A 53,929-nucleotide genomic window follows, 5' to 3' on the forward strand; every position below is an offset into this window, starting at 1 on the left:
CATGACAGTCCACGCTAGGCCCAAAGTTATCATTAACAGTATGAATAATATACAGCAAGTGAGCAATAATGCACAATAAAGTTTTCTTTAGTAATCTCAATGTAAACTTAACTAAATAATATATATGTATAGTATCAGCATTCATAAATGGAAGACAAAAGTGTCCAAAGGGGCACCGACTTTCCCACCACACATCCCCTCCGTGTCTTTACGTTACGTCAACTTACCATATCACTGTCTACCAGACAGATGATAGGTGCTAATAATGCTCTATTTGGTGCACACTTTATTAAAACTACTGTATAAATGTGCAAGAAATGTTTACATTGTGATAATGGGAGTTATGCTTATTTTCAATCCTTGGTCTGAATCCATTTAGCTAGTTTTACAATACAACAATATAAATAAATAGCAGTGATAATCCCATCAGCTGGAATAATTGGTGCAGAGCTCATCCCCAGAAAAAATTACACATCCAGGAAATTTTCCGTGTACTGGATTCAGTTTACCGAGTCTAAAACTATGCTTCTTGCACATCTACAGAATGTTTCCAGGTGCTGGGGAAAGTTTTACGTGAGCCTAAACATCTAAACTACGCATCTTGCAGGGGCAAAAGCTCTACCATTACATTTAAGCCATGGTCATGAGCTAAAATATTTATGGCTAGTGAAAAAGTGTATAAACTTTTATTCACAGAATCTGTTCTAATTGTTAGAGAGATGAATTTGGTTCCATACTGATCCTGAATACATTCTCTACAAGAGTGTTTCAATAAAAGATCCTTAAACAAAATGTTTCAATATGAATCGGAGCAATTACTAGGTACAGGTACTTGGAATATTAACCTTTTCACTGGCTGATGACAAAAGTTGCTTCAACAAGAGCCTAAACGTTGCTAGACCCTTTCATGCTTATAAACCACAACCACTCACACTGCACACAGTTTGCCCAGCCATAGTTGTTTATAAATAACTTGTTGTGTTGATCCTATAGGAATTTTATAATACTATACTTTTGTATAGATATACAGCTTAGGCAAGAGTTTCTCTTTTTCCTGAATGAAAAGAGCAATGATTCCACAGAACAGTGAAAGATTTTGTTCAACAGCTTAGTAACCACAGGTAACTGACATTATGATATGGTCCCTACCAGGTGCTACTGCTTCATTTCATAACACCTTAAAAGTCTAAAGATAGAAAATACTGTATACAGTACTGTACCATAAAACACTTCACAGCAATTTTTTCACTTAGAAAAGCAGTACTGTACAGGTATCCCTCGTTTAGCGACAGGTTTGCAGTCCTGAAAATCTAACGTTAAGTGAAATTATTGCTAAATGAGGAATAACAGAAAAGCACAGAGGGTGAACAATAGGTTCAAACGGCAGAGCGCAGAGTGGTAAACACTGAGTACTGTACTGTACAGTTCTCTCTAATAATAATAATAAACGAGTTTGTTATAAATGGTTTTGAAGTAAATGATTGATTTATTAACACCCAAATTATATATAAATGATGCGGTTCAGACTTAAACAATTTAGTGAGCAAAAGGTGAGCCAAATTCGAGCACATTTCAAACTGAATACATCATAAACAAAAAATATTGCTATAATAAACAATAAAATTGATACATAGCTTATCACAAAATACAATAACACATATTTTATGTACAAAAAATTGCTTCTTCCCCACTTAAACCATCCTCTTGGCAACACAACACAGTTCGGCCAGGTAGTCACCCAGCCGACTCAAGAGACACATGGCTGCTGCCGCATGGTATGACGTTACATTGGGGAAGGAATCAGGGAGTACAGCTGGACACGAGATGCAGTTACAGCCCACTGCCTCCACAAATACATTCACCTCACACACACATACTATACACCCATGCTCTTCATTTTTCTTGTTTTATAATTTTATATTATATTTTCTTTATTTTCATTTCAGTACTTGTAACAAAACAACATGCCATCTCACAGGCCACCTCATCCCCACTTTTTCCCCTTCCCAGTGAGTCAAGCTATTGCCAAACCGAATTCTGACCCAAAGTTAGTGAGAAAGGGTGTTCAAAATTTTTTATCACTTATCCGAATTAACATTAAGTGAAGAAATGCTAAATGAGGGATGTCTGTATAAACTTTCAGGTGTTTTATAAAATACAGTAGTCAACAATAGTACACATGAAAATAAATTGAACCTACCAGACCAAAGAATATGTCCACAGCAATCTTACTGATGCTGCAGCTTTATTAAACCTGATTCTGAACCTAATTTAGAGTGATGCGACCTACAGTACAGTATATCATCAACCAACAATATGGCATTTTTTTTGTCCAACTGGCCATAAAATGCTTAAGGGATGAACTAGACCTCAGAATTACTTTGTTTACAGAAAACACGTGGAATCACTATGTAATACTTTGAGTGAATTACCAATGCACCATTTTTCAGTGGAATATTTCTTTCTACAAGCTATCACTAGGTGAAAAATCCCATTAAGAGCCATTTTTATGTCTAAATACCAATATAGTATTTGGGGATTATAGCAGGTAAGTGACCTTTAGAACATTGACTGCAGATATCATATTTTTGGGGAATCATGTACACAGGGATAACAGAGTACAGTACAGTATAGTAGAGTAGAGTACAGCACATATCTTTCACTTACTACTACAGTACTGTATCAGAGCAAATTGCCTAATTTACTTTTATCATTCACAAAAGACCAACCTGTTGCCAAATGCTGTTGTGACTTAATCACAAACTAGAATAAGCAGGTCCCATAAATGATCACCATTAGGCATAAAGTAGGGTTTTGGAGAAAAAATTACACCTGCAATTGAATTTATAATGTCTATAGCACTATGAAAACCCACTCATCTTAAAGTAGAACACAATCTAAGCTTTGAACTGTGCGGCAGAGGTAAATACTTTCAATGTGGAAAAATTTTCAATCGTAAAGATTCATTAAACCCTTAGCATTATGTAGTTTGAGTGCAATATGTTTTGACGGATGGGGTAACAAGAGGTTTTATGGTTTGAATCTCAAGTATACCTGTTGACTCTCAGGCTTTTAAAGCAACCACTGTATTGGATAAGAATTTGCTTCATAAATCCTGGTATAACTGGGTGAGTGGCTGTTTGCAGCAGTTGCATTGATTCTGAAGGGATATTATTTTTGCCTTATAATGCATATACAGGTAACTGCCTGGGGAAGGTAGACTCTGCTAGAGGGTTGCAGATCACTTGATAAAAATACCTGTACAATATAAAACAGCTTTTACATTTTTGTTTCAACTGGAAATTTATAAAATGTCAAGTCTCTTATGAAACTGATTTATTCACTACATGCTATTTACATGAACAATTCTCTAAACGACTGTTTTCTGTACATCGCATTTTTGTTTTCAACAAACTGTGACAATGCCTCATACAAGATGGTCTGTCCATACATGAACTGAAATAGGGTTTACAAAAATACAACATAAAAATGATTCAGGCTGTCCAGGATGAGACATGCTGAAATGTGAACGATGATTGTCTGGCAATTACAATTCTCTTGGAATAGAATACTAGCTAAATATAATACCATATTTACAAAAAGGACCTGGGACCAGTTTTTACCAGCTGGGGCCACAGGTAGATTGGCACAGTGAAGAACAAATCACATTCACAGCTACACTGACTGCATATGGAAAAAGATACAACAGCCTTCTAGAGTGAAACAGTGAAAAACCAAATAATAACATTCAATCATATATACATTACTTAACATCAACATCACACAAAACTGACCATTTTATCTAGGGACTGTGAAATGCTAAAAAGATACAATCTTGATACGTGTTGCAGCTCTGGTTTAAGGTGCTTTCCATGAGATGAGCCTCACAGTCTTATACCAGCTCACCCCTCCTCATTACAATAAGCTGGAAATTAGGTTACCATTGTATCCAGATCATATATTTTAAATTAGAGTTCCAAATTGTTCATACAGTGGATAGGTGTGGATGAGGATGCTTGGCAATTTGGATCCAAGAGCAAGCCCTTTCATGTTTAAGAAGATTCTGGATTTATTGTCTATTGGTAGCATGGGAGGTAAGTAAGGAAGTATAAGAAAATACCTGAAGGAGAGTGGTTTGTAGATTAATAATATAACTGTAAATTTAGAATTACAGGTAGTTAGACATTTATAGCTGGTTTCTATTATGTAATTGGAATTACTTTTAAGTGCATAGGACAAGAAACTGTAGCATTTTGTATTTATGGTAGTGTGAGAAGTAGATTATAATGTGCTGTAGAGGATGTTAGAGGCAAGGAGGGCAAAAATTAGTTAGAGATAAAAACTTATTTTTTTCTTTTTGAAGAGAACAGATTTGAGTAGTTGTTGATGAATATAAAATGATGAAAAAATTAAAAGTGAATAATGGACTTCTATTTTATTCAAAAGTATAAAGTAGAACTGAGGAAAAGAGGAAAATTACTGTTCTATGTTGTGTAGCAAAAGACTGAAAAATTATGACATAAGTGATATAGGGTAGATGTGTTAATAAATATAAATACAGGGGAACTGAAGGATACTGTACACATGAGTTAGAAAAGTAAGACACTAAAAGTTACTATGTGTAGGGATGCAAGAATGTTTGGATGTACAGGTATGTTGTTGGGGAATACATTTTGGTGATATGTTCTTACATAAGTAACTATAAGGTTAGAAAAGAGCTGTAGTACGTTATCCCCAGATGGCCACCTTGAGCTGCCCTGAGCTTGGGATAGAAGTCAATTACCAGGCAGTGTAGCCAACTCAGGCATTTCATACTGTTTGTGCCAGTTCAGGGATTTTGACTTAAGTATGTGATGTTGGAAACGCTGGACACTGAGCCTGCAACACTGCCATGGAAATGGCTGACAAGAGCAAAAAATTAAAACATATTGTATTTGTGAAATTTAATTAAATTAAAAATTGTGAAAGTCTGCAAAAGCTTACAGGTCCCACACATACAAAAAAAAAAGAATAGATGATCTCTAGGAGACCGGTCAAAATTAACAATTTCCTTATAACTGCACACCGCCTAAGTTCAAGTTATTTCAACATTTAATGCCCTCTCACAGAAACTTACCTAGAGGTGAACAGTTCAGAGAGTGACATCTCTTTCAGAGAATGAGACATCTCTTCATAATTTTCAATAGTTACCTACAGTATTATATATTCAAGGTGTTGCATTGTAGTTACAAAAGCATTACACTGGATTGAACCCATACAGTATGTGGTAAGTCATAGTAGTCTTGCTAAGCCAAAGTGTGATCAAAGCTGCACACTCTGGAATAACACACTTATTACCTGGGAGGTTGCTTCATCATAAAAGTTTTTCCTTTTGGATGTGGCCTTACTGTACTCTACAATATCAAGGTTACATAAATATGAGTATACATGATATGCCTTTTTTCTTTGAAAGAGTATCATTTGATGAACAGTTCTATTCTTGATAAGTTGCATTATTGAAGCTCAATATCCCCTTTGAAAACTTAGATCACAGGGGTGGAAAGACGTTTTTAAAGGTGAACGTGAAGACAATGTAGCCAGCCAAGCACTGTGCTCATATTCTCATTTTTTTTCTTTATTAAATAAATTAAATTAGGAAATCTTGATTACTTGTGCTTGTAAACCATAAAAATATATTCAGTAAAATACAATCATACATTGTTGGCCTTGTACACACATCACATCAACACTGATTTCTAAAGTGGGTGGTGACTTTAGCATATACTTGAGGTGATCACAAGCCATAAATACAAAACAGTACTATGAAAAATTGGATATATATATATATATATATATATATATATATATATATATATATATATATATATATATATATATATATATATATATATATATATATATATATATATATATATATATATATATATATATATTAGTATGTGTGTGTGTCTACATAAAGCATAAAAATCACAGGAGCTGCTTATGTGAACCGAGCTGCCAAACACATCCCATAGCCACAGGTGCAGTGGGTTCACTTGGCAATTTTGGTTCTGGCTGTTATTACAACTACACTAGCCAGAAATAGTTAATGTCACTGCCTCAGATATCCCATTCAGTAATCTGGATAATAATTAACATGTCCACTGTGCTCAAACAGGTAATGCTCTGGCCAAAATTTTCAAAAACTTGACATGATATTAATTACACTGTAATTTGTTCTGGTGAAACAAATTGATTAAATGTACTTTAGGTAAATATTATATAGTGATGTGTAAAAAACAATGTTATGAAAAGTTGACAGCTATAGTGGACGTCATTCTGGTAACATATTCCTACTACAGTATTGGGTGTACAATACTGTAATGAAATTAGATGTACCTGCAATGTATCATTTATCAAACAAAATCAGATTAATGAATAACTTAACAGTGCAAAAAAAAAATACAGAAATGATTAAAAATTATGGCCATCAGAGCAACATTGGATTGGAGAGAAAATGACTAAAGTATTAACAGCCTATAAAATTTGTTTCACACTTCAAACCATGAACCATTGTAGCAGCAGTTGCATCCTTCCATCATACTGGCGTGGAATATTCTTATCATGGTCATATTTAGATTTATATTCATTTAACAATTTTGTACTTTTTTCAATTATATTCACATAATGTACTTGTGTTTTACCTGTACCCTGAAGTGATTTTACATTGAGATAGTAAAACAGAACACTGTCACTGAGTTCCTCCAACTTTACACAGCCACAATAACAACTCTAAGCTGTACTCTGCCTCACAGGATTCTTCCACAAGTTATTATTTAAAACATATGGCTAGTCTTGATACTCAGCTTACAACACTGGCCAAGTATGGGCTCATAAATATGCGAAATTATGTGGATTATGCATTATATATATACTGTATTGTGTATGTGTGTGTGTGTCAAATTTGCCTTGAACAGAATTTTTATTTTACAATATTTCTTCCTTTCATTTTCATACAAAATTTTCCATGTTGCAGAATAGAACGAAGTGAACGGCTGGCTTTGCAGCTTTAGAGTAGAGTACCTAACACTGCTGTGTATGTGATACAATGAAGGGTTGATTCATGATGTGAAGGAACAATTATTTACAGGGATGGTGCCAAACAGGGGCCACAAGTCTTTGTCTTCAGCCACACTTTTGACACTGAGGTATTAGTGACTGTACTGGCACAGGCCCATCTTGGAGCTTAAATTTTGGTCCTGAATAGCAGATGAACACCCATGTATCGGCCATGATACACTGGTATAAACTCCTGATACTCCATTATAGCACTTTCTCATGCAAGAAAGCATGGTGTATGTACGAGGGTGGGCGTGTCCAGCACAGCATGTGGGCGTGGGTATCTAGGGTTGCAGCGGGTCATGTGACGCTCACCATGGTAGGATGGGAGGAGTCTTGAGACCCAGCTTCAGGTTTGTTGCTAGCACACTGGCCAGTCAACTGATTCACACTAAGAGGATTATTGATGTCACGGGGATTCGTGCCCACTGGGGGCCGTTGAGGGTGTGGGACCTGGGGAACCTGGTTCATCTGTAGAGGTGGTGCCTCCCCCGGCGTTAAAGGGGAAGCCAAGGAGACTGGTGATGGCATGAGCAATGAGGGCGGTCCTGACGGTGATGCCAGAGAAGGCCCAGGTGAGGGCATCAGACTTGAGGATGCAGGGGAGGTGGCAGTGTGGTCTCCCACCAATGCTGTGGAAGGGGATGACATATCTTGTAGATCGTCATCCTCATCGCTTTCCTGCGAGGCATCTACACTATCAGCTGACCCTGGCGCCATGTCCTCACCTTCCTCTCCTTCCATATATCGAATACATTTCTTCTTTCGCCTGTAAAAAAGAACAAATGATCAAGTTTTCTCAGTGAAAGATTAAAGTAAATCAACAAAAAAGATACATGCGTTATATTAACATAAAAAAACGTCTACTCATGCAGCTACTGCCCACATCCTGTAAAAAATAAAAAATTAACATGCATCAAAAGGAAAAAAAAGTAAAATTAATGTGGCTGAAACATTACAAGTACTTAATTTTTTGACTTTGATTAGTATATTAGTAACAGAAAGAAAAAGAGATAATTAATGGAAATTGTGTTACCTTTGTACACATAAACATGCGTAACAATGAATAAAACAAACAAAACAAAACCTGTAAAATAAATAAACAAGATGAATCACTACAAGACACTCACGTGATTATTCTGCTTGTGATGGATATTGAATTAATGAATAACAAAGTCCTAATAGTGAGAACAGCATTTCCCTTGCCTAAATGTTCAAGATCCGTCACAGCAGTTCACAGCACAGTGAAGAGACTCACAGACTAGAGATTAACATAGGTAGGTTCAGAAGGAGAGGAGACACCACTGCTGCTGCCGTTGTTGTTGTTGTTGGTGTTGCTGTTGTTGGTTGTGCTGCTGCTGCTGCTGCTGGTGCTGGTACTTAAGTTAACGATGGAGTGTATGGGGGTACCTGGTGCGGGGCTGTAGCTAGGGCCCCCTGTGCCTACTTGGGAGGCTGCTGAGGGAGCCAGAGGGGTCAAAGTTGCAGGGTTAGCACCCTGAGTTAGTGATACAATGACCGCCCCAGAGGTGGCTGCAGCAGCAGCAGCTGCAGCAGCCACACCCCCAGAGGCCCCAGCAGCCCCCAGCAGGGAAGAGGGGACCCCGGGGAGGCCCACCCCCGATGCTAGCGACACAGCAGGGCTGCGGGCCCGGGAGAGAGACCAAGGTTAGAGACTAAGGGGCACCACCTTCACCATACACACTGCCCTGGCTCAGAGCCTCACCATCACCTGACTGCCATTGAACCCTGCACCAGTGATCAGAAAATGTGTCAGTTCAAGGGTTAGCCATGCCTCAATGCACCCGCTGCTATACACATGCTGGGTGCACAGAGATGTTAATAGTGGCACATTTGCCCCTTCAGTCAGACTAACTTTGGTCTTGGGCACTCAAGCAAAAGTTCTCACCAATATATTTTGGGGACTATGAATTTAAAGGTTAAGATGAGGGAAGACACATTTTCTGATGCTGTTGAAGAATATGAGTTTCAGAGAGGACGACAATGGGCGGGACAAAGTGCAGGGTGTGTGAGCGCGGGTGAGACTGCAGGGGACCTTGGGCAGGCAACAAGCCCAGACCGAGTCCCCTTTTGACACCGTGCTCACAACCATTCTCACACACCCACCACAAATTTTAAGGCAAAAACATCTAATGGCACACAAAGATGGAACAGTGAGACCTTTTGCCAGGGTCCCTTTCACTCCTCAATTGACTTATCATCCAAGATATTCAGTTATAAGCAAAGTATATTTATGAAATAATATTCACACTTCAGTAATGCTCATAGTCTAATTGCAAAACTTCAGAAAATAAAGCATTTATGAAGTATACAAGATTCAAATGCAGTTATAATTCTGCCTCATTGTACTCTGGACTAATATGAAAAATTCTCTTGGATGATAATTCCCCACTCATACACCCATCTACAACTATTCTTATAATAAATGTTAGATTATAAGATACCAAAGCATGCACATTCACCAGTATCCTCCACTTGAAAGTGGCTGAAGCTTTTTTTTTTGCAATAAGCCAGTGAAGCACATATATAACTCAAGTTGCAAGATGAACAGGTATAGGCAAGGTAGTGTTAACTCATCATGTCAGAATTACCAATTTATTATGCATCAAATACGACACAAAATAACAAGTACAGTATTAACATGTGTTCCAACACTTTCTTGCAGCACAACCTCCAGATGTGGGACAGCAAATGCATGACCTAAACTTAATCACTGTTTTTGTCAGTCCTGCTCTTAAGAAGTCTTTGTTTACAAATACTGTTTTAAAAAAAGATGAAGGCAACAGTATATAAGACTCATGCTCATGTATTGTAAGAGTCAAGTAGTGAGGAGCAAGGGAGGCGGAGGAAGTGAGGGAGATGGTAAATATGAAAAAATCAATGAAAAGGTTAAAAAGAGAATGAATCATATGAAAAGAAATCATAAAAGATGACTAATGAAGAATATTAAATTGTCCAAAATACAGGTACATACAGTAAAATAAAACAGGATAACATGTACAGGTAATATGAAACACAATATCTAGAGTCACAAGATGCCATCAAATAATAATGCAGTATAGTAAAAGTAAAAACAACAGGCCTGTCCAACATCAGATAGAATATTAATTTTCAAGTCATTAATGTAACCTGAAGCAAACATCACTGGGTATAACAGTATTATGGATGTCATACAAGTTACATTATGAAAGACAAAATACAGAGCTGTATTTTGTACCTAATAAAAATGTTCATATCTGATATTTATGAACACAGCCACATTACTGTACTGTACAGGGGCCACTGGGGGTTAAAACAAAATCTTTCAAAATAAAGTACTACAGTAAAATAAAAATCTATGAGACAAACTATTTCTAAACAAAAATTAGTAAAAATTGTTGTTGAGGAAAGAATCAGTAAATATTTATGAGTTTTTAAGAGAACGAACACAAACACTTAAAACACTTAACCGAGACAACATTCAGTACAGTACTATTATTGGCAGAAAGATGAACAACTGAATCAAAGTACTACTGTACAGTACAACATAATGTCTACATAACAAATAATTCATATTAACCTTAGAGAATTCTCTCATGCTCCATAACTTTATAACTGTCTATAGAACTTAAAGATTTAGTTTACAAAGTTATGGAAAATCAACCAATAATTTCTAAACTACAGTACAGTACAGTACAGTACAGTACAGTACAGTACAGTACAGTACAGTACAGTACTATACTGTATAGTATTTGCCCTTTTAAAAGCGATGAGATAAAAATAAATGAAATCTCAATATATAAAATAATCCCATGAAATTAACTATAAATTTATCATTGGTAAAATGTAAGTTACCTGTTTGGTACTGTACAGTACTTATATCACGTACTGTACCTAAAATAGCTAACAAAAATAATTTGGCCTTATAAGCACAGTTATTACATGTATGGCAGTACTGTTATACTGTAGTATTGTGTTACTTGGTTGATGATTCTACTATACAACAGCCTAGACAACAATATACTGTACTGTACTGTAATATTACTAATGGATAAGTTACCATACATTAACAGAACATGCAATGATTAACAATAAACAAGAACATAAAATAAGTGATGTTAACACTGTTCACAAACATGTAGGTTATGATAGAATATTCAAATAACAAATATAAAATAATTATGGAACCATACTTGACAGAAGAAGGAAAAATGGAAAAGGCACTTGTTAAAAACAACAGGACAAAGACTCTTAGTTCTTGCAGTTTGACAAATGTGTTACTGTACACTTTAACAAACTGGGAGGACACCAGACACTCATTTATTTATCACAATATATCCTTTAATGGAGTTTACTAAGTAATACTGAACACTAATGGTCGACAAACACCAACAGCTAACAGGAGATAGGGGGAGAACATGAGGTTATGGGGTAAAGCTCATAAGCTACAAATTATGTTACAAAAACATAAGATGAAATGTGTTATATTTCAGGTGAGAGGTGAGACTCGTTATGCTGATTTTTCTAAGTGTTATACTAAGGAAAACAGTGGAGCTCAGGGCATCATCTCCACAACAGACTCTATATTAACTTATTTTCAATAACACGCTGATTTTCAGTACAGATGTTAGTAAGCATGACAGAAAGCACAACATGGTATAAATATACTAAAATGCCCATGACAAGGGTTATCAAGTAAAACAGACAAGGCTGGTGATGGACCTGGGAAGGGAATGTAAATTATGATGTTGTCTTACACATAGAAAGGAAAGGATAAAGATCTTATAAATGATGAAACAGAAGAAACAAATTGGAAAACATCTTGTGCAAGTACAGTACTGAAAAGGTAAAGTACAAAAGAAATGATTAAAGGGTATCTTGGCATGAAGGTATGTCAAATATCTCGTCAATTGGACTTAAAGTAATTAAAACTAAACCTCCAGAAGTACAGGAAATGGCTCACATATTCCTGCATAAGAAATATAGATACTGTACTGTATTGTGAATTTGTAATTAGCTGTGTCTGTGAAGAACAAGACAACATCTACAAGAAGAGGAATAAATATGAAGAGACAAAAGAATGGAAGTTGGACATAAAGGAACCAAACTGAAGGAATGAGTGGAAAAAGATGAGAAAAGGTGGGAAGGAGGGAAGCACAGAAATGTAAGGGGAGGGAAGGAGTTGGAATGACAAGAGGGGGTGGGTGGGAGTGAGAGGAAATGAGAAAGAGGAGAGAAAAATTGGAGAGATGGGAGGAAGTGAAACAAGAATTAAAAGATGGGATGGTAAGGGTCAAAAGGAAATAGAAAGGTGGAGAGGGGGGGGGAGAATAGTGAGGAAAGATGAGAGAAGAGAGACAGGTGACACAAAAAAGACGAAGATGGTTTAAGAAGAAAAAAGTAGGTAGAGGAGGGCTTGGGATGGAAATAAAGACGTGTGTGTGTGTAAATACTTCTGCAAAAGGGAGAATCATATTAAGTCACTGATGAATTTACTTATTATTCATAGCACAGACATTATTAAACACAGTACAGTATTGCATTTATATTGCCAAAGATTATCACATTTTTAACTCTGTCGAAAACTGTAGTTTACTAAATATATGTTGTCAAGATACCTTTGATGCCAATAAAAATTAATGGATAAAAGAGAACAGAAGGAAAGATATTAAGAACACAGGAAGGTACAATAAAACAGGACTTACACAGAATAAATAATGAAATAAAAGATGTGATAGAGAAGAGGACTGAAGGAAAGACATGACATGATAGGCTGACAGAAAAAGAAAAATTACAAGGAAACTTTATTAAAAAAAATCAAAGAAATGGGTAGGAAATGGAAAAATTTGAAGAGGAAAGATGAATACTCAAAATGTACCAAAGAAAGGAAATGATATCATAGACAAATGAAGAAGAAACAGGAGGAGAAGGAAAAAGATAGGGAATTGTGTGATATACCGTGAAGACCTATCATATTGGTAAGTGCTGTACTGTTTACTGAAGCTTGGAGGGTTGAGGTTATTGGGTGGCGAGAGAACATAGAAAGTTACCTGAGAGACAGATTATGAGCTGAGATACATATTATGATGAGAGACAGATTATGAGGTGAGAGACAGTATATGAACTGGGAGACAGATTATGAGCTGAGAGACATATTATGATGAGAGACAGATTATGAGGTGAGAGACAGTATATGAACTGGGAGACAGATTATGAGCTGAGAGACAGATTATAATTATGAACATGTTCGACACATTTTGAGCTGAGAGACAGATTATGAGCTGAGAAACAGATTATGAGCTGAGAGACATTAAGAGCTGAGAGACAGATTAAGAGTTGAGAGACAGATTATGAGCCAAGAGACAGATTATGAGTTGAGAAACAGATTATGAGCTGCGAGACAGATTATGAGCTGAGACAGATTATGAGTTGAGAAACAGATTATGAGCTGAGAGACATTATGAGTTGAGAAACAGCTTATGAGCTGAGAGACAGATTATGAGTTGAGAAACAGATTATGAGCTGAGAAACAGATTATGAGCTGAGAGACAGATTAAGAGTTGAGAAACAGATTATGAGCTGAGAGACAGATTATGAGCTGAGAGACAGATTATGAACTGAGAGACAGATTATGAGCAAGAGAGATTATGATGAGACATTATGAGCTGAGAGACAGAGAATGAGTTAAGAAACAGATTATGAGCTGAGAGACAGATTATGAGTTGAGAGACAGATTATGAGTTGAGAGAGATGAGTTGAGAAACAGATTATGAGCTGAGAGACAGATTATGAGTTGAGAGACAGATTATGAGCTAAGAGACAGATTATGAGCTGAAAGATTATGAGTTGAGAAACAGATTATGCGATGAGACACATGAGTTGAGAGACATATTATGAGCTGAGAGACAGATTATGAACTGAGAGACAGATTAGGAGCAAGAGAGACAGATTATGATGAGACATTAAGAGCTGAGAGATAGATTATGAGCCGAGAGACAGATTATGAGCTAAGAGACAGTTTATGAACTGAGAGACAGATTATGAGTTAGAGAGACAGATTATGATGAGACATTAAGAGCTGAGAGACAGATTATGAGCCGAGAGACAGATTATGAGTTAAGAGACAGATTATGAGCTGAGAGACAGATTATGAACCGAGAGACAGATTATGAGCTGAGAGACCGATTATGAGTTGAGAGAGATGAGTTGAGAAACAGATTATGAGCTGAGAGACAGATTATGAGTTGAGAGACAGTTTATGAACTGAGAGACAGATTATGAGTTAGAGAGACAGATTATGATGAGACATTAAGAGCTGAGAGACAGATTATGAGCCGAGAGACAGATTATGAGTTAAGAGACAGATTATGAGCTGAGAGACAGATTATGAACCGAGAGACAGATTAGGTTGAGAGACAGATTATGAGCTAAGAGACAGATTATGAGCTGAGAGCAGGATTGAGTAGAAAAACAGATTATGAAATGAGAGACAGATTATGAGCAAGAGAGACAGATTATGATGAGACATTATGAGCTGAGACAGATTATGAGCTGAGAGACAGATTATGAGCAAGAGAGATAGATTATGATGAGAAATTATGAGCTGAGAGACAGATTATGAGCTGATAGACAGATTATGATGAGACATTATGAGCTGAGACAGATTATGAGCCAAGAGACAGATTATGAGCTGAGAGACAGATTATGAGCAAGAGAGATAGATTATGATGAGAAATTATGAGCTGAGAGACAGATTATGAGCTGAGAGACAGATTATGAGCTGATAGACAGATTATGAGTTGACAGACAGATTATGAGCTGAGACAGATTATGAGCCGAGAGACAGATTATGAGCTGAGAGACAAATTATGAGCAAGAGACAGATTATGATGAGACATTATGAGCTGAGACAGATTATGAGCTGAGAGACAGATTACGAGCCGAGAGACATATTATGAACTGAGAGACAGATTATGAGCTGAGAGACATTATGGGAACAATTTATGGAGTAGTGTATGAACAGGTGGATTGAGAGGGAGATGGTGTATGAGTGGGAGGAGTGAGAGAGGAAGACAGTGTATGAGTGGGAGGAGTGAGAGAGGAAGACAGTGTATGAGTGGGTGAAGTGAGAGAGGATGAGAGTGGAGTGAAGTGAGAGAGAGGCAGTGTATGAGTGGGTGGAGTGAGAGAGGAAGACAGTGTATGGTGGGTGGAGTGAGAGAGAGGAAGACAGTGAGAGAGGATGAGTGGGTGGGTGAGAGAGGGAAGGCAGTGTATGAATGGGGAGGCAAATGTGTAAGGAAGGGCAGGAGGCAGGTGTGTGAGGAAGGGCAGGGAGGCAGGTGTGTGAGGAAGGCAGGAGGCAGGTGTGTGAGGAAGGGGCGGGAGGCAGGTGTGAGGAAGGAGGGGTGTGTGAGGGATGGGCAGGAGGCAGGTGTGTGAGGGAGGCATGGGGGCAGGTGTGTGAGGGGAGCAGGAGGCAGGTGTGGGGAAGGGCAGGTGTGTGAGGGATGGGCAGGAGGCAGGTGTGTGAGGAAGGGCAGGAGGCAGGTGTGTGAGGAAGGAGGCAGGTGTGTGAGGAGGGCAGGAGGCAGGTGTGTGAGGAAGGGCAGGAGGCAGGTGTGTGAGGAAGGGCAGGAGGCAGGTGTGTGAGGAAGGGCAGGAGGCAGATGTGTGAGGAAGAGCAGGAGGCAGGTGTGAGGTTAGAGGGTCTTACCTGCACGGTTTACACCACTGACTCTGCTGCTCCAGCCCGTACCTCGCGCGACACTTCTTCATGTTGGCTGAGGACGAGGATCACAATTAGACATTACTCACTAACCCGCCTGTCAACTCACTATACTGACGTTATCTATATCCACAGACAATAACAACTGAAAACATGCTTAATAGGCACAATTGTTTATCAATCTTAACAATAAAGATTCATGCATTGAGAGCAATATGATTCAGACAAAGCAGATTCTGACTTTTATTGTCATGTTCATCTGCAGTGTTATTTTCATAACATCTTCATCTGACTCTCCCAGTGGCAATGCAGTGAAGCAATATGACAGTGACAAAACCAAATGATGGCATCAACCTGCCTGCTCAAAGATGCTACTGAAAATAACAGTGGAGATCCACGAGGCGTTCGCTCGTGACTGAGAGATGACTAAATGTCAGCAAGTAGTAAACATTCAGCCTAGTTATATGATATGGAAAAATATAATGGGTAATTGTAATAATCAAAATAGCAGAAACATTCGGCAACAATCCAATTAAGCAACGTCAATTTATTAAGAAAAGAGAAATATGAATGTATATGCAAACAGGCAGCAAAAAGACAAAAGCAAACATATAATAACATTCAAGTAAAAGTTGACAATAATGAATAAGTTAAGAGTGAAGCTAATAAGTAAATTTGGAACCTTATTAGGCGGTGGAGCGGATGGGTTGGGGAGGGGGTGCGTCATCCTGTACCACCTCCTGGCCGGGGCTTAGCCAGGAGGAGGAGCAGCACCACCAGGGACGGGCCCCGGCCCCCCCAACACACCTCGCACCCGACCGTAATTGGATCTGAGTTGCTTAACAGGAAAGGCTTTTGAGTGCGGCAGTTAGCTACCTCCATCTTGGGTTTTGTCACGGTTACGCTTCTTCTTTTTCCCCTGCGAGTAATTTTGGCGTGAGGACCACCCTGGGTACATCTGCATGTGAAGCTGGCGCTCTTTGCGCGCCATTTCATAGTACTTGGCCTGTTCTTCGCGGCTTAGCGCATGCCACTGCAGGGAAAGTTAAATGAAGATTAGTGGTCGACAACCCTTAGCGTCAGGGCTGGGCTACTCAAGGTCGGCTTCTGTCTTCGGGACAACTCAAAACTCAACACCAGCAACTTGTCTCCTCCTCATAGCCTCAGTCCAACTCACATCTTCCATGGTGCTAAGCAAGAGGTGAGTGTCAGCGAGGCGTCAGGCGGCACATGTTTGTTGGTGTTGTCACAGTTGTCCCCCGACATACACACACGTCTCGGCCCAGCCCTGACGCGACACAACAACAATCATTTTCTTTTACCTCCATCACCAGTCTTCTCTTTCTTTCTCTTCTTCTTTTTCATCATGCCATAGTTATCACGCGCGTTCCATCCTGGGTACATCTGCATATGTAGTTGTCTCTCCCGCCGCGCCATTTCGTAATACTTGGACTGCTCCTCTTTGGTGAGCGCATGCCACTAAAGCCAATGTATACAGTGAGCAACGGTTACACTTGCCAGTGAAAACCCTCTTACTTCACGTACCACTACCCACTCCTCCGGTGTAGGAGGCCAGGCTAATATTTTCACCTAGACCTGAGTCTAGTAGAGTGAAAATGTGGGTGTGGCCGCAGTTGCCACAGGCAGCCCTACTGGCTGCTAGACCAGCAGCTTATATAACCACTACTACCATTAGGAGAGTAATGATCCACATTAAATACACTATATAAAACAACTATTCCAATATAAAAACAAATGTAAGGAATAATAAAGTAAAGAAATAAGACATGCAGACAAACCTTTCGTCCGAGTATTTGGTTGATGGCGGCGCTCTCCTTGAGCGTGCACTCTGCTACCACCTTGGCTCTCATCTCCTTCATGTACAACATGAAAGCGTTCAGAGGCTTCTTGATATGTGGCTTCTTGTCTGTAAAACCACCAGCCTGGTTAATAACACTAACCACCAGCCTGGTTAATAACACTAACCACCAGCTTGGTTAACCTAACCTAACCACCAGCCTGGTTAATAACACTAACTTCCAGCCTTCTTTCATCACCATCTTCCATCACTTATGCTAAATATATCTATACTACACACACACATACAACCAGTGACTAATTCGCCCGGCTGGTGGGACTCTGATGAGCCGATGAATTCTTATACAGTATATGTATACCAGATGACTTCCCTGAGGTAACACCATCTACCAGACTCCTACCATCCCCGATGGAGATCGCGGGTAAAACCATCCTCGGTGTTAACAAATATTATTGGGGCCTCGGTCAAGTACCACTCGAGTCCTTGCTTAAACACACAAATGTTAAAAGGAAACGAGTGTAAAAAATACGAGCAAAAACACGTAGGGAGACAAAATTGTGTTCTTACCCCCGTTCTTGGTTTCAATCATCTGGGTCTTATCTCCTGACTGAAGTGACGGCTTCTGGTCCAGCCCGTGGTGTCTGTTGGAGAGAGAGAGAGAGGTGGCTGAGTTACAGAGGTGCATTACATATACTTACAATGAGAGAGAACACCCTAAACATATCTCCACTACCACTAACTCCACCAAGACCACTAACTCCATCAAGACCACTAACTCCACCAAGACCACTAACTCCACCAAGACCACTAACTCCATCATCAAGACCACTAACTCCACCAAGACCACTAACTCCACCAAGACCACTAACTCCATCATCAAGATCACTAACTCCACCAAGACCACTAACTCCATCATCAAGACCACGAACACTACTAACGCCATTTCCTCAACGACCACCATTCCATCCCTACCACTACACAGCATTGAATTACCATCCATCACAAACCCATTCCCTACCATCCCTACTACCAACCACCACTACCACCACCAACATCCCAACCACCACCTCGACGATCAACCACCCCCCCACCACCCTACCACCCGCCCACGGGCGCTACGAGGCAGCAGGCAGAGGTTGTGCAAACACACTAAATGAAAAAGTAAAACTCTTCCTTAATTACGACACTCCCCTCTTCCAGAATCCCCCCCACTCCCTCCTCACCTCCCTGTCTACTGATTATTAATATCTCTCTCGTCTCCCCCTTCCTTTTTTCCTATTCACTTCGGCCCAGACAAAACACTTAAGGATTTTCTTCAGTCTACCCTCAAGTTTTTCTTCCGTCCACTCCATTTTCTATGAATAATATGGACAGCCATACTGTATATTTCTATTCTCTTTTATATATCTCTAATTCTTACGGCATGAGGCTTGGTCTACCTGTTCTCATTTCTTTATATTCGTGTATGTGGTGTGCGGGTTAAGTGATGGAGCGTGGCAGATGAGAGGTTGGTAGATGGAAGGTTGTGTGTGGCAGTGGCAGGGGGAGGAGAGGACGTGTTATGAGCGTGCCTCTATGGGTGATATCAATTAAACGTGAATTCTTCTGTCATTACAACCCTATCCCTCTTGTAGTGGGAGGCTGACTAGATACCTGGTAGAAAGAACGACAGGCAAAAGAGACAGGCTGACAAAAGAGCTGACAGAGCGAGAGACAGGCTGGGCTTCGTCCCCGCCAAAGGGTTACCCCGGTAATCCAAGTGGCGCGGGCCCCGGGATACGGATATATTGACTCTCAATAAACAGTGGAGTCATCCGCCCGTAAGATCTGGTTAAGCGATCACCCTCACTTCAAAATCAGGGCAAGTTGCACACATCTTATGTACATGTTAAACAAATGCCATAGAACTTAATCAACCCCGCTCGCGTCACGTGTCATCACAGGCTGGAGAGAGAGACTCGTCAATCTTGCTCACGAACGAACGTTTCTTCGCTCCTTTATATACAAGTACTGCATCGTACAATCTATACTGGGTGGTCAATACAGCCCTTAAACAACACCCAGTAGTGCACTTGACCGTGAGCACAAGACAAACCACAACGAGAATACTGTCCTCAACGCATTTCCAATATCACTTGACTTTCTAAACATATCCCATTCAGACGACATCTTTAATTTTGTTAATGCGTTGCTGCTCAGTTGATTGTGTCGTGTGGGTGGGTGTTCTCCGTACACCGACAGCCTAACCCGAAAGTACAAGGAGCTAGGATATTCACGCCTAGCTGACATATTCTTTATTCTCTTTGACACCCTGAGAGCTGCTATGTTTTGGAAGATGTGTACGTACATTACTCCACAACTAGTCAACAAGTCTAGTTACGTACAACCTTCTTGAGGCCGTTTCAATATTCATGGCATCTTTATCGTTTCGCATCCTAAGATTTATTAAGTTTACTGTTTATTTATTGTAACATGATAATAGATACAGGCTCTTACCATATGCAATCTATCTCTTCGTTATGTCATGTTATTCATATAAGTAAGGGATATACAGTAAGTTGTTATTTTACTTACCATATCATTAATAAATAATAAAATAAATGTAATGACTATTTTAAACCATTATTACGCCATGCGTATTTTTCAATTTTCACTGTCGGTTAGTAATGTAACAAATTCTTATGGCTAAAATTAATTCGCATTCGTATAATCCAAAACAGACATAAAAGTTACACAACTATTAAGTATCACCCGTATTGCATAAACGTTTTCCCTGCACTTTAGTCTCAGTCCTCCCTACAAAATATGCGTTGAAAAAAAATACACGTTTTCTATGATTACCTTACATACCAAGTTTTCTCTCATGCCGTGGCCAAAACAACGTTCAATAATTGTGCAGAACCTAAAAGTTGGACCGAAAAAGAAAAAAGAGAATAATGATGTATCAGGCGTGGCAGAGTTAGTGATATGTGAATAATTAGAAAGCCAAACTTGCCTCTTCCTCGCGGGCGGTGGTGGTAGTGATCACTTTTGTGCAGTAGGAAAAATATTTCTCCCATTCCCACCTCCCAGTATCGCTTCATTTACACAAGACACGCAAGTTGAGGACATGAGGAAGTATGTTTATATAATTTCTACTTGTTATCTTAACCCCTTTCCACTTCTTTTACTTATTTCATTCTCTACCTCCCCTTTCTGTCTTATAAATATGTTGGTAACTTTCGACGCTAATTTCGTTACGTAAGTTTAATTTTGTGGGAATTTTTCATCACATAACTCGATATTTAGTTTAGTTAAGTCAAGTGAGGTTAGGTTTGGTTGAGAGAGAGAGAGAGAGATCGAGATCGTCCTCCCCTCACATCTCCGCCACAGAACTCAAATTGTCATCACACATTTATCTCCTCTTGGGCATTTTAATTTTGGTGGTCGGAAAATCTTAATTAACCTGTACGTCTCCCCTCAAGGTGAGTTTCTATGGTTCCTTAATGAGCGAATTCAGTAATTACCATCAAATGAGAGGGTGGTAAGTGGTGTAGTTATATTGTACATAATTAAAGACTGTTGTTTGGGGTTAAATTACTAAGGAATAAAATTAGCCAAGAAAAAGTTATTCGTATAATTTTAATAATGAAGATAATTATATAACTTGTTTGTCATTTATTTTCTCATCTGGACACAACAAGATGGTGTGTGTGTGTGTGTGTGTGTGGGTGTGTGTGGGTGTGTGTGTGTGTGTGGGTGTGTCTGTGTGTGTGTGTGTGTGTGTGTGTGTCAGGTTTTGTTTGGGTCAGGTGTGATTAACTTGCGTTGTCACACAGGTATACTGTCATACACCCAGGATTTTGTAGTTTGACTCAGAATTCTGTAGTGGATAATGACCTAACTTATGGTGTATCTGACGTGACCTGATCTCAAGTGGTGCACTGACCCAAACCTGTGATGGGCAACTGACCTGAACCTGTGAAAACAATACATACCTGTGGTTGTCGTGGGAAGTGTTGGGCATCTCTGTTTTGGGGGAGGCGACCAGCGGGTGTGTGAGAGGTGGGGTGAGGCCTGGGTGTGGGTGCATCAAGCTACTAGGCGAGAACCTGTAAAACATAAACAATAGTCACAGTTAAGAGGGAAATAAATGGTGTTCTCGTGGCTTGTCTCTTGTAGGAAGTGAAGGTCTTGTGGATGGTGCTTGTCAATCTAAACATTTCATTAAAGTACTCAAATGAAAATTAATGATTCACGTAAATATTAGCCCCCATAACCTAACCCCATAGCTTTCTTCATTATAAGGTTAACCACTTCACGCTAATCTAACCCTAACCCCAGGTAGCGTTTGGGTTTTTAATCTCAAGATAAAATAAGCTGGGGTGCCTAATCTTCCGGTGATCCTAAATAACCCCCCAAAAAATAACCGGATAAGAAATAAAATACAAATTAAAACATTGCTTTAAACAAAATCAAACCACTTGTTAAAACAACAAACATTTATCTAATATTAATAAAACACAACTGATCTAAAACCATCATAAAACGTTAATAAAACACTATTAACCTGATGAACCTTTAACAAACACAATAAAACAGTAGTAATCCAATTAACTATAATAATAATACAAATAGATTAATTATTATACCGAGCGTTAAAACAAATAATTCTTGATAACTCCAAAATAATTAAATACATCCACTCTATCTAATCTAATTAACGGTGAAAATAAGAACTTAATAATTCAATCAAATTAAAAACAAATAGGCTAATTAATCTTTCAAACCTACTCTAAATAATAATAATAATAATAGAGAATTATGACAATGTGTATGAATGTTTTGTATGTAGACGGAGTGAATTGGCTATTGAGTGGTGTTCTGTGGGCGGTAATACACGACCCACCCACCCTACCTAAGTAATCGGTAACAAATAGGGAGTGAGACTAAAACATATTATAAATTAATTAATGGGTAAGTCTAAAACAGATTTACAGATTACTGGATAAGTCTTAATCTACTATACAGGATTGCTGAAAGACACCCATACTTGTTGAGCAGAGACTAATGAATAAATTTGTCTAATGGATAACTGAAAATGAACCATATATGCGTGAATGTGGATTAATGGATGGCTCTTAAATGGGTAATAAACGGTGTAACTAATGGTAATAGATAGAGATAGTCAACACAGGACAGCCAGAGGGAGGGAGGGAGTTAAGCGACACATCCGGATTCACTCACTCGCGTTCTCGCTATATCAACAATTACCCGCGATTTTAAATATATATATTTTTTGCTTTACCATTGGCAAATATCAGCGATTTTCATTATAATTTTTGTGTGTGTGTGTGTTTTGTCCAGGCGAATATAACCGTCTAGTAATATCAAATGTCTGAGCGAGGGATGATTGGTTATTTTCATAGTAAATTGCCCAGAAATGCTTATATGTATTTTGACAGTAGTTCCATCATTCTAATTTTCAAGTCAAACATCTATCTACTTTTTTATGGATGTCAAAAGCAATAAAGGAGCTTCAGGCAAAATAAACTTAATAATAGGCACGGAATAAAAAAAAAAATGCAAAATAACAGATGTATGTAAAGTGAGTTGGATGATTCACTTATGGTTGTGTATTTCTGAAATAAATAATTGTATAAACATAATCAGAGTGTGTGTGTGTGTGTGTAAGGGTGCACTAACCTGGGCAGGGTGGCAGTAGAGAGGGAGAGTGGTGAGGAGGGGTAGGTGGCGCTGAACGGTGAGGAGGAGGTAAGCGGGTACATGCGGGCAGTGGGCCTGCAAATAAAACAAACACACAAACCACATCAACAAACTCACTACTACAACACCAACAACAACGACAAGTCATAAATAGGGGGAGAAGGGAGGGGAGTGATGGTGGTGACTGGGGAGAAGAGAGGGGGGAGGGCTTTGGGGTGGTGAAGGGGGTGGGGGGGGGGTACACCCATCTAGTACCTATACCTACACCCATCAACCCATGTCCATACCTCCTCCCCCCACAACACAGCTTCTGTACACCCAACACACCTCATAATACACACCATGGCTCGTGAAAATCGTATCGTAAACACCACAGAGGTCAGATTCGTAACCCGTTCGTACGATGGACGTAACTCGTAACTAATGACGTAATACTACACTAAAAGTAACTTCAAAACTAAATCCCCCTATGATCATCTGAGCGTGTAAACTATTAATGAATGTTCTTGTATATAGTGTTGTTGTTTTAGCTGGGCAACGTAAGAGGTGTGTTCGTACGCTGAGAGAGAGAGAGTGGTGAAGTTAGGCGCATGAAGCAAGATGTTGAAAGTGAAGTGAGGCACATGAGGCAAGTGAGACGAGTATGAGACGATGAGGAGAACTAGGCACAATGTCCCCCTCCTCCTCCTCCTCCTCCTCCTCCTCCTCCTCCTACCCCTACCCCTACCCCTCCTCCTACCCCTACCCCTTGCACTACTATGATCAAATTCAAAATCATAATAAGTAAATAATTAATGAAATAAATTATATAAAGTGAAACGAATAAAAAAAAAAAGGCTTCCTATTTTTGTTTTAATAATTAATGTTTCACCAAATTTAAATTATATTTTAATTTTTTACAGGTAATGTATCTTTCGTCAGATGACATTAATTTTAAAACACGGATTTTTTCAACAACTAGCGTCAACAATTTTCACATATACAAGAATCCTTCGGTAAAGAAATCAAGATTTTTTTTCAGTTACCACCGTGATTTTTTTTTATTTAATACGCACTAAATATTTTTAAAAAGTCAGTTAATGATTCCGTAGTAAAATAAGTTAATCAGCAAACACGTCGGGTGGGAAGCGTTAGTGAGTGAATGAAAGATTTTGGTTTTATATAAAAATTATGAGAGAGAGAGATCTACCAAACAGTTCTTCAAAATTACTGTATTCTGTATTAACTAGTGTATGACTGTAGTATTAGATTAAATTTACAAACTGTATTTTGCTCACTATAAAATGTCTGACTACGGGATACAGGTAAAATGAAGGTATAAATACAGGAACATACAATTACAAGTACAGGTGCAGGTAGAGATATAAGGGGCGGTATACAGACACAAGTCCACGAACAAGTACAGGCACACGAACAAGTACAGGTACACGAACAAGTACAGGTACAAAAAGTGGTACAGGTACACGCATTACTTTGACATTGCGTCGACAAATAAACAAAATAATCAATATTTAAATTAGCATAATAATACATATTTATATTCGTTTGTTTTTCATCTTGATATTTTGAGACTTTAAATGTTCTTCATAGGGTATGGGCGTGTAGTGGGTGGGTGAGGGTATGGGCGTGTAGTGGGTGGGTGAGGGTATGGGCGTGTAGTGGGTGGGTGAGGGTATGGGCGTGTAGTGGGTGGGTGGGTGAGGTATGGGCGTGTGGTGGGTGGTGGGGTATGGGAGTGTAGTGGGTGGGTGGGTGAGGGTATGGGCGTGTAGTGGGTGGGTGAGGGTAGGGCGTGTAGTGGGTGGGGTGAGGGTATGGGCGTGTGGTGGGTGGGTGGTAGAGGGTATGGGCGTGTAGTGGGTGGGTGAGGGTATGGGCGTGTGGTGGGTGGGTGAGGGTATGGGCGTGTAGTGGGTGGGTGAGGGTATAGTGTGGTGGGTGGGTGGGTGAGGGTATGGGCGGTAGTGGTGGGTGAGGTAGGCGTATAGTGGTGGGTGAGGGTATGGGCGTGTGGGTGGGTGAGGGTATGGGCGTGTAGTGGGTGGGTGAGGGTATGGGCGTGTAGTGGGTGGGTGAGGGTATGGGCGTGTAGTGGGTATGAGTGGGTGGGTGAGGTATGGGCGTGTAGTGGGTGGGTGAGGGTATGGGCGTGTAGTGGGTGGGTGAGGGGTATGGGCGTGTAGTGGGTGGGTGAGGGTATGGGCGTGTAGTGGGTGGATGAGTAGTGTGAGCGGGTAGTGGAAGTAGATATGAGTGTGGATGGGTGGTGGAGGTGGATGGGTGGTGAGGGTGGAGTGGGCGAGAGGTGGTTGGATGAGTGGTGAGGGTGGAGTGGGCGGGAAGTGGAGCTGGGTATGAGTGTGGATGGGTGACAACGGAGGGAGGAAGGGAGGAAGGGAGGAAGGAAGGAAGGAAGGAAGGAAGGAAGGAAGGAAGGAAGGAAGGAAGGAAGGAAGGAAGGAAGGAAGGGAGGTAGAAATATCCACCAGCACTAACTACATAATACAACAACAACAACATGCTAGATAACTACCCACACCTAAAACTACGTGCTTCCCCCCATCATGCTGCGAGGGAGGGGGGGGGGGACACAGGCGGGATAGTGGACCAGGATAGTCACCTCAAACAGTCTATCCCATCTTCTATGTGTATAACGTCACTGTTGTTGTCACGTTTTAGGTGTTATGACGATAGCCTGAGGTGTCTTACGATAGTCTGAGGTGTTTTACGATAGTCTGAGGTGTTTAGCGATAGTCTGAGGTGTTTTACGATAACCTGAGGTGTCTAACGATAGCCTGAGGTGTTTTACGATAACCTGAGGTGTCTAACGATAGCCTGAGGTGTCTAACGATAGCCTGAGGTGTTTTACGATAGCCTGGTGTGTCGTAGTTAATAATACGGTAAAAAGTCTTATCTCAATCTATGGCTGAAAGACATATCTAAGACACTAACATGGCTGGTGGAGGGGGTGGGAGGAGGGGGGTCAACTCAACCACATTCAACAAAATAACATCCTCTCTCTCTCTCTCTCTCTCTCTCTCTCTCTCTCTCTCTCTCTCTCTCTCTTTAACTAACTGCCTGGCACACAATTGAACTTACGTATTTAAAGGTTTAATACTACTAAAACCAATAAATTGAGCCATTAAGCCATTAGACTGTACCACTATTAGTTATATATTTAGTAACATAAAATAAACTCAATGTCTTCTCTGACTTGACTGATAGGATACATACAGCTTTATGAGGGAGGATGTTGTGCGTGCGTGTGTGTGTGGGGAGAATTTTCCACCCAGACTGTCTTGAAGCAATTGGGTGATGTTGAGGTAGGTGATGTAATGCTAACTACTGTCATTCTTTAAAATAATAAATGTAAAAATAAAATTACATAATGCTTCTGACAAGGAGATGCTTAATGCTGAGACTATGAGAGGGCTACTGTGAGGGGAGAGGAGGGGAGGGAGAGAGGAGGGTTAGTGCAGGACAAAAGGAAGGAGGTGGTAGGTGGAGGGGTCAAGGAAGATGTTGGGGTAGAGGAGGTGGAGGAGCAGAGGGGTAGGAGGTAGTAAGGGTAGGAGGTAGTGGGGAGGGGTGTTGGAGACGGAGGTAGTGAGGAGGGGATGTTGGAGGTGCTGAGGGAGTGGGGCAGTGTTGAGGAGGAGAAGGGGGTAGAGAATGAGGAAGGGGTGGTGGAGGTAGTGGGGAATTGGGGGTGTTGGAGGTACTGAGGGAGGGAGGGAGGTATTGAGGGAGGAGGAGGAAGAGGGAGACAATGAGGGAGAGGGTAGGGAGGAATGGTGATGGTGATATACAACTAACACAAGAGGCAGCAGCCACTCACCAAGCGGACGCCATCTGAGCAGTAAAGTCAGCACTGAGCGGGTATGGATACTGTCCCGAGGCTGCAAACGGGTATACCGGCGGCCGTAGACCTGTGAGGGCGAGGGAAGAACACCGTGTTAAACCTTACATGACTGAACACACACACACACACACACACACTTTATTGTTTACGTCTGTCTGTCTGTATGAGTCCGTCCTTCCGGGGAAATTATAAACGCGATAACTTGGATAAATAATAATAGTCAAAACAAACTTGATAAACAGAGAAAACATAACAAGTTCTATGGGTAAACATCACGAAGAGAGATAATGAGAAGGAATAAGGAAAAAAAAATAGTGAGAAATGTTGTAAGAGAAAGAAGCAAAAAACGAAGAATAGAAGGAGAATAAAGGAAAATCAAGAAGAATAAGAAGAAAAAAAATAAGAAGAAAATAATAACAATAATAATAATAATAATAATAATAATAATAATAATAATAATAAGAAGAAGAAGAAGAATGGTGGCTACTAACTCACTCCATACTGTATAACTGTGATCTAGGAAGTGAGGCGTGTTGCAAAGTACAGTGGTGCAAGGAGTGTCTGTCTTGCAAGTGGTGTGTTGTAAGAGAGGTATGTTGTAAAGAGGTATGTTGTAGGGAGAGTGTGTGTTGTAAGTGTGTGTAGAGTAGCAGGGGAGATGTGTTGTAGGGGTGTGTTGTAGGGGGTGTGTTGTGGGGGAGGTGTGTTGTGGGTGGTGTGTTGTGAGAGGTGTGTTGTGGGGGAGGTGTGTTGTAGGGGAGAGTGTGTTGTGAGAGAGGTGTGTTGTGAGAGTGGAGGTGTGTTGTGGGGAGGTGTGTTGTGGGGAGGTGTGTTGTGGGGGAGGTGTGTTGTGGGGGAATTGTTGTGAGAAGTGTGCTGTAGGGAGGTGTGTTGTAGGGGAGGTGTGTTGTAGGGGGTGTGTTGTAGGGGAGGTGTGTGTTGTAGGGAGGTGTGTTGTGAGAGGTGTTGTAGGGGAGGTGTGTTGTGGGGAGGTGTGTTGTGGGGGGAGGTATGTTGTGAGGGAGATGTGTTGTGGGGAGGTGTGTTGTGGGGGGTGTGTTGTGAGGGAGGTGTGTGTTGTAGGGGAGGTGTTGTGGGGAGGTGTGTTGTAGGGAGGTGTGTGTTGTGGGGGGTATGTTGTAGGGGGAGATGTGTTGGCAGGGGTGTGTTGTAGGGGAGGTGTGTTGTAGAGAGAGAGTGTGTTGTAGGTGGTGTGTGTTGTGGGGGAGGTGTGTTGTGGGGGAGGTGTGTGTAGGGAGGTGTGTTGTGGGGGGTGTGTTGTAGAGTGGGTGTGTTGTAGGGGAGGTGTGTTGTGAGGGGTGTGTTGTGGGGAGGTGTGTTGTGGGGAGGTGTGTTGTGGGGAGGTGTGTTGTGGGGAGGTGTGTTGTGGGGAGGTGTGTGTGGGGAGTGTGTTGCAAGGGTGTGTTGGCAGGGGTGTGTTGTGGGGGTGTGTTGTAGGGGGAGGTGTGTTGTAGGTGGAGGTGTGTTGCAGGGGGAGGTGTGTTGTAAAAGGAATTTTTTTGCAGGGGGAGGTGTGTTGCAGCAGTAAGCAGTGTTGCAGGGGTAGGGTTGGACCCCCTTAGCAACGCGACAACAAAAATTGTCACTATTATCAAGCTTGGTTGTCAGCACCCCGCAACACCCATCCCTCCCTCCCTCAGTGGCTGACGCCTTCCCACCCTTCCCTCCTTCCGTCCGTAAATGCACTGTCCATTCCTCGGTGGTTGACGCCCTCCTTCCCTTCACTCCTTCGCCAAACCATCTCCTCCCAAATACAAAAATTTCCCCCACCTCCTCCTCCACTTGCCCCACCAAATTAGCTCTCTCCACTCCCCAACACGCCAAACAACCACCCTCCCCCACCAGTGCACTCCTCCAACACACCCAGCTACCTCCCTCTCCCTCCCCACTAGTGCCTCCTCCAACACACAACTACCTCCCTCTATCCTCCCCACCAGTGCCTCCTCCAACACACCGCTTCCTCCCTCCCAACACACACCAGCTACCTCCCTCCCACCCTCTCCCTAACACACCAGCTACCTCCTCTATCCTCCCCCACCGGTACCTCCTCAACACACAGCTACCTCCCTATCCCCTCCCCCACCAGTGCCTCCTCCCAACACCAGCTACCTCCCCCTCTGCCCCTCCCCACCAGTGCCTCCTCCAGCACAACTACCTCCTCTATCCCCTCCCCCCACCAGTGCTCCTCCAACACACCTTCACCTCCCTCTATCCCCTCCCCCACCAGTGCCTCCTCCAACACACCTTCCTCCCTCCTCCCCTCCCCCACAGTGCCTCCTCCAACACACCCTTCCCCTCCCTGTCCCTCCCCCACAGTGCCTCCTCCAACACCAACTACCTCCCTCTATCCCCTCCCCACAGTGCCTCCTCCAACACACACAGCTACCTCCTCTGTCCCTCCCCCACCAGTGCCTCCTCCAACACCAACTACCTCCCCTCTATCCCTCCCCCCCACCAGTGCCTCCTCCAACACACCAGCTTCTACTCCCTCTATCCCCTCCCCCCACCAGTGCCTCCTCAACACACCACTTCTCCTCTCCCCTCCCCCACCAGTGCCTCCTCCCTTTCAGCCCTCTCTATCCCTCCCCACCAGTGCCTCCTCCAGCACAACTACCTCCCTCTGCTCCCTCCCCACAGTACCTCCTCCAACACACAACGCTTCACCTCCTCTATCCCTCCCCACCAGTGCCTCCTCCAACACACCAACTACCTCCCTCTCCATCCCTCCCCCCACCAGTGCCTCCTCCTTGCCTGCCCTTTACCTCCTCTATCCCTCCCCCCACCAGTGCCTCCTCCCAACACACCAGCTTCCACCTCCCTCTATCCCCTCCCCCACCAGTGCCTCCTCCCAACACACCAACTACCTCCTCTATCCCTCCCCACAGTGCCTCCTCCAACACACCAACTACACTCCCTCTATCCCTCCCCCACAGTTGCCTCCTCCAACACCAGCACCTCCTCTATCCCCTCCCCCACCAGTGCCTCCTCCAACACACCTTCACCTCCTCCCCCTATCCCTCCCCCCCACCAGTGCACCTCCTCCAACACACCAACTACCTCCCCTCTCCTCCCCCCACCAGTGCCTCCTCCAACACACCAACTACCTCCCTCTATCCCCTCCCCCACCAGTACCTCCTCCAACACACCAACTTCCTCCCTCCTATCCCCTCCCCCACAGTGCCTCCTCCAACACACCAACTGCTCCCTCCTCCCCTCCCCCCCCAGTGCCTCCTCCCAACACACCAGCTTCCACCCTCTATCCCCTCCCCCACCAGTGCCTCCTCCAACACACCACTTCCTCCCTCTATCCCCTCCCCACCAGGTACCTCCTCCAACACACCAACTACCTCCCTCTATCCCCTCCCCCACCAGTGCCTCCTCCAACACACCAGCTTCCTCCCTCCTATCCCTCCCCCACCAGTGCCTCCTCCAACACCTGCTTCACCTCCCTCTGCTCCCTCCCCCACCAGTGCCTCCTCTAACACACTGTTGCCTCCCTCTGTCCCTCCCCACCAGTGCCTCCTCCAACTTTTCCAGCTTCACTCCCTCTGTCCCTCCCCCACAGTGCCTCCTCCAACACACCAACTACCTCCTCTATCCCTCCCCCCACCAGTGCCTCCTCCAACACCAACTTCCTGTCCTCTGCTCCTCCCCACCAGTGCCTCCTCCAACACACCCAACTACCTCCCTCTATCCCCTCCCCCCACCAGTGCCTCCTCCAACACACCAACTACCTCCTCCCTCCCCCACCAATTGCCTCCTCCAACACCAACTACACTCCCTCTATCCCTCCCCCACCAGTGCCTCCTCCCAACACCAGCTACCTCCCTCTATCCCCTCCCCACCAGTGCCTCCTCCAACACACCAACTACCTCCCTCTATCCCCTCCCCACAGTGCCTCCTCCAACACACTGCTTCTCTCCATCTCCCCCACCAGTGCACTCCTCCAACACACCAACTACCTCCCTCTAATCTCCCCCCACCAGTGCCTCACTCAACACACCAGCTTCTCCCTCTATCCTCCCACAGTGCCTCCTCCAGCTTACCAACTACCTCCCTCTATCCCCTCCCCACCAGTGCCTCCTCCAGCTTGCACCAGCTTCACCTCCCTCCTGTCCCTACACCAGTGCCTCCTCCAACACCAACTACCTCCCTCCTATCCCCTCCCCCACCAGTGCCTCCCCTCCAACACCCAGCTACACTCCCTCCTGTCCTCCCCCACCGATGCCTCCTCCAACACTGCTACCTCCCTCCCTCCCCTCCCCACAGTGCTCCTCCAACACACCAACTTCACCTCCCTCTCCCTCCCCACCAGTGCCTCCTCCAACACACCAGCCCCCACTCCCTCTGTCCCCCTCCCCCCCCACCAGTACACTCCTCCAACACACCAACGCTACCTCCCTCTATCCCCTCCCCACAGTGCCTCCTCCAACACACCTTCTGTCCCTCTGTCCCTCCCCCCCACCAGTGCCTCCTCCAACACTGTGCCTCCCTCTATCCCACCTCCCCACCAGTGCCTCCTTAACCTGCCACCTGCTTCTCCTCTATCCCTCCCCCACCAGTGCCTCCTCCAACACCTTCACCTCCTCTCCTCCCCACCAGTGCTGTCCTCCAACACACCAACTTCTCCCTCTCCCCTCCCCCACCAGTGCCTCCTCCAACACAACTGCACTCCTGTCCTCCCCACCAGGTACTCTCCAACACCTTCCTCCTCTGTCCCCTCCCCACAGTGCCTCTCCAACACCAGCTACCTCCCTCTATCCCTACCAGTGCCTCCTCCAACACACCTTCACTCCCTCCTCCCTCCCCCACCAGTGCCTCCTCCTTACACCAACTACACTCCCTCCTCCTCCCCTGTGCCTCCTCCAACACACCCTTTACCTCCCTCTATCCCCTCCCCACAGTGCCTCCTCCAACCCCACCACTTCACCTCCTCTATCCCTCCCCCCACCAGTGCCTCCTCCAACACACCTTTACACTCCTCTATCCCCCTCCCCCCCTGGTGCACCTCCTCCAACCCCAACCAACTTCTCCTCCCTAACCATTTTCGGCGTAAGACAGTAAGCAGACCTGACAGCCCCCCCCCCACCCCCCACCCAATAGGAACGTAATATAATCAGACAGACGAGCACAGACAGACAGACAGACAGACAGAATGAACTTGCCGTTACGCGGCGCCACTCCAGCCCGACTCGCCCGCCGCCTCACACCAGAACTATTAATCAAGGGAGCGTCTTCGTGGATCCCGGGACACACAAGCTGGGCAGGGGTATTGGTGACAAACAGGGTCCCCACAACCGTAAGCTCGGGGTACACACAGGAATTTACCAGCCGCGCCCTCCTCCTTCTCCTCCTTCCCTCATGCCCTCCACCCTTCCTCCACCTACATGCCCTCCACCCTTCCCTCCACCTTCCCTCACCTACATACCCCTCCACCCTTCCTCCACCTACATACCCCTCCACCCTTCCCCTCCACCTACATACCCTCCACCCTTCCCTCCACCCCTACACCCTCCCACCCTTCCCTCCACCTATGCCCTCCACCCTTCCCTCACCTACCTCCACCTTCCACTCCACCTACACTTGCCCTCCTTCCTTCCCATCACCTACATACCCCTCCACCCCTTCCCTCCACCTACATACCCCTCCACCCCTTCCCTCCACCTACATACCCCTCAGCCTTCCCTCCACCTACATACCCCTCCACCCCTTCCCTCCACCCTGGCCTCCCTCCACCTACATACCCCTCCCACCCCTTCCCTCCACCTACATACCCCTCAACCCTTCCCTCCACCTACATACCCCTCACCTTCCTCCACCCTACACCCCTCCACCTTCCTCCTGCTCCCCTCCTTCCCTTCCCTCCCACCTACATACCCCTCCACCCTTCCCTCCCACCCCTCACCCACCCCTCCACCCCTTCCCTCCCTGCCCCTCCCTCCTTCCCTCCACCTATTTTTAACCCTTCTTCTTCCTCCTCCTTTCCTTCACCTGTTTCTCTAGCCCTTCCTCCTCTCCTCTCCCCTCCCACAGACACGTTATTATAGCCACACACAAAAATATAAATATAACGTCAGGAATTATCGCCAGTCACGGAGAAATTGTCACCATAAATTATTGCTAAAATCTACGAAATTATCACCAGAATCAATGCAATTATCGTCAAAATGAAAATCGCCAAGAATTATGGCGAAAAAAATCTCTCTAAAATCGTCAATAATCAACACTAAAATTCACACGTCAATTATCGCTAAAATCGCTAAGAATTTTCGTTCAAAATCGCCAAAATAAATCACTAAAAACAAAATATTTCACTAAAATCCGTCAAATTATATAACTAAAATCGCCAAAATATATCACTTTAAATCGCCAAACTATTTCGCGATAAATGGTGAGGAACGACAGCCAAGACGGTCCAGTAATATACGTTAGGGAATTAAGACGATAAAATGACACATATTATAGAGAAATTATATACGTATTCAACGCTACAGCTAAACCAGGGAGGGGGAAGAGAAGAAGAGGGAAGAGGTTACTACTTGACTCATTCTGCTCTCTCTCTCTCTCTCTCTCACCTCCCTCTCTTTCCTTCCTCCTAACCCCCCCTCCTAACCCCCCCTCCTAACCCCCCTCCTCCCCCATCACATACCATACCTACCCTTACTCACACCCCCCACCACCCCCGTCTTCCCCACACACAAACACAACTTAGTTTAAGATATATTACACCATATGTCACCTGCTGTCCCCCTAGTTAAGAGCTGTGACACACGCCCACACAGCACGACACACGCCCACACAGCACGACACACGCCCACACAGCACGACACACGCCCACACAGCACGACACACGCCCACACAGCACGACACACGCCCACACAGCACCACGCAAAACAGCCAATACGTGACAGCAGCCAGAGGGGGTGGGGAGGGGGGTTTGGGAGGGGCGAATAGAGAGGGGGAGGGGTAAATAGTCTTGACCCAGCGGTTTTAACACGTCGTCGTCGCCATGTTGTTAACGTTGGGGAAATATTTCTCTTTGTCAAATAGTTTAACAAAAAATATATATATTATTGGAACTTTGAAAAAACGTATCGGTACATATTTGAAAACTTTTTAAAAATATATCTTGAACTTTTTTTTAAAACCACATCTGGATTTTTACAATTAATTTCGTTCCTTTTAAACGTATTTGGAAATTTTTAAATGTAATTAAAACATTTATGACGTATTATTGAAAACTTTTTTTGAAACGTAAGACAGCGACGTTCTCTAGTCAGCCCCCTACACCAGTCATCCAGTCAGTCCCCTACACCAGTCATCCAGTCAGTCCCCTACACCAGTCATCCAGTCAGTCCCCTACACCAGTCATCCAGTCAGTCCCCTACACCAGTCATCCAGTCAGTCCCCTACACCAGTCCCCGGTCAGTTTACTGGTCAGTCCAGTTCAGTCCCTACACCCAGTCCCAGCCAGTCAGTCCTCGCAGTCGGTCCCTACACCCCAGGTCATCCAGTCCAATTTTCACGCAGTCAGTCCCTGCAGTCATGTTCAGGTCCCTGCGGTCAGCCCCTGCAGTCCCTACACCCAGTGGTCCCTCCCGCAGATCAGTCCAGTCAGTCCCTACCAGTTGATTTTCCTGGGTCAGCCCCCTCACGATGTTCTCACACCCAGTCATCAGTCAGTCCTACCATTCAGGTCCCTGCAGTCAGTCCAGTGGTCCTACTTGGTCAGTTCCCTGCACCCAGTCAATTTCACCAGTCGGTCCACAGTCAGTTCCCTGCACCCAGTCAGCCCCCTACACCAGTCAGTCCCCTGCAGTCTGTCAGTCAGTCCCCTACACCAGTCAGTTCCCTACACCAGTCAGCCCCCTACACCAGTCAGCCCCCTACACCAGTCATCCAGTCAGTCCCCTACACCAGTCATCTAGTCAGCCCCCTACACCAGTCATCTAGTCAGCCCCCTACACCAGTCATCATCCTGTTTACATCTCACACACATCCTAACAAGGCTCATTAAGTAAACAAATAAGACTTGTATACCATTTCTAGATCGAAAAAGTAGTCTACTATCTGTAAACTAATCCTAAGTTTACACTGTGAGGTAAAGTATACTATTTTTGGGGGGAATTAAACCACATCTACAAGTTTACACGGTGAACTAAACAAGAATAACCTGTTTTAGAATAAGTAAACCTAACCTAACCCCCAAAAAAGTTTACACGGTGAACTAAACAAGACAGACTAATATTTTAAGGCTAAGTAAACCACATATAAAAGTAAACCAAGAAGGTAGACTATAGACTTACCAGCTTTGGGGTCTAATTGGTAAGGTGGTATGCCCATGTGTGCAGGTGGGGGCTGTCCTAGGGTCTGTCCATTGTGGTAGAGAGAGAATAGAGAACCGCTTGCTGGTCCCGCTCCTAGACCCATCTTTTCTGCCGCCTGTGAGAGAGAGAGAGAGAGAGAGAGAGAGTAATGTTATTGTTATTGTTGATGTTATTCTTGTTGTTATTGTAGTATTGGTGTTGGTATTGTCGTTGTTATTATTGGTGATTTTATTATTATTATTATTATTATTATTATTATTATTATTATTATTATTATTATTATTATTATTGTTGTTGTTGTTGTTGTAGTTGTTAGTGGTGTTATTATTATTATCATTGTTATTGTTTATTTGTTATTATCATTATTAAAATAAAATATTACACCCATCACCACAATATTTAATTATTACGTACAAACTAATGAGACAATATTCACTCAAATCATCATTATCATCATCATCATTATCACCATCATCACCACCATCGTCATTATCATCATCATCATCACCACCAACATCACCACCACCATCATTATCATCATCATCATCATCACCAACATCACCATCATCACCACCACCAACATCACCACCAACATCACCACCAACATCACCACCATCACCATCATCACCACCATCACCACCATCACCATCATCACCACCATCACCATCATCATCATCACCATCCTCATCATCATCACCACCACCAACGCATCACCAAATAAACTCCCTCTACCTCCTCTCACCCCTGCCCTCCCAAACCACACACACATCGAACTAATCAATCAAGGGTTAAACGTATAATGCACAATATTCAATTAACAACTAAAAAAACACCAAAAAACACACACACAGAGTTAAAGTAGAAAACCAGCTCAGATTTTTTTTGTTTTTGTTTTTAGGTGGGGCGAGATACACTGCTACTCAATCCGCCATTACACTTCAGTCAAAAGTGGCCTCGTCAGTGTGCAGGCAATATATTGAAAATAATGGGTCATGTTCATCTCGCCACCGCCTCGCAGTATCTCTAAAGTTCGAGAGACATTAGATATGTATGATGAATCTCTAATGACATGTGGGTATATTTTGGGGAGTGTGGGGGGATGGGGAGAGAGAAAAAAGGGAGGGAGGGACAGGGGGAAGGAGGGAGGAGGGGAGGAGGAGGGGTGGATCTTTCTTGTGTATGTATGTTTGGGTGTGGGTGTGGGTGTGGGTGTGGTTTAATAAGGCCGAGTAGCTTGGTTCAAACACAGCCTCTGTTTAAATTAGTACTGTGTTTGTTGTGTTGTTTTCTGAGATAAATAAACAAGTAATCAAGAGTGTAAGTTGATTGTCTTGGGTTTCTTAAATGGGTTAAATATTACTATAAATTAATGTTATATGACTGACTCTCACTCACTCACACACACACACACACACACACACACACTAATGGTTGCCCCTCGTATAACGAGGATGGCCGGCCCTAGGGCCACCTAGGCATGAATTTGTTAAGGTGTAGAAGCTGTCGCCAACACAACAACCACACCCTGAGTTAACGAGCTGCATGACCCAGTGTCAAGGAATAGTTCGAGAAGACCGGACAACTCGCCAACTGCACTGGCTAACCATTACCCCGGAACACGATCCGTAAATCGATTAACATCCAGGTTCCCAATTACTGCTGGGTAGACAGAGGCAAATGGCGTAAAAAAACTTGCCCATAGTTTTACCCTGCCCGGGGATCGAACCCAGGTCCGGTCGATTGCGAGGCGAGGATGCTGACCATTACAACACACACACACACAAACCTCTGCTGGTCTCTCCCCTCCTCCTCTTCCCTCCCTCCTTTTTACCGCTGTTTCTTTCATTTTTATCTTATTCCTTCGTTTTTTCTGATTTACTTCACCCTCTCTCCTCTTTGCTTCACTTTAATTTTCTACTTCTCCATTCCTTCTCTTTTCCTCTTCTTCGTTTCCTCCTTCTCTTCAATATTTTCACCCTCAATCCCTTCTTCTCCTTACTTTCCCCACCTCTTCTCCTCCTTCCCCTTCCTTCTTGTACCACCCTCCCTACCCCCCTTCTACCTCTCCTCCACTCCCTTCTCCCCTCCCACCAGACGAGAGAGAGAGAGAGAGAGAGAGAGAGAGAGACTTAAAAACTTGAGAATATTACATCAAAACTTCTTGACTGAAAATACACGAATATCCTAATACACAAATAATAAATAACAATTATATTAGCGATGCTCTGAGACTCCCAGCGAGTAAACAACCCGGACGATCTTTTTATTTTTCCCGACGGAAGTTCAACTACCCGTTAACAATCAAATATAATGTGGGGGTCATTCTTTTTGTTTCTTTCTTTACTTTTAATTAAGAATATACTAATGAAAATCTACAACGAAATGATTATTATATATATATTTTTTTTATTTTTGTAGTTGAGCGTCACAGTCGTATTTATTTTTTTACTGTGTTGGTTTGGTAGTTGAACGTACATGATTGTATTTATTTGTGTTGTGTTTGTAGTTGAGCGTACACCTTATTTATTTTTGCTATGTTGTAATGTTGTAATGGTAGTTGAGCGTACATGACCTTATTTATTTGTGTTGTGTTGGTAGTTGAACGTACATGATTGTATTTATTTTTGCTATTTTGTGTTGGCAGTTGAGCTTGATGTTAGACGTCCATTCAAGTCCTACACGTTTTTTTCTGGACTTACGAGGATTAAGAACCCGAAGGCAAGGTTGGGCTTGGAAATGGAGTCTACTGAAGTCCTACAGGTTTCTCTTGGACTTCCTGGACTTCGGGGGGTAATATGGACACGGACGTAAGGTTGGACGTGAAGGCCATTTGGAAGCCATCTTGGTATTGGACGTTCTTCTTGTTCTGAGGCCACGGAACGATACAGATGGCCACGGAACGATAAAGAGGGCCATGTACGATAGGGAAGGCCACGGAACGATACAGATGGCCACGGAACGATAAAGAGGGCCATGTACGATAGGGAAGGCGGATGACACGGAACAGAGAACTGGCTCCGATGAGGGAAGGCCACGAGACGATAGAGATGGCTTTGGAACGTCAAGAAGAGCCATGTACGTGCGGGAAGGCCGGGAACGATGAGATAGCCACGGAGACGATAAAGAGACCGTATACGATAGGGAAGGCCACGGACGATAAAGATGGCTGGAACGATAAAGAGGGCCATGTACGATAGGGAAGGCCACGGACGATGAGATAATACACGAACGGTAAATATGGATGTCATAGGAGGAGGAAGATGACGTGGGGAGGGTGGATGACGTGTTCAGTTTGTGCTGAGGTGGATGGCAGCACACACACACACACGCACACACACACACACACCAGTCGATCCACTCACTTTCAATGTAAAAACCATAAATCCCTCCTCCCCCTCCCAGATAAGAGAAAAGGGAGTGATCCAGCAGCCCCTCTTCCCACCTCCCCCTACCCCCCCTCCTTCATCTACTCATTTCCCTAGGTACTCGCGTTCCTGTAAGATCACAATTGGTATCTGGAGTGAGAGCGTCGACCGTTGAATACACTCTGGCAGTAATGCAAGGCTCCCTGTGTCGCCTCCTCTCTCCCTTCCTTCCATCACTCACTCTCCCTCTTCTCCCTTCCATCACTCACTCTCCCTCTCTCCCTCCCTCTCTATCCTCCCTTCACTCCCTCTCCCTCAACACTCATCTCTCTGCCTCCTCCTATACCCACGACAAGGTCTTCTTCTTCTTCACCCTTCCTCCTTTACCACTCGTACCTCTTCTTCCTCCCCTTCCTCTTCTTCCTCCCCTTCTTCTTCTTCCTCCTCCTCTCCCGCCGCTGCTGCCCGGTAATCACACCACTTAGGCCGGAGTTAAGTTGAAGAATCACCATTTGACAGAAGCATCCAATTTACAGCATCAGGCAGAGTGAGGTGAGCTACTTCCTCCCAGTGGACGGCTCTCTCTCTCTCTCTCTCTCTCTCTCTCTCTCTCCTCTCTCTCTCTCCTCTCTCTCTCTCTCTCTCGTTTACCAGCGCATCACTCATTTGGACACCACGATGACACGGGCACTGACGATGACTTACGGAACTGACGATGACTTACGAGAACTGACATTGACTTACAGCAGGGCCGAAGGAAGGAAGAAGTAAAGAGGCAGGTCGTTCAGGAAGGGCAGTGACAGGAATGAAAGAAGGAGTATGTGTAGTGGGGGAGGAGGGTGAGGGAGGAATGAGAGGTGAGGAGGGGGAGTGAGGGGGGAGGGAGGGAGAGTGAGGAGGAGGAGGGAGGAGGGGGTAGTGTTAGGATACCATAAGTGGCAGTATGCCCACAGCCCCCCGCTTGTCTCCTCAATTTTGAGATAAACTGCTAGAAGGAGGAACACACTGTTAACTAAAAAAAATATATCGATCTAGCGGCAGCGGTGACGGCGGGAGGCAGCCAGAGGTGGTGGACGGTACGGAGGTGGTGGACGGTAAGGAGGACGAGGGTGCTTGGTCGAGAATCCCTAAAAGGTCCTTTGGCGCGAACAAAGTAAAGAGGTGGAGCTGCATTAGCGAACAAAGCCGCCACCAGCACCGCCATTTGGGAAACTCTAAACAGTAATACATGCAAATCTCTCAGCCTGGATATAACGTTTTGGGGGTGGTAGAGAGAGAGTGTGTGTCGAGGTGGGTGGTAGGGTGGGTGGCAGGGTGGGTGGATAGTTAAGTGGGTGTCTGGATGAATTGGTGGGTGGGTGGGTGGGTGGGTGGGTAGGTGCAAGAGTTAACCAGCCACACATACCTATCCTGGGACAGAGGTAAGGGACAGGTAACATTGACGGAAAAAGAAGAAGAAGAAGGTGAAGAACATCAATAAATGTGACAGGAAGACGGGAATAACACAGTAGACAGGTTGAAGATAATAAGAGACAGATGATTTGGAAAGCAGGACACACAAAGATGAAACTCCAGACAGACAGACAGACAGAGACAGACAGACAGACAGACAAACACCGTATATGTTTTCTTTCTCTCGGGCTCGGAGATCTATTCACTGCGTAAAGTTATGAAAGGTCAAGGTTTAGGAGCCAGAAAAGGTCAATAAATACTAAATACTCAAAACAAACAGTAAACAAAGATAAACAACTAAAATAAACAAAAAACAGGAAAAATATAGATAAAAACTAAACAATAAACTAGAAAAATAAAGAAACAAAAGAACATCAAAATAATATATATATATAAAATACCAAGAAAATACAAATCCCGTTCCATCACCGCCTTTGTTAATTTATGTATTAATAAAAAAAAATTACTTAAGACATAAAAATACAGCCGAATGATAAAAGTAAAAGAATTATAACGAATAAAAAAATAAAACCTCGACCTAATTGATAAAAAAAAAAAATATTGAGCAGTCATGACACCCTGCCCACAATGCTTTAGTCAATCAGCTGATGAATCAAAACAAACACAGATCAGCTGACGAATCAAAACAAACACAGATTACCTGACGAATCAAAACAAACACATTAGCTGACGAATCCAACACGTGGTCATAATAACAAACAGACAAAAGGATTAATCTATACCCCCCCCATCACGACACACACACAGACAAGGTATAAAATAATTAATAGTATGACGTATGACCTTAGGTAGCCCAAATGACCTCTATTTCAAATGCCATGACTTTTTTACAACTTAATTTACAAAACTCGACACAAAAAAAAAGGTTTATTTACAAGCCTACGAGAGAGAGAGAGAGAGAGAGAGATTAAGTTGGTGACAGTGTGTGAGAGAGAGGGAGAGGGAGAGAGGATTATATAGACTGTGAGAGTAAAAAGTAATTACCCTTAAATACTCAACACAAGGGCCGCCATACGCTCACCCCACCACCACCACCACCCTCAACGTCACCCCTGTTACTTGTTGCTACTGCTACTTATTATTATTGGTGTTCTTATTATCATTATTATTACTATTATTATTATTATACACTCCTCCCCAACACAATTATCACCCCCCCCCCGCTCCTTCCTACCACCCCCACCCCCTCCTTCCTACCCTCCACCCCTCCTTCCTACCACACCCCCCACACAAAAATACGTCACCCAATTCAACAAATTGGTCCATGAGGCTTTAAAACCCCTCCCCAGTATTAACAGGGGTCAGAGGGGAGGGGGGGCCGTGGCCAGAGCCCTTGGTAATCAATAGAGAACAAATGCGACCATGAATAAGATATGGCAACCAGATATTATTCTTAGGAGGACACACACACACACACACACACACACACACACACTGGAGCAGCACAGATGTTGTCCGACCCAACCAACCCCCAACCAACCTCGACCAAAACAATGACGAGGGGACAAACTTACATACGCCCTACACTCAATACTAGCTAGCTATTACGACTATTGATGCTGCTGTTAATAATAATAATAATAATAATAGTAATAATAATAATAATAATAATAATAATAATAATAATAACAATAATAATAATAATAATAATAATAATAATAATAAAAATAATAATAATAATAATAAAAATAATAATAATAATAATAATAGTAATAATAATCTCAAAACAAACTCAGAAATCTTTTAAAAAACCAACAAACACAATAAAATAAAAACAAACGCACACATATACTATTCCAATATAATGGTACAAACGTATATGACAATTATATATGTGTGGATTATATAGTAACGTTATATTACACAGGGTAACATAGGCGTTATTAATAAAGGTAACTCGAACACGCTGGGTAGCTTTATATTATACACTGGATGGATATATGAGCGATAGGGGTTGGGTGTAAACGGGACTGCCTTTAGTATGGACCAAGCTGCAGTTTCCTCCAATATGTTCTTATGATGGTGATAACCTAACATAACATAACATAACCTAACCTAAACTAAACTAAACTAACCTAACCTAACCTAAACTAACCTAACCTAACCTAACATAACCTAACATAACCTTGAATGAAAAGTTTGTTAAAGGTACAGAGAGGATTACCGTCAGGTGAGTCACATTCTGATTGGTCAAGCACACACAGACGTCATAAGCTCAGGTGGCCAATACACGTAAGCCGGATTAAGGTAATTAAGGGTTCAACCTATGACGTCATGCCTTAGCTACGCCTTATATGATGGAAATGAGAATAAGATTGGAAGAACCGAACCGAACCGAACCGAACCGAACCGAACCGAACCTAACCAAACCTAACCTAACCTAACCCAGGGTGTTTGAGTTAATGATGATGTTTGGTAATTTGTTCCACTCATCCAAAACGTTTAAGGGTGACCCGTGACAGTGATGATGGTGGTGATGATGAGGGGTGTCCTGTAAAGGGTGAGGGGTGTCCTGTGAGGGGTGAGGGGCGTCCTGTGAGGGGTGAGGGGTGTCCTGTGAGGGGTGAGGGGTGTCCTGTAAAGGGTGAGGGGTGTCCGGGGAGTAAGGGTGAGGGGTGTCCTGTAAAGGGTGAGGGGTGTCCTGTGAGGGGTGAGGGGCGTCCTGTAAAGGCTGAGGGGTGTCCTGTGAGGGGTGAGGGCGTCCTGTGAGGGGTGAGGGGCGTCCTATGATTGAATGATAGTTTGAAAAGGCAGCTGAGAGAAGGGGTATCACGTTTGGGGGTGAATTACATGACCTAACGTGAGGTGACATCACACAATGTACCCACAGAGGACGACCTCACTTCACCTGGTGGCCTGACAACGATAACCTCAAAAAATATGACGGTTGAGGATGACCTGATCACGAGATCTGAGGTTGACGAGTTCCATAACAATTTAAATAATGAGATACTTAATGCACAAAGGCAGAACATACCATACAGAAAACTCAGGTCAAACAACAATGACCCTAAATGGGTAAATAATTATCTAAAGATTATTATTGGACAAAGGAAGGCTATAGGCAGGAGAATCAATCGTGGTGACATTTACCTCCTAGATTATTATAAGGTATTGACCAATAGGGTTAAGACCGAGATAAGAAAAGCAAAGAGGAATAATGAACTGAAGGTAGCAAGGGATTCTTTCAAATGTATCAAACTAAAACTTGAGAAAAGATTGGACCAACACAGTCAGATACCGGCGAGCTAACTGATAACGACGGAGAAATGAGCAAAAATCTGAATAGATATTTTTCAACAGTTTTCATCACCGAAAATTTAAACGTGATACCCGAGGCACCGACTACACACAAAGATAGTGAAGAAAATAGATTAAGCAAGATGATAGTGATCAGTAACGATGATAGTAAACAAATAGACAAACTAAAGCCTAATAAGTCACCATGTCCTGATGAGATATTTGCCAGAGTATTAAAGAACATACGAAAATAAAGAGTCTGCAATAGGCCGGTTGGCCTGTGCACGGCAGCTCCTGTCGGAATGTAAAGAAGAGCTTAGGATGTCCTTAGCAAATTTGTTGAACATGTCCTTAAAGACGGTTGTAGTATCAGACTCCTGGAGGATACCGATTTTCAAGAAGGGAGATAGATCACTATCCTCTAACTTCCGTCCAATCAGTTTAACATCAATTGTAGGCAAATTACTGGAAGCAATAATTTCAAACTCTACTCGAAATCACCTGGAGAAGCACAAGTTGATCAATGATTCCCAATATGGCTTCACAAGCGGGCGTTCATGTTTGACTAATCTAGTAACATTAGCAAAGCCTTCGACAAAGTCCCCCACGAAAGACTAATAAGAAAAGTGGAGGCTCGTGGCATTGCAGGCGATATTCTAAAATGGATTAGGGCGTGGTTACAGGACAGGAAACAGCGAGTAAGCACTAAATCCGATTGGAGTAGCGTCACTAGTGGAGTACCCCAAGGCTCAGTACTTGGACCATTATTATTTATTATATACATAAACGACATAGATATCGGCGTAGACAGCAACAAAAGAAAATTTGCTGATGACACTAAAATAGGACGTGTTATTAAATCTGATGAGGACTCCGCTAAACTACAGGAAGATCTAAGCAAATTTTTCAAATGGTCTGAAAAATGGCAGATGAAATTCAATGTGGATAAATGTAAAGTACTTTGTCTAGGAGATATAAACAGCGAAACCAGATACCAGATGAACAACGATGTTATAGAGAAATCCGACTGTGAGAAAGATTTAAGATTAATGATAAGTAGAATCTTAAGCTAAGTAAACAATGTGTATTTGCTCGAAACAAGGCTAACAAAGTACTTGGGTTCATACAAATGAGTGTTAGTTACAAGACTAGCGGGGCCATCCTAAAACTATATCTTGCTAAACAAAGATGACATTACAAAGGTACTCAAACTATCCAACGAGTAGCGAACTCGTAACAATGGTTTTAAATTAGACAAATTTAGATTTAGGCGCGAGATAGGTAAACAATGGTTTGGCAATAGAGTAGTGGACGAGTGGAACAAGTTACCAAACATCATCATTAGCTCGAATACGCTGGATAGCTTCAAACACAGGCTGGATGGATATATGAGCAATAGGGGTTGGGTGTAAATGGGACTGCCCAGTATGGGCCAATATGCCCGCTGCTGTTTCCTCCATTCTTGTGATCTTATGAGGGCGAGGGGCGTCCTGTAAAGGGTAAGGAACGTCCTGTGAGGGGGTGAGTCAGGGGGCGTCCTGTGAGGGGTGAGGAGGTCGTGGGTGGGTGGTGAAGAGCCCGGGGTAGCGCGGCCTGGGAGACATAATGGCAGGTGGAGGGCCCTTGTGAGGAGGAGGACTGCCTTCTCCTCCTCCTCCAGTAGAAGAAGTCAAGCGGGTCTTTTCCCCTTCAATCTCCTCCCCACCCCCACCTCTCTTCTTCTTCTTATCTCTCCTCCTTCCTTCCTTCCTTTCTCCTCAAGCAGAAGTAGTCATCACCTCCTGCAACTATTTCTTCCTTCCGTTCTTACTTCTCCTCATCCTCCTCCACTCCTTCCTACAGCACCACCTCCCTTCTTCCTCCTGCTTGTCTTAAAGAAAACGTCATCCTCCTCCTCCTCCTTCCTCAAGTAGCAGACGAGACTCCCTCACACCACACTCGCCTCGGGACGGACAGACAAACAAATATGTTCTTTATATCACATCTATATAAAACTCAAACTCCTTATATCAGCTATATATACCAACCATACAATACAAAGTCTGTGTATGTATTAAAAAGTATATGTATTATTTAACCTTTGTATATGTAAAAATTATTATACGCGTCATGGTTAATCTTTAAGCTGGATAGATGAAGTGTTTTGTTGGATGGAGAGGTTGGACACGGCTAGGCTAGGTTAGGTTAGGTTAGGTTAGATTAGGCTAGACTAGACTTTTGCTGGCTACTGGATCCTGTGATGTATAGTTAACAAGTGGGGACATTTAATGCCCTTTACGCTCTGGGGTCAGTTCAAGCGGGGTCAGCCGGGCTCAACTAACATGAAAGAAGACACCAGCAAATTCTTTATAAAGCACTGCTGAATTTTAGAGACCTCAATTTAGAAGGTAACACTGGCCGACTCAATATTTGATATAGGGCATGGTGGCCATCCCTCCAGCAGAACACACACACACACACACACACACTGACATTTACTCACTCAGACAATTAAGAACACCCATCATACCGTTCCCGTTTTCTGTCACAACCGTTCACGTTTTCTGTCACAACCGTTCACCTTTTCTATGTCACAACCGTTCACGTTTTCTATATCACAACCGTTCCCGTTTTCTATGTCACAACCGTTCCCGTTTTCTATATCACAACCGTTCCCGTTTTCTATATCACAACCGTTCCCGTTTTCTATATCACAACCGTTCCCGTTTTCTGTCACAACCGTTCCCGTTTTCTATGTCACAACCGTTCCCGTTTTCTATGTCACAACCGTTCCCGTTTTCTATATCACAACCGTTCCCGTTTTCTATGTCACAACCGTTCCCGTCACCCCCCACACCCACCGTTCATAATATATTTTTACCCCTCCCCACACACACACAAATGCCAATTACAAAACACTATTAACATCACACAAGAACAATAAAAAGTTTTAATGCAGTGACCGGATGTTATTCTCGTCACAGAAAACTTGACCAAGTGTAAACACGACGGGGGAAAAAAAACGCGCGCCTAATTTAGCGGGAAACTAATGGCGGCGGTGGAAAGTCTATTGGGGATCTATCAACACTAATATTAGGTAGAAAATAATGATAATGTTAGGTGGTGACGTTGTAAACTAGACAGGTGGTGAAGGTATCATAAAGGTGGTGAACTATGCCACCTGTGAATACTAATCAGAGAATACCTTACCTGAGGGCCAGTTTACCAAGTCATGTACACAGTAATGGTCGGTGTTATGATAAAAGAAACGTACTTATACACGTTAGTAATGGTGTAGTGTTAACCTGAGTATGAATAGGAATGTAGTTAAAGCCTTCTTAAGTACGTCATATATATATAGGGTAATGGGCGGGCGGCGGGCGTGTGTTGGTTGTAGGAGAGAGAGAGAGAGAGAGAGAGAGAGAGAGAGAGAGAGAGAGAGAGAGAGAGAGGGAGAGAGAGAGAGAGAGAGAGAGAGAGAGAGAGAGAGAGAGAGAGAGAGAGAGAGAGAGAGAGAGAGAGAGAGAGAGAGTAATAGGCCAGGTCATGCCACCAGTAGATGTGTGTGTGGGGTGTTGGTGGTGTGGTGTTGGTGGTGTGTGTGGTGGTGGGTGTTGATGGTGTGGTGTTGTAGGGTGTGCTGGGTGGTGGTGTTGGTGGTGTGGTGTTGGTGTGCTGGTGGTGTGGTGTTGGTGGTGTGGTGTGGTGTTGGTAGGTAAGGGGTGTGTGGGTGTTGAGGGTGCGGGGTGGTGTGGTGTGCTTATGGTGTGGGTGTTGGTGTGGTGTTGGTGGTGTGGTGCTGCTTACTGAATCACACTACACCACTCTCTCACATCACCCATACGTCGTCCTACACCACACAACACCCATTGGCCACACCCATTCCCCCACTACATACTACAACCTATCATTCCCATACACCACCCACTGAGTAAACTGTGACCACACCCACTCACCCACCCACCCACCCACCCAACGTGAACCGGAGACGTAATAACCGATGCCAAGCTGCCGACCCTGACATTCCTCGTCGTCGGCGCCTCAACGACACAAAATTAAAAAATATGGAAAAAGCCATTTGAAGATTTTATTGCATAGTGAAGTGCGCCGGTGATTGCTCGAGCCGCCCGCACAACAAGGGCGTAACGCACACACCACGACGGCTGAGTCCTATCTCTCACCCCCCTCCTCCCTCTCCTAGCCAGTGTCATCCCCCACCAAACACCCCAGCCAGTGTCATCCCCCACCAACACCCCCCAGCCAGTGTCATCCCCACCAACACCCCAGCCATCCCCCCACCAACACCCCCAGCCAGTATCATCCTCACAACACCCCCCAACCAGACCTGGGACCGGCTTCGGTTTCTGGAATCCAGGTATTTCGGCTTGGATTCGGCTTCGGAGTCACACCTGACCTGATCCTTGACCTTTGTGTTACGAAAGCCCAGGTGTATACTGTGACGTCACGACCCAGCTGATCCCTCACATGTCTTTTGGTCTATACTCACCTGACCTGAACTGACCTCACCTGACCTCACCTGACCTGAACTGACCTCACCTGACCTGAACAAGGGGAGGAAAGAAAGCTTGGAGAAAGAGAGGTAAAGAGAAGATAAGGAATAATTGTAATAATATCAAACATGTAGAAAATTTAAAAATAAAATCTGTAGACAAATACTGATGGCTGTTGCTGTAAGTTGTCAAAATATTTACCTTATAACGAAACAACTGCGTTATAACGAAGTACCCGTATAACGAAATACCTACGTTATAAATAGTTATTATTGCGAACTAACGAAAGAAAAACCTCGGAGACATTCTGTGTAAAGCTCTGAGAGAGAGAGAGAGAGAGAGAGAGAGAGAGAGAGAGAGAGAGAGAGAGAGAGAGAGAGAGAGAGAGAGAGAGAGAGAGAGAGAGAGAGAGAGAGAGAGAGAGAGAGAGGAAAGAGAGAGAGAGAGAGAGAGAGAGAGAGAGGGAGAGAGAGAGAGAGAGAGAGAGAGAGAGAGAGAGAGAGAGAGAGAGAGAGAGAGAGAGAGAGAGAGAGAGAGAGAGAGAGAGAGAGAGGATAACACACACACACACACGTATCACCTAGTATAACACAGCGCAAAAAAGGCATAAGTGACCATTAATAACACGACAACACGGAGTAACAATGGCATAAGTGACCATTAATAACACAGTGCAACAAAGGCATAAGTGACCATTTATAACACAACACAGTGTAACAAGGGCATAAGTGACCCCCCCCCCAAATAAATAATAATAAATTTTTTCATTTAAAGATTTATTGAGGGATTATAAGGAAAGGTTTATGTTTACTTATATTGGTGCACTGGTTTATATCGGTGCACTGGTTTATATTGGTACACTGGTTTATATTGGTACACTGGTTTATATACGTTTTGGAACTCATTGGTTTAAAAGTGGTGTCTTACTCTTATCAGGTCATTCCAGAGGTCATACGAGGTCACTACAGGTTATATAATATCACTCTAAAGAAAGACAGACAGACAGACAGACAGACAGACAGGGCAGACAGACGCGCTCTTCTCAATCTGTCTCATTCTTTCACGACGGGACAAAAATTAACATGTACTGTTACTAGAGGAAAAGCTAATGGCACCAATGGAACAATAACACGGACTGATGGAACAATAACAAGTACCAATGGAACAATAACAAGTACCAATGGAACAATAACAAGTACCAATGGAACAATAAGTATCAATGGAACAATAACAAGTACCAATGGAACAATAAGTACCAATGGAGCAATAAGTACCAATGGAACAATAACACTTACCAATGGAATAATAACACTTACCAATGGAATAATAACACGTACCAATGGAATGAACAATCTAGACAAGCTGATCTAGAGGGAGCGGGTACACTATTTGCAGTGGTACAAATACCCAGGAAAATCTGGTACAACTATTCAGAACATTAAACGTGATACAACACCCAACAACTACGCAACACTATGCAACACGCGTCACTATGCAACCCGCAACACTATGCAACCCGCAACACTATGCAAACCGCAACACTATGCAACACAATACACAAAAATGCAACACGGTACAATGGAAAGAGGGCCAGACTACGTAGACCAAACAGAGGAGGAGGAGGAGGCACTAGCAACACAAGGAGAGAGAGAGAGAGAGAGAGAGAGAGAGAGAGAGAGAGAGAGAGAGAGAGAGAGAGAGAGAGAGAGAGAGAGAGAGAGAGAGAGAGAGAGAGAGAGAGAGAGAGAGAGAGAGAGAGAGAGAGAGAGAGAGAGAGAGAGAGAGAGAGAGAGAGAGAGAGAGAGAGAGAGAGAGACCGACCCGGCTCACAACGCCAATAACAACCAGGATAAATTGATACTCGGCGTCGATAATAACCTGAGAAAAAGATATTTGTTTTGCTGCGATAGCGAGGTGACACGACGAGGCGACCTAACCTCCTGAAAAACACCCCCTAGCCTCGCCTCCTGCTGGTGGTGGTGGAGGAGGAGTGTTGGAGTGAGGGAGTTGATGGAGGAGTGTTGAGGGGGATGGTAAGGGAGAGAGGGAGATAGTGGTGGTGGTGAGTAGTGATGGAGTGTTGGCGTAGGTGTGTTGGAGGGAGGAGGGAAAGAAGGTACCAATTCAACCTGTTTCACCTCCCTCCCTCAGTCCTTCCTCCTAGTGGTGGTGGAGGGAGGTGTTGGTGTGTTGGAGGAAGGGAGAACAACAGGCGGGAGGGGAGGTGTTTTGGAGGGAAGAAAGAAGACAAAGGAAGAGAGTTGTGTGTTGTTGTAGGTGTTTTGGAGAGGGAGAGAGCTGGTGGCGTCGGTCATGGTGGAGAGAGAGTGACAAAGAGGGAGATATGGTGGCGGTGAAGGGGGGAGGGAGGGACGGTGATGATGGAGGGAGGGAGGGACGGTGATGATGGAGGGAGGAGGAAATTGTGTTGATGGTAGAGTGTTGGAGGGAAGGAAAAGGTGGTGATAAAGGTAGTGTTGAGTTTGATGGTGTGTGTGTGTGTGTGTGTGTGTGTGTGTGTGTGTGTGTGTGTGTGTGTGTGTGTGTGTGTGTGTGTGTGTGTGTGTGTGTGTGTGTGGTGTGTGTGTGTGTGTGTCACAATAAACATCAACAACACATACACAAAACATTTAAAATCCTAAACACTTCTATAAAAAAAAAATCTTCCGCTCTAATCCATCCATTCATCCATCCATTCATCCATCCAATCATCCATCCAATCATCCAATCATCCATGTGACGCAATACAACAAAATCATAATGTTAGTCTTACAACCCCGACCACTACCACGGCATATCAATACAAATGAAGAATTACGGCCAACAGACAGATAAAACCTCCCTATGGAACAACAACAACAACAACACACCTTTATGACACTACTAACATGGGGGGGAGTAGGGGGAGGGGAGGGTAGGTGGGGGGGTAGAGAGGAAATCAATAATAAATATATAACTAAAATCCAATGATAAAAAGATGACACGCGAGAGAGAGAGAGAGAGAGAGAGAGAGAGAGAGAGAGAGAGAGAGAGAGAGAGGGAGAGGAGAGAGAGAGAGAGAGAGAGAGAGAGAGAGAGAGAGAGAGAGAGAGAGAGGAGGGAAGGGAGGGAAGGGAAAGAGAGGGAGGGACAGGGAAGGTGAGGGATAGATACAGGCAGGGCGGAGGTCCGTTTCTCGTGCCCGCTGCGCAACTCTGAACACTGGCACGACAGGAATGTACAAATTAACAGACTTTCTGAATATCAAAGGACATAGCGCTGTTTCCTCCAATCTGCTTGGTAAAATGCGACATATGGCACCATCCAGCGAGCCCCACCCCCACCCCCCACCTCCCCACTACACCGGCCCACACTTACATTTGATAACACTCCCTGAAATACAGATCAGGTGGGGGATAAATGTGTTAGAGCAGCTTATGGAAGGAGGCTGGTGAGAAAGAAATATTACGATGTATGTCAGAGAGGATAGCAGGGTATAGTAATTTAGTGGTGATGGTGGTTGGTTGGTTGGTTGGTTGGTAGGTAGGTAGGTAGGTAGGTAGGTAGGTAGGTAGGTAGGTAGGTAGGTAGGTAGGTTGGTTGGTAGGTAGGTAGGTAGGTAGTGGTGTGGGCAAATAAATAGGTGGTGGTAATGGTAGAAAGGTGGGTGGTAATTGGTAGGTAGTGGTGACAGGGTGGTGGTGGTGGTGGTAGGGAAGTGGTGATTGGGAAGTGGTGATTGGGGAAGTGGTGATAGTAGTGGCGGCCGGATTGGGTAGAAACACTGCGGCCGGTCTCTCATTACTCATCTGGTCACTCTGGTACAGATTAAAGGCAATTAAGACTTTAGTGCTCAGAGGTAGGAAACCCGATAATAAAATGTGTGTATGTCATGGTGGTAATATGATGGTGGCAGCGACATAACTCTCTCTTGCTCCTGGCTGCAGCTTCCATCTAGCCAGGGGGTCGTGGGGGAGGGAAAAGGGAGGGAGGGGGAAGAGGGAAAAGATAATCATTCACTATTGGCGAAAACCAATATTAAAGGGAAAATTCTTCACATTTCCCCACACACACACACACACACGGCTCCACGATTCTGTGTTCTCAAAGGAAAGTCAACAATTAAAGGGGGGAGATGGGGGGATATATATATATATATATTCATGGGTGTAAATACGAAAAAAAAATATGGGGTTAAAATAGTGAAAAGGTGAGTGTGAGAGCGAGGCGTAGAGGTGGTGGTAAGAGTGGTGCTGATTCCCGCTGAAACAAGGCAGGGAACCTTGTTAGTGTGTGAAAGGGAGGGGAGGAAGGGGGAGTGAGGGGAAAGAGGGCGGTTGGGTGGGCAGGTGGGCGGGTGAGGGGGGAAGGGATACAAGGAGGGGGAGAGGGGAAGGGGAAGAGACCCGGCAGGCAGCCACCACCACCACCCCTCTCCCCTCACTCTCCCCTCCCCCCTTTATAACGGCGGCAACATCAAAGGGAAACTTGGTAATCGAAAAGCCCTTTGAACTAGAGCGCAAATCAGATTTTCGCTCGAGTACGCCGCGCCGTCACATCTACCAGCGCTGTGGAGCCCTGGCGTGGTGCGGCTCTCTCTACTGCAGCAACACGCACCCTACACCTCTGTACAGCATTACACCTGTTGTACACACACCTCACTACACTCTTCCACACGTTGCCATTCGCTTATGGAGGAGGAGGAGGAAGAGAATGACGAGGAAGGGGAGGAGGAGGAGAGCCAGCCAGCTAGATCGAGGCTTGGTGGCACACGACCTGATTTCAAACCTCCTTTATCCTCCTCCTCCTCCTCCTCCCTCATCCTCCTCCTCCTCCTCCTCCTCCTCCTCCCTCCTCCTCCTCCCCTTCCTATTCCTCCTCCAACTTAACTTCAAATCCTCCTCCTTTTCCTCCCAAGATGACTAACTTCCTCCATCATTGTGACTCCCAATTTTCCTCCTCCTTCCCAAACATGACTTCTCTTCCTCCTCCTCCTGCAATTTAACTCCTCCTCCTCCTCCTCCTGCAATTTAACTCCTCCTCCTCCTCCTCCTGCAATTTAACTCCTCCTCCTCCTCCTGCAACCAAACGCCTCCCTCCTCCAACACGACTCCAAATCTTTCCCCATCCTCCTCCTTCTTCCTCAGTGTACAATAACACCTGTGTCTTCCTAGGGGCTAATCAGTCCCCACTCGCAGGTGACATCAACACACACACACACACACACACACACACACACCTGGTCTTCCTCCCTAAATGCCACACAACGTAAACGCCTAGAAAAAGTGCAAAAGAGGGCATGCAAGATTATTCTCTCCCCTTCCTACTCCACATATCAAGAAGCGCTCAACACACTGACCCTTTCGACTCTCACTGACCATCACCACGGCCTCATCTGCAAATTTGGTAAGAAGCTTCTACACCATCCCCGACACCGGCCCCTACTACCACCTGAGATCCCCTGTCCGAGAATTGCTGTTCGACACCACAACCGCATCCAGCCCATACGTGCACGAACTGATCGCTATAAGAACAGCCCAGTCCCAACCATTGTAAAAATTATCAATAACATGTAATAAATCAGTGTATTCACTCCCAGTAAACACTGCTCCCTACACTGTCACTATGTTGAAATGAACTGTATCTTGAGCTGATCCCCATCTAAGTTACTATATGTCTTATATGTGTCACTTATGTCACTTGTATATTATTTGTAATTCGTAACCCATTCCCCAAATATGTAACTGTATATTTTCAGCCTTCTGGCTGCCAAGCTCTTTCAATAAACCGTTAATTATTATTATTATTATTATTATTATTT

General features: G+C 43.8%; 1 protein-coding gene across 5 annotated transcripts; it reads right to left on the bottom strand.

The window, feature by feature from the left end:
* Positions 1-5,912: 5,912 nt before the first annotated feature.
* On the bottom strand, positions 5,913-35,671 carry LOC121861552 (protein pangolin, isoforms A/H/I/S-like). Of its 5 annotated transcripts, none has more exons than XM_042359443.1 (10): positions 35,541-35,671; positions 27,190-27,280; positions 23,331-23,426; positions 21,623-21,736; positions 18,213-18,286; positions 17,626-17,753; positions 16,703-16,859; positions 15,815-15,881; positions 8,357-8,741; positions 7,731-7,867 (listed from the first exon to the last, which is right to left on the bottom strand). In XM_042359443.1, exons 1-9 carry the CDS (start codon positions 35,662-35,664, stop codon positions 8,360-8,362), a joined length of 1,233 nt encoding a protein of 410 aa, XP_042215377.1. In that variant the 5' UTR covers positions 35,665-35,671; the 3' UTR covers positions 7,731-7,867; positions 8,357-8,359. The 5 variants fall into 5 exon arrangements, with proteins under 5 accessions (XP_042215359.1, XP_042215368.1, XP_042215391.1 ...); XM_042359450.1 differs by lacking the exon at positions 16,703-16,859 and adding an exon at positions 17,149-17,305; XM_042359425.1 differs by lacking the exon at positions 8,357-8,741 and having other exon boundaries at positions 5,913-7,867.
* Between the last annotated feature and the right edge of the window lie 18,258 nt (positions 35,672-53,929).

This window comes from Homarus americanus, unplaced genomic scaffold, assembly GCF_018991925.1.
Source record: "Homarus americanus isolate GMGI-L3 unplaced genomic scaffold, GMGI_Hamer_2.0 scaffold40248, whole genome shotgun sequence".
In the NCBI taxonomy this organism is placed as follows: domain Eukaryota; kingdom Metazoa; phylum Arthropoda; class Malacostraca; order Decapoda; family Nephropidae; genus Homarus; species Homarus americanus.

Bases quoted from the DNA above. Each gene is read 5' to 3' on its own strand.
- LOC121861552 (XM_042359425.1), bottom strand. From the start codon at position 35,664: ATGGGTCTAGGAGCGGGACCAGCAAGCGGTTCTCTATTCTCTCTCTAC. The intron at 27,281-35,540 runs GTAAGTCTATAG...TCGCCCTCACAG, and splicing joins CCAATTAGACCCCAAAGCTG to GTCTACGGCCGCCGGTATAC. The intron at 18,287-21,622 runs GTATGTATTGTT...TCTCTCCAACAG, and splicing joins ACTTCCCACGACAACCACAG to ACACCACGGGCTGGACCAGA.